Source organism: Heteronotia binoei, chromosome 5, assembly GCF_032191835.1.
Source record: "Heteronotia binoei isolate CCM8104 ecotype False Entrance Well chromosome 5, APGP_CSIRO_Hbin_v1, whole genome shotgun sequence".
NCBI lineage: Eukaryota > Metazoa > Chordata > Lepidosauria > Squamata > Gekkonidae > Heteronotia > Heteronotia binoei.
In genome coordinates, this window is record NC_083227.1 from 115,709,371 (window position 1) to 115,781,459 (window position 72,089).

A 72,089-nucleotide genomic window follows, 5' to 3' on the forward strand; every position below is an offset into this window, starting at 1 on the left:
AAATTTGATGTGGTGAATCTTGGTAAAACTTGAGCTCTTATCAGTTGGAAATGACAGGCTAGGGGCCATGAAGTTTGTTTGATCAGTACAATAAATCCCAGGAATTGACAAAATAGAATCCTTTCCTTCTCTAATGAGATTTTTTATTTTCTTGGTTTTCAATTGTGGAGTATATTTTGCAGACAGTTCTGTAAGACGTGAGGAGACAAGTCTCCTGTGGATTATACCTTAATGTGATGGAGTAAAAATGCATTTGGCAGGCAGGTGGCACTGGTATACTTTTTATATCTTTGTTATAGATTTCCAAGAATGAAAGCTATACATTTATTCCTTCTCTTTGGGGTGGCAAAAATGTTCTTGATTTCCACAGGAAGAAAAGTAGTGAGATGGGGAGGAGAGCTTGCATGCAGGGAAAAAGTTAAACTCTTCTGCTTGTTTACAGCTTCTTCACTTCAAATCCCCCCAACCTTCTTTTCTTTGAATCAGGGGTCTTTTACACGTTGCCCCATAGTTTGCCATTCTTTCATTTTGTAGTCTTAATGAGTGAATTTGTTAAGCAAGCAGGTCTACTGCACACCTTCTGTCCATAGTTGTCATTCTTAAATAATTCTACTGTGTTTACAAAACATTTACCCACTTTGGAAACCATGCTGAGAAGTCCTCAGCAGGACAGGATGAACTAGGGTGGCTAGACCGTCCCGGGAGCCCGGGAATGTCCCGGTTCTGGCCCCCTATTCCCGCCTCCCGGGCTGGCTATACCGGGACCATTTAGAGGTCCCGGTTTAGCCAGCCCCGGAGGCGGTGGGCCGCGGGCGCCGGCGGGGAAGGCGGCGAGGGAGGGAGCATCCCTGCGCCTGCGCAGGGCCCCTGCGCACATGCAGGGACGCTCCCTCCCTCCCTCGCCGCCTTCCCCGCCCGCGCGCGGGGCCCGGCGGCGGTGGTGGAGGCCCCTCCGTGGCCTCCGCTGGTCGCTGGAAGCCCTCCAGAGACTCTGGAGGGCCTCCAGCGACCAGCGGAGGCCGCGGAGCACCCGGCGCTGGTCCCGGAAGGCCTTCCAGAGCCTCTGGAAGGCCTTCCGGGACCAGCACCGACCAGCGAAGGCCTCCCCGCGGCCTCCGCTGGTCCCTGGAGGCCCTCCAGAGTCTCTGGAGGGCCTCCAGGGACCAGCGGAGGCCGCGGGGAGGCCGCGGAGCACCCGGCGCTGGTCCCGGAAGGCCTTCCAGAGCCTCTGAAAGGCCTTCCGGGACCAGCGCCGACCAGCGAAGGCCTCCCCGCGGCCTCCGCTGGTCCCTGGAGGCCTCCAGAGTCTCTGGAGGGCCTCCAGGGACCAGCGGAGGCCGCGGGGAGGCCACGGAGCACCCGGCGCTGGTCCCGGAAGGCCTTCCAGAGCCTCTGGAAGGCCTTCCGGGACCAGCGCCGACCAGCGAAGGCCTCCCCGCGGCCTCCGCTGGTCCCTGGAGGCCCTCCAGAGTCTCTGGAGGGCCTCCAGGGACCAGCGGAGGCCGCGGGGAGGCCGCAGAGCACCCGGCGCTGGTCCCGGAAGGCCTTCCAGAGCCTCTGGAAGGCCTTCCGGGACCAGCGCCGACCAGCGAAGGCCTCCCCGCGGCATCCGCTGGTCCCTGGAGGCCCTCCAGAGTCTCTGGAGGGCCTCCAGGGACCAGCGGAGGCCGCGGAGAGGCCGCAGAGCAGCCGGCGCTGGTCCCTGGAGGCCTCCAGAGGCCAGCGCCGGCAGCTCCCTCCCTCCCTCGCCGCGAGGCCGCCGCCGCAGGACTCGCCGCCGCCGCTGGACTCTCCGCCGCCCTGGAAGCAGGTAAGGGGGCCGAAAGCGGGGGGGGGGGGCGGGGGCGGCCTTCCTTTCTTTCCTCCCTCCCTCCCTCCCTCCCTTCCTTCCTTCCTTCCTTCCTTCCTTCCTTCCTTCCTTCCTTCCTTCCTTCCTTCCTTCCTTCCTTCCTTCCTTCCTTCCTTCCTTCCTTCCTTCCTTCCTTCCTTCCTTCCTTCCTTCCTTCCTCCCTTCCCTTCCCTTCCCTTCCCTTCCCTTCCCTTCCCTTCCCTTCCCTTCCCTTCCCTCCTTATGTTCTTATGTGACACAGAGTGTTGGACTGGAGGGGCCACTGGCCTGATCTAACAGGGCTTCTCTTATGTTCTTATGTGACCAGAGTGGTGGAGTGGATGAGCCATTGGTCTGATGCAACAGGGCTTCTCTTATGTTCTTATGTGACCAGAGTGGTGGAGTGGATGAGCCATTGGTCTGATGCAACAGGGCTTCTCTTATATTTTTATGTGGCACAGAGTGTTGGACTGGAGGGGCCATTGGTCTGATGCAACAGGGCTTCTCTTATATTTTTATGTGGCACAGAGTGTTGGACTGGAGGGGCCACTGGCCTGATGCAACAGGGCTTCTCTTATGTTCTTATGTGACGCAGAGTGTTGGACTGGATGGGCCACTGGCCTGATCCAACAGGGCTTCTCTTATGTTCTTATGTGACAATACTGACTTTGGTGGACCCAAGCACTGATTCAGTGTAAGGGAGCTTTGTGTTTGTGACTGGAGTAGATAATACTGACTTTGGTGGACCCAAGCACTGATTCAGTGTAAGGGAGCTTTGTGTTTGTGTCTTCTGGTGCAATTTTGTTCTCAAATCCTGTATATACTTCATCAGTATATGGGATAAGGCACTTTCTCAACTGTGCTGCATAATGCAGCCTATTTATTTTGTCCTGTTTGCTCTGTTGGCTCTATCTGCGCCACCTTCATCACTTTCGGGGTGTGGGTCCCCCAGTGGGGTGGTCTCGCGACTCCCTCCGCCGGCTGTTTCTGATAGCCCTGCGCCCCCTCTTTCATTTGATATGTGTCCCGTGCGGGTGCCACCCTCCCGCCAGGAGATGTCGCAAAATGAGCCCCCTTGAGGCTTATGGCGGCAGGGCTCGGGGGAAGCGAGCTAGACTGCTGTTCTTTTGAGGGGTTATAGAGTGTTTCGAGCCCGTCCCTGTGGCATCAGTCCCATCATTGTGGGACCCAGGGGGCCGGCGCAGCAGCACGCCGAAGCAGCCTGTCACAGGTCGAGATGCAGGACAGGAACCTGGAAGTGACCGACAGGCGGTGTTTCTGGCGGTGATATTTGGGGGATTTTTGGGGACGTCACAGGAAGTGCTGTGAAGTCACTTCCTGTTTCCGGCAGTGGCATTTGGGGGAAATGATGTCATTTGGGGGAAGTGATGTCACAGGAAGTGATGTCACTTCCCGTTTCCGGCAGGTGACACAGGGAAATGATGTCACAGGAAGTGATGTCACTTCCTGTTTCCGGCGGTGGCATGACGTCACCGGAAGTGACGTCACTTCCTGTTTCCGGCGGCGGGCGCGCTCCGCGGGCGCGCACCCCTACCTTCCACCCCTTCCCCCAAGGTGTCCCTGGCTGGCCTTCAGACATTATGGTCACCCTAAACTACACAAACAATTCTAGTTTTAAGAACCAACAAGCTGTGTTGCTTAAAAGGTCAGGTACAAAAAAAGGAGGGGGAGATATGATCTCCCCCTTCCTGGTACCACCCAGACTAATTTTTATTAATAGCATAATATGAGAGTACTGTATTAATCATAACTTGGATTTAATAATATATTTTGTGATATATCTGTATTTGTACCTTCAGTGATAGATCTGTATTTGTTTCTTCAGTTGTATGTGCAATTTTGTGCAATGTGATGCTTCTAGACCTATCGGCCATGTTTGATACGGTCGATCATCAGTTGCTGACCCGCCGCCTTGCTGACGCTGGGATACAGGGGTTGGCCTTACAGTGGCTCTCCTCTTTCCTACGGGGTTGGGGACAAAGGCTGGCGGCAAGGGAGGGACTATCCCGATGGCACCCACTTGTATGTGGTGTGCCGCAAGGGGCAGTTCTCTCCCCGATGTTGTTCAACATCTATATGCACCCTCTTGCCCAGAGGTTTGGGCTGGGATGTCATCAGTATGCAGATGTCATCCAGCTCTATCTGATGATAGGTGGCCAGTCCAACTCCTCCCCAGAAGATCTGGCCATGGCACTGCAAGCTGTGGCAGGGTGGCTCTGGCAGAGTCGACTGAAATTGAATCCATCAAAGATGGAGGTCCTGTACCTAAGTCGTGGCGGTCCAGGATCCGAGGTCCTATTACCAACCTTTGATGGGGTGCTACTTACACCATTGCCCAAAGTTAAAAGCTTAGGGGCGCTCCTGGATTCCTCTTTAACTATGGAGGCCCAGGTGGCAGCTACTGCCAGATCAGCCTTTTATCATCTTCATCTAGAAAGGCAGTTGGTCCTTTACCTCGAATGCAACGAGTTAGCAACAGTGATCCAAACCATGGTCACCTCGAGATTGGATTACTGCAATGCCCTCTACATGGGGCTGCCTTTGTCTCAAACCTGGAAGCTCCAACTAATGCAGAATGCTGCAGCCAGATTGTTAATGGGTCTCCCCCTATGGGAGCACATTCAACCTATGCTGAAAGCACTGCACTGATTGCCCATTGCATACTGGATTCATTTCAAGGTGCTGGTTCTTACCTTCAAAGTCCTATATGGCCAGGGACCTGCATACCTTAGGGACCGCCTTTCCCCGCATGTTCCCCGGAGAGCACTTCAGTCTGGGTCAAAAAAACTGCTTTCAATCCCCTACCCTAAAGAGTCCAGGCTTATGACAACTAGAGCTAGGGCCTTTTCTGTAGCAGCCCCACACTGGTGGAATGAGCTCCCAGAGGAGGTCAGGGCCCTGCAAGAGCGAGAGCTCGTAGAGTTCCACAGGGCCTGTAAGACGACACTCTTCCATCAGGCATTTGCAAGTTAGATCGCTGGTTAATACAGTCCCCCCAAAATATCTGGACCACCTCTTGCAATCTGCTCCATATAGCACATCTGGACCACTAAAATATGTTTTACGGAGAACACCTAGCTGGAATAGCAAGACAACACACTTAAGATCATAGCACCTGAAATGTCAGTTTCTATGTTTTAAATTGTTTTAACGGTTTTAATGTTTTATTGTATGTTTATATTCATGCATATTCATGGCCATGTGAGCCACCCCAAGCCTGCCTCGGCTGGGAGGGCAGGATACAAATTAAATAAATAAATAAGCAAACAAATTTTTAAAAATTTGGTCTACAACCATTACAATACTACTACACCCAAATCAGTCCCCATTTCATCAAGAACTAAAAAAAAATGAGTTCTGAGGTAAAAAGGATACACAGTGGAAATTCTGAAGCTAAGCTACCCAGGAAAGGAAATATGAACAGGAGTCAGATACTAAATTGGCAAGTAATTTTATTACCTATTAACAGAATAAAAATATAAGAAAATAGTACAAGACAGTGAGACAGCAGTAAGTTACATGTGGTACTCCAATAATAAAATATTTATTTTGCAGAATCCTAGTGTTCAGTTGTTTTTAAGCTAAATGCCCATTAAATGATCTTTTAGCCCAAACTATGATGTTCCCACATGGCTAGTTTGGAGAAACCAACCCAAAGAGAAGAGATGGGAGATAGATTGCCCAAAAAGGGACCAGAAGTGTGAAGAATAACTAGGAAAGGAATTTGGGGGGGGGGGGGAAGGGAAGGAAAACCCTAGCTAGGTGCGGATACTATGTAGAAGGCTGGCTAACTAAGGCAGACTAATTGAGAATGGGAGAATGGAGAAGCTAAGAAGTGAAAAGTGTGCAGGAGGCTATGGTGGGTTAAATTCAAGAACTAAATAGGAGAAAGAAAATATATTCTTTAAGAGGAAGTCCAGTGGTGCTTGTGGTGGTGCTGAAGGTCTAGGAGAAAAATTCTACCAGATAGAAAGGGGATCCTGTGATTTCAGTAGGGGAAGAAAGCTCAGGTGTAGAACAAACTACAAAAATGGAGGGAGTGGGGTGCTCTTTTATGCACCTGGATTTACCTGAAAGCAAATAGAGGAAACATTGCTGTTTGTTGAATTTTGGTGCAGAACTGGGATCCACAATGGCATTGGGTCAGAAGTGCAGGATCTGACTGCCTTTCTAGGGGGAGAGAAAAGTTGTACGTAGTCAGACATGTAGGTTGGACTTCAGGAGGCAAATTTGGACAAACTTAGAGTTATGCTAGGTAAAATCTCATGGTCACAAATATTTAAGGAGAAGGAAGTTCAAGAGGAATGGGAGTTTCCTAAAAGTGAAATATTAAAGGCACAATCACAAACAATTCTTATGAGAAGGAAAAATGGGAGGAGCCTAAAGAAGCTAAGGTGGCTTCATAAACAGCTCTCCAAAGACTTGAGGAAAGGGGGGGGAACTCATTTAGGAAATAGGAGGGTCTTATAGCAAAGTATGAATATAAACAAATAACCAGTGCTTGCAGAAAAAGAGTTAGGAAAGCTAAAGCTCAGTATGAGCTTAGGTTAGAGAGAGATGCTACAAACAACAAAAAAGGGTTCTACAAACAACACAAAAGAACAAGGATTTTGTAGGCCCTTTGCAGGGACAAGAAAGTGAAATTGTAACAGGTGATGAAGAAAGGGAAGAACTGCTCAGTTCCTACTTTTCCTCAGTCTTCTCTTGCGAGGGAAATGGTGCTCAACATGGCAAGAACAGATGATCAGGGAAAGGAGTTGCAGCCTAGGATCAGCATAGGGGTAGTACATAAACAGCTAGTTTATTTAATGAATCTAAGTCCTTGGGGCTAGATGAACTGCATCCAAGGGTACTAAAAGAACTTGTGGGTGCAATTTCTGAGCCTCTGTCCATTATTTTTGAGAATTCTTGGAAAACAGGTGATATGCTGGAAGATTGGAGGTGGGCAAATGTTGTCTCCATCTTCAAGAAGGGGGAAAAGGAGGATCCAGGTAACTGCCAATCCTTCAGCTTGACGTCTATACTTGGAAAAGTTTTAGAACAAATCATTGAACAATCAGTCCTGGAGCATTTAGAAAGGATGACTGTGATCACTAAGAGCCTCTCAAGAACAAGTCATGTCAAACTCTCTCTCTCTCTCAAAAGTTACTACCTTGCTGGATCAGGGGAATGCTATAAACAGTTTATTTTGATTGAAGGCTTTTAAAAAAGTTCCACATACTATTCTTGTTGACAAGTTGGTAAAATGTGGTTTGAATCCTGTTACTGTTAGGTGGATCTGTAACTGGTTGACAGATTGCACCCAAAGAGTGCTTGTTAATAGTTCCTCATTCTCTTGGAGAGAAGTGACAAGTGGAGTGCCTCAAGGCTCTGTCCTGGGACCTGTCTTGTTTAATATCTTTATAAATGATTTGGATGAAGGAACAAATTGAATATTTATTAAATTTGCAAATGATACTAAATTGGGAGGGGTCACAAATACAGCAGAAGACAGAGACAGAATACAGGATGATCTCGACAGGCTGGAAAACTGGGCTAAAACAAATAAAATGAATTTTAATGGGGATAAAGGTAAACTTCTGTATTTAGGGAGGGAAGAATCCAATGCATCATTATAGGATGGGGAAGACTTGTCTTGGCAGTAGTATGTGCAAAAAGGGTCTAGGGGTCTTAGTGGACTGTACACTGAACATGAGTCCGCAGTGTGATGCGGTGGCTAAAAAGGCAAATGCGATTTTGGGCTTTATCAGCAGAAATGTAGTGTCCAGATCATGTGAAGTGATGGTATTTCTTTACTCTGCTCACTGGAGTTTTGTGTTCCGTTTTGGGCACCACGTTTTAAGAAGGATATAGACAAGCTGGAATGAGTCCAGAGGAGGGCAACAAAGATGGTGAGGGGTCTGGAGACCAAGTCCTATGAAGAAAGGTTGAAGGAGCTGGGGATGTTTAGCCTGGAGAGGAGACAGCAGAGAGGTGATATGATCACTATCTTCAAGTACTTAAAGGGCTGTCATATAGAGGATGGTGCAGAATTGTTTTGTTGCCTCAGAAGGTCGGACCAGAACTAATGGGTTAAAATTAAATAAAAAGAGTTTCTAAGAACATAAGAGAAACCATGTTGGATCAGGCCAATGGCCCATCCAGTCCAACATTCTGTGTCACACAGTGGCCAAAAATTATATATATATATACACACACACTGTGGCTAATATAACAAATTTCAAGTTTGGCCAGATATATAGTACATGACTCTTAAAAGTTTTCATATCTCTTAGTGAGCTGACTGACAGACTCTGTTTACAGTCAACATACAAGGTCATGGCAGGGTAGAATCATTTCCATTAGCTCTATTCCCCAACCTTTGCACACAGTCTACATGAACATATGCCATGTTCCTGACCTGCATCCTGCTACCATGGTGTACAAGGTGAGTGTATTGAAGCTGGGATAATTTCTTACAGACATGCAAAGATCAAGCAGTGTCTTGGGACCTGATTAAATCTTTCTACCATATTTGGAGAAGCATGAAAATTTCATTTAGCTAGTGAGTGGGAAAAAAGCATTCTGCACATGATAAGAATACATATTGTTCTGTGCATGTGTTATGCTTTGGACAAGTAAGCTATCAATCTTGCATTTTTTTAAAAAAAATTACCTTCTCAAATTGTCTAGTCACCAACACTTGTTAACAGGACCATTGAAAATTTTAGTGTGTGTGTGTGTGTGGGGGGGGGAACTTTGAAAATAGTATCTTGGTGTACATCAACTTTTTTGGGTAACTCTCTTCTACAAAAAAAAAAAAAAACATAAGAATTTCAAATGCAAACACAGCCAAAGCCTATTATTTAACTGTAAACTGTAAGTCAAACCACCATAGAACACAAAACAAGACAATGAGACTTAACGCTTTTTGACACAGAAGCTCTATGATTTTTGCCAATGGGTTTTTGAACTGAAATATGCTAAAGACCAAAATTCTGATAATTAAAATTCAAACTTTTTTTAGCTTTGATGTTAAAATATATTAAATATTCAAAATGCTCAATTGTTGTTCAATGCGCTTTATCAAAAGATTGGAAAACCACAACTTATTAAAATGAAATATATGACTGAATACTGGCAGTACTATGGAGATAACTGGCTTGTCCTCTAACAGAGCAGAAGACAACAGAGACAATCTGGTCATGGTCACAGCCAGGCAAAACCAGCAAACCCTGACTTATGGTGACCCCGTAAGATTTTCAAGGCTAAAGATTTTCAGAGATGATTTGCTGTTGCCTGCCTCTGTGTAGCAGCCTTGGTATTCTTGGTGATTTCCCATCCAAATACTAACCAGGGCCAACCCTTCTTAGCTTTTGAGATCTGATGAGATGGGGCTATCCAGATACCAGGGTTTTTTCTCTCTCTGCCATTTTGGTATTCTTCAACTCTGTCATTTCAACTATATATGACAAAAATGACATGTTATCATCCTCTGGTATCTGTACATTAGGGCAAGAAGGAGTGAGTGAGTGGGTGAGGGCTCAGGAGCAATAGCACATTATGCTAAGCAAAACAACACCAGTATCAGGAGAAACTCTGAAATTGCAACAGATGGGAAAATGAAGGCCCAAGATCATCTTAGAGCTCTTGTAAGGAAGGCAGAGTGTCCTGGAGGCTCCAGAGAAGCCTCATGCCCTTTACATCTTTGTGTATGGAATAGGAGGAACTTTGAGCAATTGACAAGAAAGTAGACAAAACTTTGTCTTATAGTTGTGTACAAACCAACATATTGAACAATGACACTAACCCCCATGTTCATGCTTCTATGCATACAGACACACACTATATATTACAGCCAAGGATGTTATAGCAAAACCCAAGTTCTTGTATAAAAGCCATGAACAAATTGAACTGGTGAGTCAAATGCAACAATCTCCAAGTCATCTTTCAGACATGTTGTGTCAACATACGCTACATCTGGCTCTATAAGCAAACTGATTCTGACTCATGAAAAGACCCAGTAGATAACTGTGTGGGGTGAAGAAGATTGCCTTGTCTTCTGCGAATTTGTCACTGGCCCATCAAACACTGGGATCCACACAGCCCTCTTGGGAAGGAACTTAGCCAACCACAGACTTTGACAAGACGACAGGATACTGGAGGATGATGCATCATATGGTGGGTTAAAGTTCCTGGAGAGGGAACACAAATGCTTATCAGTCATATCTAGCATCATAAAATAGTTTTAATCTTTTCTCCCAAACTTTCCCAGTGACTCCTTGTTTAGAATCTATTTTGTAGTCCTAACTGCAAGCTCCCAGGCTCCCCTTAAACAAGGATTTAAACACCCTGGTAGTATAACATAACCTGTGAACAATACCATTTGCTTGTGGCAGGGAAGTGAAACACAGGTACATGTGGGAAAGAAGGGCTACCATTTCAGTTAGAGCATTTTAGTTAGAGCATCTCAATCTCAGTCTTGAACCCATCTGTGCAATCAAGGATTCCACACAGAGAGCTTTAGGTACACAGTAAAAATGTGTACCTGTGAAAAGAAAAAAGTATTTTGAAAGGGCAAGGGAAGGAAGATACACGGATAAGGAAAAATGCATACCACAGCAGCAGGATCATAGGGAACAGCATATGGCCAGCAGGTCAGTGGGAAAGTGCAATACAATGGGAAACAGATTATATGAATTTCAGCTCTACCATGCCAGGGAGATGTGAATGTGGTTTCCATATTGGCAATGCCTACCTGTCATACTGACTCAATAAAGTAAGCCACGACTATCCATTTACAAGACCTAAGCAAGTCAATTAATGATAGGACCTTTCACAGGTCATTAATTCATAGGGTTACCATAAGCAGGAATTGACTTGGTGTCACATTACACACATCTATTGAATGTGCACCAACTGCAAGAATTTTGAATAAAAAAGGAAATGACAGTAGGACTAGAACCAAGACCTACTTGGTCCCAATAAGACTCAGCCTTTGAAGTTTTTCAGGGGCATTGTCTTCACCCTGTGCCTCACCTCAAGCCATGTAGCCCAGTAATGAACCTATTCTATGTATAATTTTAGCTTGGTGGAATACAACAGGCGCAGCCAGAAGGTCCAGGTTTGAATGCTGGCTAGTCTCCTAGGAAAGTGGGATCACAGTATATGATAGCCAAATACTGTCACAGAGACCAAAAATCTTATTCAGGTAACTGTATTGCCAATCTATGCCTCTGGATGCTTTTCATTTCTGCCATACTTTCCTTTTTGGACTGCAAGTAGTTGATAGTTATTTTACAGCAGATCTTGTTATCCATCTGTCAAGTTCCACTCTTAGCTTCATGAAACCCTTCAACTTGGAAGATCATAATAACAGGGCTAGGGGTTCTGCCACTAGGGGTTCTCCCCCTGTGCAGCGCGCCCCTCCCCCTGCTCCCTCAGGAAAATGAAAGTTTGTGCGCACGAGCTGCACAATGACATCAAAAGTGACATCAAGCAGGCCAGAGATGGGGAGAGCCAAGGCTTGTGTATCGTGCTCCTGCAAGGTGTGCAGTACGCAAGCCACCCCCCGCCCCCGCTTAGGCTTCTTGCTTGGAGGAAGCCTGATTGGGGGCGGGGAGAGCCGAGGCTGGCGTATCGCACTCCTGCAAGGAGTGCGGTATGCAAGTCCCGGGGCCGGCTCATCAGGGGAGAGAGGGGGTGCCCAGTGGTGCCCCCGGGTGAGGTGGTGCAAGGGAGAAGACCAAGGGGACAGTGTGCAAGCGGTACTTCTACTTTGGTCTTTGCTGGTGATCCAAAGGCAAGGTTTGGGGAAAGAGGCAAACACTGAATCTTCCCGATATGAGGTGGGACAAAGAACCTGCTCCCCTCTTTTAATAGTGAGTCCCATTGCAAAGACATGTGAAGGAGGGATAGTATCAGCAGTGTACTATCTTGAGATCACAAACACAGTTGCAAAAGCCAGTTTTTATTTGACAACAGCAGCGATTGAGTGAGCTCAGAAAACAGTGCAAAGGAACAGTTCTTGCAGGGCCCAGGCATCTGAAAGGAGTATTGGGCGACTTGGCACGTTAGATGGCTACTTCACTGCCTGTGGTAAGACAAAAGAAACATGGAGGAGCATGATGAATAATGGCTAGCAGTTTCAACATATAGTTCCTGGGTATAGGTGCTTATTAAGAGTTGGGGAGGTTGAGAGTTTGAGAAAAGATGCTAAGGCACTCTTCCATGGCACCTGCCCCATTCTACACTGTCTCACTGATAAGCCCCTTGATGGCTATGCTTATAAGCTTCACTGGTTGGGGAATACAGTCTGAAGTGGTACTCACCTATAAAATGTAGGGTATCACCTTGGAATGCATTATTGTTGTTCTGCTCCATGGGCCCTGGCTATAATCCTGCAAGGAAAATGAATATGAATGTTTGGCCAGCAGTGCCAAATAGACAAAATATATTATATATTCACCAGTAATGATGATTATATTCTGCTTTGGCTGCACTTATGCATGGTGGGAGCTTAGCTGCATTTTTAGAGTTGTAGCCAACAGAAATCCCAGTATAACACTTCCTCTATGATACATGCTGCCTCTAGTGTTTGAGGATTAATATGGATGTACAGTTTGATCTCATAGCATGGGGGTAGAGTGGGAAACTAGACAGTATATGGCTATGACTGAATGCTATGCACACTCATCACTTTTCTTGGTAGCATTGGAGAGATGGAGGGAGCTCTTTTAAGGCATAGATGTTCCTTCCCTCTGGAGAGTCTGTCTTTTGCATACCTTTGTGTGGTGCCTTGTCCTTGCAGCTTCCATTGTGACAGTATAGGTTTCTGGCTTTCGAAGTATCTGTTGAGTACTGAGAATACAAATGTTAGTAATCTGTTTGGTCTTCTTGCTTGCATGTATTTTTGTGCCATATTTCCCATTACTCAAGTCCATGCTTGCATGCTTCTAAGTTCTATGGACTTAGAGGCAGAGTAATGTACATCCATACCCCACATCTTGATATCTGCAGTCTGTGATCTCAAGCTTAACATTATACACTATTGGTGCTCTGCTATGATTGACTCCTCTGTTTGACAGAATTTTGTTCTCTTTTGTAGCATGGGGTTGAAGAGGGAGAAGGTCATTTTCTGGGTCTTTCCATTGGCTTCAGTGGGAATCTTTGCATTTACACCACCTTTTCTGTAAGTGTAACACTGTCAGAAATGTGAGCAAACCTTCGTTCAGGGGTGTCAAACATGCAGCCTAGGGGCTGAATCAGGCCCCTAGAGGGTTCCTATTAGCCCCCCGGGGCAATTGGCTGTCATCTGCTTCCTTCCCCCCCTCTTGCTTCCTTCTGCACCATAGCATACTTTGCCAGGCTTGGTCAAAGCACAGGAGCTACAGAGCAAAGCCTCTATTTTCCCCATTGGCTGAGGCTCCTCCCTTGGGGAGGAAGGGGGAGAGGCAGAGCTTGCTTTCCCAGGCTTTCTCAATTGCACAACAGAGCTACTGAGCCAAGCCTCTCTTCCTTCTCTTGGCTGAGCATCCTTCCCCTCCTGGTCCCCTATGGAAGGAAGGGAAGAGCCAGGAGCTTTCTTTGCCTAGTTCCCTGGATCTGCATGCAAGAGATACAAAGAAAGCACCATTAAGACCAATGAGGGCTTTAAAAAAACAAAAAAACAAAATGCTCTTTTTTAAAAGTTATACAAAATGATTTTCAGGTGGTATGTAACACCAGTGAAATTGTCCAGAATGTTTAAGGGGGTCTCAGAATTATGTTGGAAGTGTAAGGCAAAAGAGGGATCATTTTACCATATGTGGTGGACATGCTGGAAGGCTAAGAGATTTTGGGCTATGGTCCATGAAATTATTCAAAAAATGTACAGTAATATTATTCCTTTTAAACCTGAATTCTTTCTACTAAATATGATGCCAGAGGTAACTGATAAGGGTACAAAGCATGTATATCTATATCCAGTAACTGCAGCAAGAATTCAATATGCAAAGACTTGGAAAAAACCAGACATACCAACGAAATCTGAACTAACTGTGAGGTTCTTAGAGATTGCAGAGATGGATGTGCTTACAGATCTAATGACAGAAGATAGCAAAAAAACCCTTAAAAGAAATATGGTTCCTTTTTTATATATGGCTTGAAAAGCATAATAATAGTATATTATAGTTGATAAAGAGGAGCCATGCAAAGGCTCAGGGTTGGTTGTTTGGACGCTGGAAAAAATGTAATGGAAAATTAAACTAACATACAGAGAAATGTGTAAGTTTATAGTTTTAAACTTTGCCTAGTTCCCTGGATCTGCATGCAAGAGATACAAAGAAAGCACCATTAAGACCAATGAGGGCTTTTTAAAAAATACAAAATGCTCTTTTTTTAAAATTTAAAATTGTATGTAATTTCTCCTCCCTTCTCTCCTCTTGTTAATTTTGTTATTCTAAAACGTCAATAAACTGTTAAAACAGAAGACCAATGATTGCTAATGTTTTAAGCATGTTTTATTTTAAAGCTTTTTTAAATAAAAAAACCCTTTAATTGTGTTTGTCTGTGTCCTTTATAAAGTTTGTATCTCTGCTACCTAATCTTAAACAGGCACACATATGGCCCAGCTCAACATGGCCCAGCCCAACAAGGTCTCATTTATGTCAGATCTGGCTAGGGTGACCATAATGTCTGAAGGCCAGCCAGGGACACTGGTGGGTGGGTGGGTGGGTAGGGGTGCGCGCGCGCGAAGCGCGCCCGCCGCCGGAAACAGGAAGTGACGTCACTTCCGGTGACGTCACTTCCGGTGACGTCATGCCACCACCGGAAACAGGAAGTGGCATCACTTCCTGTGACATCATTTCCCCCCGCGTCACCTGCCGGAAACGGGAAGTGACATCACTTCCTGTGACATCATTTCCCCCAAATGACATCATTTCCCCCAAATGCCACTGCCGGAAACAGGAAGTGACTTCACAGCACTTCCTGTGACGTCCCCAAAAATCCCCCAAATATCACCGCCGGAAACAATTTTGTTCTCAAATCCTGTATATACTTCATCAGTATATGGGATAAGGCACTTTCTCAACTGTGCTGCATAATGCAGCCTATTTATTTTGTCCTGTTGGCTCTGTTGGCTCTATCTGCGCCACCTTCATCACTTTCGGGGTGTGGATCCCCCAGTGGGGTGGTCTCCCGACTCCCTCCGCCGACTGTTTCTGATAGCCCTGCGCCCCCTCTTTCATTTGATATGTGTCCCGTGCGGGTGCCACCCTCCCGCCGGGAGATGCCGCAAAATGAGCCCCCTTGAGGCTTATGGCGGCAGGGCTCGGGGGAAGCGAGCTAGACTGCTGTTCTTTTGAGGGGTTATAGAGTGTTTCGAGCCCGTCCCTGTGGCATCGGTCCCATCGTTGTGGGACCCAGGGGGCCGGCGCAGCGGCACGCCGAAGCAGCCTGTCACTAATAACACCGGTCGAGATGCAGGACAGGAACCTGGAAGTGACCGACAGGCTGCTTCAGCGTGCCGCTGCGCCGGCCCCCTGGGCCCCACAATGATGGGACCGATGCCACAGGGACGGGCTCGAAACACTCTATAACCCCTCAAAAGAACAGCAGTCTAGCTCGCTTCCCCCGAGCCCTGCCGCCATAAGCCTCAAGGGGGCTCATTTTGCGGCATCTCCCGGCGGGAGGGTGGCACCCGCACGGGACACATATCAAATGAAAGAGGGGGCGCAGGGCTATCAGAAACAGCCGGCGGAGGGAGTCGGGAGACCACTCCACTGGGGGATCCACACCCCGAAAGTGATGAAGGTGGCGCAGATAGAGCCAACAGGACAAAATAAATAGGCTGCATTATGCAGCACAGTTGAGAAAGTGCCTTATCCCATATACTGATGAAGTAAATACAGGATCTGAGAACAAAATTGCACTAGAAGACACAAACACAAAGCTCCCTTACACTGAATCAGTGCTTGGGTCCACCAAAGTCAGTATTGTCTACTCCAGTCACAAACACAAAGCTCCCTTACACTGAATCAGTGCTTGGGTCCACCAAAGTCAGTATTGTCACATAAGAGAAGCCCTGTTGGATCAGGCCAGTGGCCCATCCAGTCCAACACTCTGCGTCACATAACAACATAAGAGAAGCCCTGTTGGATCAGGCCAGTGGCCCATCCAGTCCAACACTCTGCGTCACATAAGAACATAAGAGAAGCCCTGTTGGATCAGGCCAGTGGCCCATCCAGTCCAACACTCTGCGTCACATAAGAACATAAGAGAAGCCCTGTTGGATCAGGCCAGTGGCCCATCCAGTCCAACACTCTGCGTCACATAAGAACATAAGAGAAGCCATGTTGGATCAGGCCAGTGGCCCATCCAGTCCAACACTCTGGGTCACATAAGAACATAAGAGAAGCCCTGTTGGATCAGGCCAGTGGCCCATCCAGTCCAACACTCTGGGTCACATAAGAACATAAGAGAAGCCCTGTTGGATCAGGCCAGTGGCCCATCCAGTCCAACACTCTGCGTCACATAAGAACATAAGAGAAGCCCTGTTGGATCAGGCCAGTGGCCCATCCAGTCCAACACTCTGCGTCACAAGAACATAAGAGAAGCCCTGTTGGATCAGGCCAGTGGCCCATCCAGTCCAACACTCTGCGTCAGATAAGAACATAAGAGAAGCCATGTTGGATCAGGCCAGTGGCCCATCCAGTCCAACACTCTGGGTCACATAAGAACACAAGAGAAGCCCTGTTGGATCAGGCCAGTGGCCCATCCAGTCCAACACTCTGGGTCACATAAGAACATAAGAGAAGCCCTGTTGGATCAGGCCAGTGGCCCCTCCAGTCCAACACTCTGCGTCACATAAGAACATAAGGAGGGAGGGAGGGAGGGAGGGAAGGAAGGAAGGGAGAAAGGAAGGAAGGAAGGAAGGAAGGAAGGAAGGAAGGAAGGAAGGAAGGGAGGGAGGGAGGGAGGGAGGGAGGGAGGGAGGAAGGAAGGAGGGAAGGAAGGAAGAAAGGAGGGAAGGAAGGAAGGAAGAAAGGAGGGAAGGAAGAAAGGAAGGAGGGAAGGAAGAAAGGAAGAAAGGAGGGAGGGAGGGAAGGAAGGAAGGAAGGAAGGAAGGAAGGAAGGAAGGAAGGAAGGAAGGAAGGAAGGAAGGAAGGAAGGAAGGAAGAAAGGAGGGAGGGAAGGAAGGAAGGCCACCCCCTCCCGCCAGCCCCCCCCCCCAGCCCCCTTACCTGCGGCTAGTCCGGCGGCGGCGGCGAGTCCGGCAGCGGCGGCGGAGAGGCCTTTCCGACGCCCCCCCCGGGCGGAGGAGAACGGGGGGGAAATGCTAGAGGCCCGGGAAGGCCCGCGGTGGTCGCTGGAGGGCCTCCAGCGACCACCGCGGGCCTTTCCGACGCCCCCCCGGGCGGAGGAGAAGGGGGGGAATGCTAGAGGCCCGGGAGGGCATCGGAAAGGCCCGCGGTGGTCGCTGGAGGCCCTCCAGCGACCACCGCGGGCCTTTCCGACGCCCCCCCGGGCGGAGAAGAAGGGGGGGAATGCTAGAGGCCCGGGAGGGCGTCGGAAAGGCCCGCGGTGGTCGCTGGAGGGCCTCCAGCGACCACCGCGGGCCTTTCCGACGGCCCCCCGGGCGGAGGAGAACGGGGGGGAATGCTAGAGGCCCGGGAGGGCGTCGGAAAGGCCCGCGGTGGTTGATGGAGGGCCTCCAGCGACCACCGCGGGCCTTTCCGACGCCCTCCCGGGCGGGGAAGGACGGGGGGTAGGCGTTCCGAGGCCCGGGAAGACTCGGGAAGGCCCGCGGGGGTCGCTGGAGGGCCTCCAGCGACCCCCGCGGGCCTTTCCGACGCCCTCCCGGGCGGGGAAGGACGGGGGGTGGGTGTTCCGAGGCCCGGGAAGCCTCGGAAAGGCCCGCGGGGGTCGCTGGAGGGCCTCCAGCGACCCCCGCGGGCCTTTCCGACGCCCTCCCGGGCGGGGAAGGACGGGGGGGTGGGGGTTGCGAGGCCCGGGAAGCCTCGGGAAGGCCCGCGGGGGTCGCTGGAGGGCCTCCAGCGACCCCCGCGGGCCTTTCCGACGCCCTCCCGGGCGGGGAAGGACGGGGGGTGGGGGTTGCGAGGCCCGGGAAGCCTCGGGAAGGCCCGCGGGGGTTGCTGGAGGGCCTCCAGCGACCCCCGCGGGCCTTTCCGACGCCCTCCCGGGCGGGGAAGGACGGGGGGTGGGGGTTGCGAGGCCCGGGAAGCCTCGGGAAGGCCCACGGGGGTCGCTGGAGGGCCTCCAGCGACCCCCGCGGGCCTTTCCGACGCCCTCCCGGGCAAGGAAGGACGGGGGGTGGGGGTTGCGAGGCCCGGGAAGCCTCGGAAAGGCCCGCGGGGGTCGCTGGAGGGCCTCCAGTGACCCCCGCGGGCCTTTCCGACGCCCTCCCGGGCGGGGAAGGACGGGGAATGGGGGTTGCAAGGCCCGAGAAGCCTCGGGAAGGCCCGCGGGGGTCACTGGAGGGCCTCCAGCGACCCCCGCGGGCCTTTCCGACGCCCTCCCGGGCGGGGAAGGACGGGGGGGTGGGGGTTGCGAGGCCCGGGAAGCCTCGGGAAGGCCCGCGGGGGTCGCTGGAGGGCCTCCAGCGACCCCCGCGGGCCTTTCCGACGCCCTCCCGGGCGGGGAAGGACGGGGGGTGGGGGTTGCGAGGCCCGGGAAGCCTCGGGAAGGCCCGCGGGGGTCGCTGGAGGGCCTCCAGCGACCCCCGCGGGCCTTTCCGACGCCCTCCCGGGCGGGGAAGGACGGGGGGTGGGGGTTGCGAGGCCCGGGAAGCCTCGGGAAGGCCCGCGGGGGTCGCTGGAGGGCCTCCAGCGACCCCCGCGGGCCTTTCCGACGCCCTCCCGGGCGGAGGAGGACGGGGGGTGGGGGTTGCGAGGCCCGGGAAGCCTCGGGAAGGCCCGCGGGGGTCGCTGGAGGGCCTCCAGCGACCCCCGCGGGCCTTTCCGACGCCCTCCCGGGCGGGGAAGGACGGGGGGTGGGCGTTCCGAGGCCCGGGAAGCCTCGGAAAGCCCGCGGGGGTCGCTGGAGGGCCTCCAGCGACCCCCGCGGGCCTTTCCGACGCCCTCCCGGGCGGGGAAGGACGGGGGGTGGGGGTTGCGAGGCCCGGGAAGCCTCGGGAAGGCCCGCGGGTGTCACTGGAGGGCCTCCAGCGACCCCCGCGGGCCTTTCCGACGCCCTCCCGGGCCTCCGCCGCCACCGCCGGGCCCCGTGCGCGGGCGGGGAAAGCGGCGAGGGAGGGAGGGAGCGTCCCTGCGCGTGCGCAGAGCGATCTGCGCACGCGCAGGGTCGCTCCCTCCCTCACTCGCCGCCTTCCCCGCCCGGGCGCGCGGCCCCCGGCTCTCTGGCTGGCTAAACCGGGACCTCTTAATGGTCCCGGTATACCCAGCCCGGGAGCCGGGAATTGGGGGCCAGAACCGGGAATGTCCCGGGAGACCGGGACGGTCTGGCCACCCTAGATCTGGCCCTCATAACAAAGGAGTTTGACAACCCTGCCTTAGTTGGTCCTAATTCCTCCCACACCACCAACCAGTTTTCATCTGCGTAGAGGTAGAGTCCCACTGGTGTTACGGAATCCTTTCATCCACACAAAGCTATCACAAATTCCTGCATAATATTTTACACATCTCTAGTGCTGCTGGTACACAGGGGCTTGGGAACAATCCAGTCCCATTTTGTGGATCTAATCTAGGAAACAGGATCACACTGTGAGTTGCATAAGATTTTATATGTGAAAAAGGTCCTTCAGAAAGATGGCCAGATGTAATATTACATTCTTTTGTCTCTTTTATTATTCATGATAGGGATAGTCCTCCTGGCAGCTGTCTATAGACAAAGAATCAGAAAGCTCTGAATAGTACATTATGGCCAGGCTCACACTGAACTATTCTCCTTCCAGTTTTGTACATGATAGAATAGGAAAGCCCTCCAGGAGCAGAGAGTATGCACATGTTCTATTCTAAATGTGCAATTAAAATATTCTGAGAATTGGTGCTGGAACATCCCATATTATGAGAGTGTCTCTCCCTGTACTTTATTATGCCAATTAGTTCTGTATGCAGGTCTAGAAACTCATGGATTAACACCTACAAGAAAACAATGTGGAAGTCAATATGGGATAATTAGGGTGAAAACTATGAGCCATGAAAACAAATGCTAAAATGAGCTAGATAGATCATAGTTTAGTTATGATACTGATTGGTTTTTCACTACAAATTCAAACAAATGCATCCTAAAAACATTGCAGGACAATACCATGCAGCTGTAGTAGAGTAGGGATGTTTGAGCTCCTTCAAGTTAAGTTTGCATCCTGATTGCCATTCATGCTTTTACCACTAATTTATCAGATCTCACAGAACCGCTTATCAAAGTGGGAGACTTTTTGTTGAGCACAGCATGCACATAGACAAGCACCATTGAATTCTACACATGAACATTGTCTGCACAGCCTGATGGTGCTGCTGCATAGCCATACTTCTTTGCTCTGCACCCCAATGGAAATGTATCACAAATGTCTTGGACTATAAAATTTTATTAATAAAGTAGATCTCATCTTTTGCTGTTCTGAATTATTTTCAGTTGTTGCAACAACTGATAGGAGTAGTTCAGTAAGGTTTTTACTAATGCAGTTTTGCAAAGGATCATGGGAGTGGTATTTTCCCACTATGTTTGTTGTTGGGATTCTTAACCATCGAAAAAGAAGAAGAGGAGAAGGAGAAGTTGTTTATACCCTGCATTTCACTACCCAAAGGAGCCTCAGAGGAGCTTACAATTGATTTTCCTTCCTCTTTCCACAACACCCTGTGAGGTAGGTTGGGGCTGAGAGAACAGCTCTGAAAGAACTGTGAATGACTCAAGGTCTCCCAGCTGGCTACATGTGGAGGAGTGGGGAATCAAACCCACTTCTCCAGGTCAGAGTCCACCGCTCTTAAGTACTGCACCACACTGGCAACCAGCAGGGCCTGGGGAACTTACCAGGAGCAGGAGGAAGGCCCAGGAGATGTTTCTAGTGACATCTCTAGATCAATGCCAGTGTGCACCAGAAGTGACATCATGCTGTGATGTTGTGGTAGTGCTCTCATATTTGGGCAAAAAAAATTAAAAATGGCTTATACTGTAGAATTTTTGCCCAAATAAGAGCATTGCCCAGACATCACCAACATGATGACATTATTTCTGGCACATGTCAGAAATGACATTGCCATATCACCAGTGACATAACAGGGGCCACCTTTTCTTTCCTAGTAAGTCCGCCCAGCAGCCAGCTGATCAGTGGCAGAGGTTGGGGCCTGGTGTCAGGAGACCCAGCTTCCACCACCTGCCATATCATTTTTAAAGTTGGTCCAGCTATTGTTTTGCTTTAGTTCCCACTGCTTGTTTTATAGCTGCCTTGTCAATACTTACAAAAAAACATTTAAAATTTACTTTAGATGTACTTGGTTGGTTAAATGTGCATGTACGATTGATCGCTGTTTAAGAGCAAAGGAGGACAAAATCACTACACATAATGTGTGCTGTGTACTGCACATGCACAAAATAAGAAACCTAGTACAGTTAGCAAGGAACAAAACTGCCACATAGCTGCAAACTAGCTTGCAAGTATTTTGAGACATTTGCTGAACAAACAATCAAATCTTGAGACTGCTGCATTAACTCTTGAGACAGCACAGTAACTCTGACTGTCAAACTCACTTGTGGCAAAAATCAGGACATTCCTATAATAGAGCACAGAGAAGGAAATGGCACATGAAACCACATAAGTAAGTGTACAATGTATATGTTCTGTAGCAAATATGGAAACCAGTAAAAAGATCCAACACAGAGGAAATTAAATATCAAGAAACAGGAGGCCAAGGCTATTAGAGTGTGTCATTGACAGCCCATCACAAGAAGGAGGCAGAACAGGTTCCTCCTTTGAATCTGGGAACCAGTTTAAATGCATGTCATGCTATTACAAGAGCAGCAGCAGAAGCACACATTGGTGTCCTTATATGGAGAGCAATCCTAAGGCGGCAGCAGCTTATTCTGGAATGATCCCAGAGTTGTTAGCTAGCTCCTATGGAACCCCTGGAACATAAATTTGTAACAAAGACCCAACTCCAAGGAGCTGAGGGCATAGCACAGAGAGCAAAGCAACTACACTGAAATCCACAGCAATTCTGCTATTACCCACCACCCCTATCAGAGGGTGGCATGCTGACAATGCCCCTTGTCAGCCATATCCTCTACACCATTACCATGCCCCCAACATGCAGAATACAACAGAAAAGAAATCACAGCATTGTTTACAGTGGACTGGACTGTGATATGCCTAGTTTGGCCCCTGTAGCTTTTAGAAGAAGATAAGAGATTGGATTTAAACCTTGCCCTTCAGTACTCAAAGGAGTCTCAGAGCAGCTTACAATCTCCTTTCCCTTCCCCTTCCCACAACAGACACCCTGTGAAGTAGGTGGGGCTGAGAGCTCTGACAGAAACTGCTCTTACCAGAACAGGCCTGACAGATTTATGACTGACCCAAGATCATTCCAGCAGGTTCATGCGGAGGAGTGGGGAATCAAGTTGAAGGCAACACTGCAGATGGGAGGGGGGTTAAATCCCTTATTTCACACACATACATTTGGATCCAGACTTTCCTGCCTCCCTACTCCCACTGTTCTCTGTGAAATATTCCTCCTAAGGGATGAGTGATGCAGAAGAATAAAATGAGAGATCTGTAGTAGGAAGGGGAAAATTGGTGGGAATTGCCATTTTAGTTTGAATCCAACATTGTCTGGATCTAATGATGTTACTGAGATACCTTCCACAGAGAAAACTTCCACAGAAATTCCATGACCTTTCTCAAGCAAGGGTTCAGGTTCTAGGAGAAATAATGCTTGGAGGGGCAGCCATTTTGTAACACAAGAGGCACAAAAGCACCAGGAAAGCAACACAGGGACACCCTACTGCTCATTCACAAAAGGCATCTCTGTTAGTTTCCCCATAGTTCACTGGGGAAAGCACTGGGGTAATAACCAAGAGTGAAAAAGCCCCCAAAGGAGAATCTGGAAATGAAGTAAAACTCATTTTTTGGCCAGTGACAAGCCAATCACTCACAAAACTGAAGGGGGCTGGACTAGAGCCCACACATCACATACTGCAGAACATATCATGGGCTGCTTTGGATTCTCAAGTGCTCCTGGTATCTAAACCAAGCATATATATCAGGGCAGGAAAGATCACAGACAAAAACCTTTTGTGCCTGAATTCCTCAAGCCCTATATGCAGTTAGCAACTTCACAGCCCTGCAGTAGCTAACATCTGACATACTCTACCGCCAACACCTGTCACTGAGGATGGGCTGCTCATGCTGATTGGCTGTCCCAAACACCAATAGAGACACCAGTATAAAACAATCCACCCTCCTGCATAGACCAGCATTAGGAATCGAGTCCTGATGGCAGTGAGCCAGATTAAAAGCTGTGCTGACAGACCTTAGAACTGCAGGTAGAGCTGTCTCTATCACTGCATGCCCATGATGGCTATAACTGAGTTTGTCAAACAAATGTCTGTTAAGCAGCTTGCAATGGTACAGGAGTCAGGATAGAACCAAAGAGTTGGGAACCCCACAGCAGAGCAGCTAAATACGCACTGGTCACTGCAGCTGCTGGCTGCACAGTGGCTTCAGTAGGTGGTTGCCACTGCAATGTGAATAGGGTTCATCCTTGTTTCTAATCCTGTGAGACAGCTACCTGAATAGAGTCAAAAGAGACATGAAGATAATAATGAGTGATTTTCAGCAGAAGGAAAAAAAACCCCTTGCACTCTGCACAGGGGGCTCTCCCATTTCTTAAGCCTCCACCTTTTGCCTGAGGGGAATCTCAGTTTAGAATTCACCCATTCAGTGAACTGCACTGGAACTCTATCTGCAGTTAGTGGTTGAGCTGCTCCACAGGGCTTTGATTCTGCAAGACAAAATACATTTTATTTGATCAATAGGAACAAGGGTTGGAACGGAGTGGCAGGCAATCATCCAGAAATGTGGCTGTGGTCTCTGAGCCCCCAGAGTGTAGGAGCTTACACCAACCTGACAATGCACTGCCACAAGTCCATTCCCCACTTAGCACTGTGCCAATGTACCCTTTGCTTTCTGTGTGGGAGACAATACTTGCAACAATTGAGGGTGGAGGAGTAGTTGAGCAAATACACAGTAGGTAAATGTTGTATGAGGTAGTGGGCATTGCCATTAGTCACAGTTTAAGGTAGGAATCTTCCTCCCCTGTTTACCTGTGTGTGGGGAGCACCATCCTTGCATCACCAGCTGGAGATGTGGAAGCTCCCATGTATTGTTCATGGAGGTGGAGTACCTGTAAGGATTCTAAGCAGAGCAGCATTAACAACATGCTGAAACTATAACTGTGTGCCTCCTTGACTGCTTATGCAAAATGCAACATGCCTTTGCTTTAGAGTTTCTATCACATCAGTAGACATGTTGCATAGTTTGACATGAACGTGATGACCAGGCAAACTTACTCTGCTTGGCTCTGAATTAGATGTAAAGTGAGGTCTTGATAAGCGATGGGCATGAACTGAACCACAAATTGGGCCAATTTGTGGTTTGTTCTGAACCATTTTGTTTTACACCTCCCTAACAAAACAATGAACCATGAACTGGTTCAGGAAATCAAACGAATCATGACATGAACCCCGGTTTGGGCAATAAAAACAAACCAAAACCTGAAACGAACCACCATTTTCCCGTTTCATGTCTATCCCTCGTCTTGATCCTATAACCATATTGGTTGTTGTCAGGGCTTTTTTTTTGAGCAGGAACACTGGCTTGGCATCAGGGTGTGCGAATGAGTTCTTGCTGGGCTTTTTCTACAAAAAAGCCCTGGTTGTTGTTGAAGTTTGCACTGAGTATTTTTGTACCTGAATGGTAGCTACTTTTTCTACAGGGCCAGGTAGTTGAAGTTTTAGTTATTTCCAATTGTCAGCCTCTGAACTACTTGCTGCAATTGCCATTTTAAAATATAGTCAAAATTGGCATTATTATGCCATCATACCAGTTTTGCTGTGTGTCATGATGTAATAGCGCTTACCAGCTCAAACAAACAAACAAAAGGTGGAGGTCAATTAGCAGATGGGGATATCCAAGAAGATCTCCAAATGATCTGCTCCCTGTTTACAACCAATGAGTAGGATTGAGAGGAACCAATTGGTGCTCAAGTATGTTTAAGTGTGTCCATGTGTGCTCAGAGTGTCCAGTGTGAACGTAGACCTATGCTGTATGACTGAACACTTTAGAAAGCTCCCTGATTTAGTGACACCAGACAGTGAGTTTACAGAGTGCATGAGTGGGAGAAAGTGAAGGTTAAAACAATACGGCACTTTTCTTAATGATTTAATGTAGGACTCAGCTGAATTTCTATGGAGTTTGCTTTCGTAGAGAAAGATGACATCTTGAGCTTTATACATACTCTCCAAAAGACCAGCATTTTCCAAAGAAAACCAGGCTTCTGCTGAGACATGTAAATTCCGGTTTTTTTTCTCCCTCTTGAGATTGTGCTGTGGATTGCCACCTTTAAGGAGGCTGCAACAGCAACAAATGGGGTGAACAAGAGCAACTGCAAAAAGGTACAAGCTTTCATTTTATTGACATCTTGAAAGATCATGAACATTTATTTTCATCTTTGTTTGGGTTCCCTGAAAGATATTCAAAGATACCCAACAGTGCTTTAAAATTACACATATTCCACCATTCACCTCTTATGGACCCTAGGGCACATACATACCATTTCTAGGAAATATCCAGACTCAGAGCTGGTTTGCTTCAACTAGGCTGTATGTAGCCTTCCAGCCATACCCTTGGTTCTCTTTACAGAAACACGGCTCCCATTTTGGCCCAGTCCTAGCTTGATCAAAGCCTAGGGGCTCCTCTTTGGAGAGGATCAGTTGTTGTGTTTGCCATTCTACATTACTGTAGAAGTAAAGTTCTCCAGGTAGAATTTTAGCTAAAATGATTTTTCTATGAGGTTTGTTACAGACAACAAGGGATGTGCAAAACAACAACAGTATTTTTCAGGTATGGGCATATTGAACATCCCCCCTCAATCAGTATTTTCAATAGTTCTGAAGTATGGTATTTGGATTTGGGATTTCCTTGGAAACCTTTATTTTCTTCAGCTCCATTATACCATATGGGGACCATTATAGGGTATAATGGAGAATTGATCTCGGGATATCTGAGGCTCTGAGAGGCTGTTTGTGAGGTAGAGTCACCAGATATGAAGCATAGATGCTGATGTTTCTCTTCAACCCCCCTCCCTCAAGTTTAAAAAAAATGGACCAAGGGAGCTCATTCTATGGGTCCCCATAGAAAGTGCTCCCATCCTCCATTGGTTTAAATGGAAGAAAAAAGTGTTTAAAGGGATTCTTGTCCCTTTAAATGCTTCTCCAAGCCACAAGTGAGTTCTGAAGGTGTTTAACGGGCTTGCAGTCCCTTTAAACACCTTCTCCGAGTTCACCTGGAAAGTGTTTAAAGGGACTGCAATCTCTTTAAATGCCCTTTAACTTTGACTATTCGGCAGTCCTGAAAAATCCTGAATATTTTCAGGATTTTTAGAGCGTGGCCATTTCAGATAGCTGAAAAAAATATACCCAAATCTATATCCGGCTAAAAGAATAGTTGGAAAATACCAAAAAGGTATGGAAAATACTGATAAGGTATTTTTCAGGGTTTCCCCCCATCTTGGATATAGTTGAATGTACATCCCTAGATGAGATAGCCACTTGGGTCCAGTTTAAGCCCTGAGTCCCCTACCTGAATGCCTCAGGAGCATATGGGGTTGCTATTGAGACTGCAGAAGATGAAGATGTCATCTGAATAAAGCGATACCTTCATGTTGAAGCTGCATACATAGCTGCTGTGATTCCCACAAGTTGCAATGGGTATGCATACCTCAGTTCTCACTGATGGTGTGGTCATATAAATATGTCCTGGCCATGACATCAATGAAGTGTTCACATGGAGGCCAGTGGCTAAGGTGAAATGATCTAGATTTATATATGATACGTGCCAGTATCTGGTCACTAAAAAGATTGCCAAAAGGCCACAGTACAACTCTATATTCATTCACCTGCTCAAACTACCTTTGCACAATATTTCGGCATACAGTTTCCACCCCTGGGCCTGCCAATCCCAGGAGTTTTGGTGGGATTGAGAAGAAGAAGAAGAAGAAGATATTGGATTTATATCCCGCCCTCCACTCTGAAGAGTCTCAGAGCAGCTCACAATCTTCTTTACCTTCCTCCCCCACAACAGAAACCCTGTGAGGTGGGTGGGGCTGGAGAGGGCTCTCACAGCAGCTGCCCTTTCAAGGACAACCTCTGCCAGAGCTATGGTTGACCCATGGCCATTCCAGCAGGTGCAAGTGGAGGAGTGGGGAATCAAACCCGGTTCTCCCAGATAAGAGTCCACACACTTAACCACTACACCAAACTGGCTCTCCTGGGGCCTGGGGAGGAGGAGTATCACCTCCTGTGATGCTCTAGGAATTTTTTTTGTCTGCATGCTAAAGACTATGGAGATTAGGGGAAATCGCTAGAGTGTTATGTGTGCTGTGATGTCACTTCAGGATCCAGAAGTGATGTCACAGCATGCATGATGCTGTCCCCTCTATTTTTTCTGCCACTGCCCAATTTATTGAGGGCAGGTGATCAAAAAGTGGGAGTTTGCCTGCCATGAGTGGGCAAACGATAAACCTGTTTTGACAGCATGTTTATGAGGTTACATTGATCTTGTACTATAGGATCATATAAACTCCACATGGACTCCTCCTGAGGGTTGCAATGCCACACTGGATCATCACATTGAGTGTTTTCGCCAGAGAGCTCAAACTGATGTGATCAACAAACAACACCACACACAGCAGAATCTCAACCATGCTGAAAGGAAGGCCATAGACAGTCTAAGGAACAATATGAATATTACAATTAAAGAGGCAATTACAATTAAAGAGGAGCTGTTGTCATCATGAACACATCAGACTACATCAAGGAGGCTCAAAGACAACTCTCAAATACTTCATTTTACAAACCACTGGACTCAGACCCCACACAGGAATATAAAAAAAAATTAAACAAGAATTACCACTGAGCATTCAGGAACAGTTCCTGTCAGACACATCACAGGAACCTCGACCAGGTACTTTTTATCTTCTACCCAAAATACACAAACCAGGCAACCCGGGACATCCCATTGTGCTGGGGATAGGCACCATCACGAAGGGGGTATCTGGATATATGGACTCTATTTTAAGACCCTATGCCACTAATGCTCCCAGTTATGTTTGTGATACTACGGATTTTCTGAGGAAAATATAATCTTTGAAAAACCTTCCAGAGAATACTATCTTAGCCATCATGGATGCGGAATCTTTGTATATTTGGGCATACAATTTCCACCCCTGTGCCTGCCAGTCCCAGGAGTTTTGGTGGGATTAAGCCTGGGGAGGAGGAGCATCCCACACCAAGATGGTTTACGAACTGTACGTAATATAATCCTTGATAAAAACACAGCTGACTTTGCCACCAAACTGTGCCATTTTGTTCTCACCCATAATTACTTCTGATTTGGCAATGAACTTTTCCTACAGATCAATGGTACAGCCATAGGCACCCGCATGTCCCCACAATATGCTAACATCTTTATGGCTGACTTGGAGCAACGCTTCCTAGACTCCCACCCACTCATACCTACCTTATACCTGTGTTACATTGATGACATCTTTATGGTCTGGACACATGGTAAAGAAGCCCAGGATGCATTCCACCAAGCATTCAATGATTTTCACCCTACCATCAGCCTGACAATGAACCACTCTATGCAAAAAATACATTTTCTGGACACCACTGTAAAAATACACAATGGACGCATAGACACTCTCTTACACCGGAAACCTACTGACCGACAAACATACCTTCATGCCTCTAGCTACCATCCCAATCATCCCAAACAATCCATTGTATACAGCCAGGCTCTACGCTACAGCTGCATTTGCTCCAATCCTGTTGACAGAGATTCTCACCTGTGGGATCTACAACAAAGCTTTTTGGAACTAAAGTACCCACCTGATGAAGTCAGGACACAGATTAACAAAGTCAGAATGATACCCCGAGAAAAACAGTTACAAGACAAACCCAAAAAAGACAATAACAGAACACCACTGGTGGTCACACACAACTCTCAACTGAAAACAGTTCAATGTATCATCAACAATTTACAACCTCTATTGGACAGTGACAGCTCTCTTTCAAAAGTACTGGGGGGTAAACCTTTTCTTGTACACAGAAAACCCTTTAAACTCAAACAGCTCCTCACCCACAACAATACAGCATCTCATCTGAGCATGGACACCAGTACCAGAGTTTGCAATAAACCCAAGTGTCGATTTTGCTGCCACATACACCCAGACAACACAATCACTAGACCTAACAGCATTAACTACACCATCTCAGGCTCATTCACTTGTTCATCTTGCGACTTCCGGGGTAGGAAAATGCCGAGCTGAGCTGCTTCTCATAAAGGGAGCAGGCTGTAACTTCTGTTCGGGGTAGTGGAAGGCAAATTAATGCCTACTGCCTACTTTTCTCAGACAGAGATTAGTCCAAGATATTGCCGGAAATTTTGAGGAGATTTACCTTGGCTAAAAGGGAGTCCCGGGGGGGGGGCTCCTTTGAGGCTTTGAGGGGTCTCCGGAGAAGAGTTGCATTTTCATCATCTGCAGAAGCTTCCAGAGTCATTTATTTGACAAAAGCTCGACAGAATCCTAGCCTTCTTGGACATTACTAAACATCTAAAGTTACACAAGACCAGTGTGGATCTGGATAATTTGCAGAAAAGGTACAGATTACTATCTTTCATTCCGGGACTATTTAAAGTTAAACAGAATAAATTCAAAAGGTGGGAAATGGAAATTTAGAAAGCTTGAAAAAGAAGGGAAGAAGAGGTGAAAATTGGACTTTTTAAATTTAAAGGACAGTGCCAAAAAGTCAGAAGGAATTTATTGTTTGGTCTTCTTGCAATTTTGAAAAAAGAGCACCATCGTCACAGACCTGCAGCATACACAGTCAACATAGGAAGTATGTCAAGTATCATGAGATCTCTCTACCAGCGAAAACGGGATTTGGTGGCAAGTAAAGCAGGAAGTATTAGATGAAAAGCCTACTCTAGGACTATAATACCATAGAAAAACATCGGCGGCCATTGCAAGGAGGTCAAAATTAAAATAATAATTTTAAAGTGTTCAGGACATTAATAATTGTTGGAAACAATTGAGATGGTGATGAATAGATAAATACTATTGGACATTATTGTCAATATTGGACTTTATAAGCTTTTAAAGGAAATTTTTTTTAAAGGGAAGCAGAAAGTTGCAACCGCCATTTTGAAAGAAATAAAAATCTCAAACATTAATATCTCAGCCTAGGAGGCTCTGAGGACAGCGAAATTAGGCTTGTTGGAAAAAGCAAGCTCTAATCTTTTGAATTTGATAGTTGAATTTTAATTTGGTGAGAACAAAATTTTTGGTGTTTTTAAATGTCAGAGCATAAGCAAACCCGTACAAGGGCTACCTCTCTGGGGAAGAAAACAAGGATTAAAATGAAAATTTTAACAGATGCAAAAGAGAGAGGAGGATTCCAATTACCAGATTTAAAACTATATCATGAAGCAGTCTGCTTAGTATGGATAAAAGAATGGATGATGCTACTAAACAGAAAACTTTTGGCGTTGGAAGATCATGGAAATAAATTCGGCTGGCACGCTTATATGTACTATGGAAAAAAGAAGATGGATGGTTTTTTCTCTCACCATTATATAAAAAATAATTTGTTGAATATGTGGATGAAATACAAGAAATATGGTGATGAAAGGAAACCGTTATGGATAGTGCCAGCAGAAGTGATAAAAATAACGGCTGAAGTGGGTGAAGAAAAGTGGTTGCCATATAATCAGTTATTAAAAATACAAGGCGGCAAAATTGAGCTGAAAACTGCGAAAGAGTTGGATAATAAATATGATTGGTTTTAAATGCAACAAATAAAGAGTTTGGTGGAAAAAGACATTAAAACTGAAGGAATAAGAAAAGAACAAACAGAAATGGAAATAGTTCTGCTTGGAGATAATGGAAAATTAATTTCAAAATTATATAAGCTGCTTTTGAAATGGTCTACAGAAGATGAAGTAGTGAAATCTCAAATAATTAAGTGGGCAATTAATGTAAATAAAGAAATACAGATGGAAACTTGGGAATATCTTTGGAAGAATTCTATAAAGCTTTCAACATGTCAAAATATTAAAGAGAACTGTTTTAAAATGATGTATAGATGGTATATAACTCCTAAAAAGTTGGCAAAGATGAACAATAAGATGCCAGATAGATGTTGGCAGTGTAAAAAACATGAAGGTTCTTTTTACCATATGTGGTGGACTTGTGAAAGAGCAAAAAAGTATTGGCAGATGATTCAACAAGAAATATCTAGGATCTTGGGATACGAAATCAAGAAAGTTGCAGAGACTTTTCTGTTGGGATTATATATGGAAAAATTTCCAAAAGAAGATAGAACTATAATTTGGTACTTGCTCTCAGCTGCTAGGACATTGTATGCGCAGTTGTGGAAGCAAGAAAGAATACCAGAGAAATGGGATTGGATTATAAAAGTTATAACATGGAGTGAAATAGACAAATTGACAAGAATTTTAAGAGACTATGATCTAGAAGCTTTTAAATTGGAGTGGAAGGAGTTTAGAAGTTATATAGAAAAAGAGTGGAAAATAAAAGGACATTGGACAATTTTTGATAACGATTAAGTTTTAAAAGAAAGAAAAATAGAAATTTTTGTTTTATTAGTTAAGGATACCTTTAAATATTATAATTTTAAGTATATAACACCGGCGGGGGTCAAGTAACGGGGGGAGGAGGGGTTAGAAAAGTAATATATGGGATAGTTAAAAAGAATTAATAATTCAAGAATTGATTGTTACCATATGTTACTGGAATAAAATTGTTTTAAAACCATATTGCAACATTATATATGCCATTAAATGCCACCAATGCCCTTCAGTTCTCTACATAGGGCAAACAGGACAAACCCTCCGTCAAAGGATAAATGGACACACATCTGACATCAGGAATTACAGAATTGAGAAATCTGTGGGAGAACACTTTAACCTTCCAGAGCATTCAATGGGTAACCTCAAAGTAGCTGTTTTACTGCAAAGGAACTTCAAGAACAGAATGTAGAGAGAAATTGCTGAATTACAAATTATTATGAAACTTGGAACAAACACCTCCCCAGGACTGAGCAGGGATATTGTTTTTTTAAATCTCATTACAGATGCTAAACTCACAGTATTCCAATGCATTTCTCTTTAATAATAGTGTATCAGAATAATGTTCTATATTGACATACTCATACACCAGAGCACGGGCCTTTTCAATCGCGGCCCCTGCCCTATGGAACCAGCTCCCTGAGGAGGTGCGGGCCCTGCGGAACCTTGATCAGTTCCGCAGGGCCTGCAAGACTACCCTCTTTAAACTTGCATATTCGGACTGCTGAAGAAGGCTGTTAACTAAGGATCCGCTAACGCGGTTCTAATCAAAGACTATACCGCTGTGTAAACTGTATAGATTGTATAAACTGACAGAACTAGCGTCAAACACCATCGGCACTGTCAGACCAAGTTATTTTAATTGTATTAACTGGTTTTTAATGTTGTTAAATGTAAAGTTTTATATTGTTAAATTTAAGGTTTTATCTATTATTGTATGTCTTATGAAATGCTGTTAGCCGCCCTGAGCCTGCCTAGGTGGGGAGGGCAGGATACAAATAAATAAATAAAATAAAATTTATTATTATTATAAGGGATACTGGCTGTTTATCTCATTACATATACTTAACCCATTTTCATTTTATGTATTCTTTTTTTCTAATGGCAAACTAGAATGATGTTTATAATGTATGGAATGATGTTAAGAAGTAAATTAGGGAGACAAGAACAAGGAAATACATGTTCTTTTGTTTAACCTAGACTTGCAGCAACACCAATTGGCAGGCAAATTTTATTACCTTTTATGGCTATCCAGACAAAATGGCCCTCTAATCTGTTACACTGTTTTGCCATGTGATCCAAGCTTTGTATCAGTTTGCACTCTTAAACTACCAGCAACATGTATTTCAGCCCACTGTACCTTATCCCCTTGTCTGAAGAAGTGTGCTTTTAGCACACGAAAGTTTACGTTCTGAAAAAAACTTTGTTGGTCTTAAAGGTGCTACTTGACTCCTGCTTTATTCTATAGAATTCACCAGTTCTCTGTCAAGGGCGCAGATACAGTAATGGAAATGAGCTTCCTTCCCAGGACAAAAAAACATGCAGAGAACTTGAAATGAAGACAATTTTGAGCTAGACATGAGCTAAACTCTTGAGTTCTCATCTGGTCATTTTGCTAATATGAAAGGTTAGTTACTTGTATCAATAAGAAGAGAGTTAATGGTCCTGGCCTCAGATTAGAGTGTGCTTCAGTGATGAAAGTGTCCATGACCCACTCACTTACACACTAATTAAGCAGCTCTGCAATGCAAGGAGGCTCTTTGCTTCCTTCCTTTGGGCATGCCTGGCCTTCATCTTTATTCAGAAATCATCTCTCAAATGCCATTGCCATCCTGCCACTTTTAGTCCTCTGATGAATGCACTTAAGGATCACTGGCTGTCACATCAGTACCCTGGAGCCAAGTGACACATGCAGAGAAATCTCATTTCAAGCTGGAAGAGGTGGGTTGATTGCAGCCGGCTTCCTCTGCAGGCTTAAGTGGTGCTGGGGAGTGAATCCATCAAAAGCAGCAGGCAGGCTGGTTAAGTCTTCATCCCTCACATACACTGAAACGCCTGCTCGTATATGATCTTGTGCAAGGTTATGAGTGCACAGTATGGAGCCAACACAACAATTGTATCTGGCTTTTGGCAGCCAGGTGACCTCCGTTGTTTTCTCTGTGGCACAATCAACAAAACAGAGGCAAATCAGACAGAGCCTGTTATCAGCTGGAGAAGGTCGTGGGACGGTATGCAGAGGTGAGTCTGACCTTACCTTGCTAAGCCATGCCCACATTAAGAACTCCACTGAAGTCTGAAATTCTGACTGGCTTCTTATGACTCACTTTCTTTCATTATTACAAACATGTAGGAAGGCAAATAATGCAATTCTGACTGTACTGGGAGTCCTTGCTAAAAATGGAAGCCATTTGCCTTTCTAGTCTTTTGAAAGGGACTTACACAAAATGTGATAAAGGACAGAACATTTTTAAAAAGCAGCTGCTGAAATCCAGCACCTCTGGGATGGCTGTAAAATAGCCAAACAACACCCACAGGAGTTGCCAAAGCAATAAAGAAGTATGGGAACACTGGCAAAGACAGTTCTGAAGTCGATAGAAAGCAATTGCTTGGCTGGAATTTCACAGTGAGCTTTTTTCATTGCAATCTTAGCAAAAGGAAACAATATATATTTTCCCAAGGCTAACAGGCATCACTCTGCTTAGGAGTGCACTGATCGTCTTGCTGTGTTGCCCTTTGCACACAGAAGACCACAAAGGCTACCATACCAAAAGGAAGTAAATAAAACCGAAGGAGGGGGGCTGTCAGTCAGCTACATGCTGTGCTGCTGATCAATAACACTCTAAACACTGAAGCAGGGTGATAAAATTTCTCCTTGACAGTGAGACCTGTGATCCCAGTTCTACACCTCATTCTGTTGTTCAAAGAAAGAACTGGGAATGTGAAAATCAGCTGCAGTGCCAATTCAAGCATTTAACAGGTTTTGTCTAGCTTTCCAGCCCACCCCAGTGTTGGTGAGCCTGTAAAGGGTTGCTTCTTTGTGGCATCAACATACAAATATAAAAGCACATGCATAGTAGGTGGCAGAAATTATGAAATTGCCATGTTTCATTAAAGAGATTTGGAAAAGCTGATAGAGGTCCACCCCCAAAATGTTTCAGTCTTTTCTCTAAATTGTCCCCTCATGTCCCCCTCAAACTTGTACCATACTTACTAATATATTATGAATGCAGAGACAGGGGGGCACTTGCAAGAGAGATCTGGCAAATGGGCCTGGCACTTTCTATCTAGGATTACTTCTAGGGATATTGGCTGTTTATCTCATTACATACATTAAACCTATCTTCCACTATATTTTAATGTATTTTTTTCTAATAGCAAACTATATGTATGTTACATGTTAAAAGGTAAAACAGTTGGATGGGAAAAACTTCTAAGAAGAAATGCCCTCATTTTGGCCCAGGCTTATAATAGGGTGATTAACAGATATTCTCACATTTTGACATATTACTGTTTTATTGGTTTATCAGACTCATGCCACCCAGATCAAAGGTATGCTCAATTTGTTAATTCTACTATTCTGCCACTGGACTTTAAATTTGTACTATTTTGCATTCTAAACCACTGCCTATATGTAGCTCTGCTCACTGTACCTGATTCCTTGTCTGATGAATTGTGCTTAGAGCACACGAAAGCTTACATTCTGAATAAAACTTTGTTGGTCTTAAAGGTGCAACTTGATTTCTAGTTTGTTCTATATGACAGACAGATTTTCAGTTTGGCCAGGACTCTATTTTTTCTTCCATTTTCTGTGATCTTCCTCAAACTTGATCTCACAAAGAAAGATAGCTGTCTTCCTGTTCCTGTTTTGTTTTTGTTTTTGTAATTGAGGCTTGATATGACATGCAGAAGTCCAGCATGCAATTCTTCTTGGGATGGAGATATCAAACAGCTACTATAAAGGTATCAGGGAATACATAGTGCATGCTAGTCTAGGGATTTCTGTTAGCCATAGAAAAGAAGAAATCCAGTTGGCCTACACAAAACATATTAACCCTTTCTAGGTAAAGCATCTCAGGTACTCACCCAAATGCCCCTGCCTTTAATCTTTGCCCACAGAAAATCTAACTGTGTCCTTCTATCTGCAGTGGATTTTGGAAGTGGACAGTCAGAACCATGTCACCACTGCTGACAGCCTGGCCTGCCTGCAGTTTATGGGAAGAGCCCAGAGCTGAAAGAGCTAAAGGGGAGAGAGGGAGAGAGAGAGAGAGAGAGAGAGAGAGAGAGAGAGAGAGAGAGAGAGAGAGAGATATCTGTCAGTGACAAAAGATAACAAAAGTGTTTAGGATATATATGCTTCTGGCTATTATTCTTCTGTACCTCTGCTACATATTTATAAGAAGAAGATATTGGATTTATATCCCGCCCTCCACTCCAAAGAGTCTCAGAGCGGCTAACAATCTCCTTTACCTTCCTCCCCCACAACAGACACCCTGTGAGGTGGGTGGGGCTGGAGAGGGCTCTCACAGCAGCTGCCCTTTCAAGGACAACCTCTGCCAGAGCTATGGTTGACCCAAGGCCATGCCAGCAGGTGCAAGTGGAGGAGTGGGAAATCAAACCCGGTTCTCCCAGATAAGAGTCCGCACACTTAACCACTACACCAAGCTTTGTTCCTAAGGCTTCCCAAGCTCCTGCTGGGGGTGGGGGTTCCCCTGGTTTTGAGGCCTCCAACCCGCTGGCATGGAGCAGGCCACCAGGGGATCCCAGCTCCGCCAAGAGCTCCATCATGTGCTGCACAATGACATCACCCAGAATTGATGTTGTTGCATGGGCATGTCGCATGGGGATGCTCTAGCAATTCAGGGAAATTGGGTTTCAGGCGGGGACTCTAGCGATTGGGACGGTGCCATAGAGTTTTCCCCAAATTGCTAGAGCATCCCCGTGTGATGCGCCCGGTGTAATGACATTACTTCCAGAGGGGAAAATGAGATGCCCTCTACAAGTCCTTGCAGGCCTCTCACTTATGTAGACTTATTATATAACATATTCGGAGATCTGCAAGGGAAAGGAGGAACCCAGTTAATGAATCTACATCCAGCTGTGAGTAAATTATCTAATTTGTATTCCATTAGTGCAAATACCTCATTTTGCATTCAGCATATTCGTTATTTGATTGTTAATAAGCTCACTGCAGTGCCCTCTACATAATCCAAATACTGCTGATATTCAGTCATGTATGTACGATTTCAGTTCTCTGTTTCTAAAATATCTGAGTGAATGGAGATTAGGGCATAGTAGCAATGTTGCACCCTAACATTTAGAGAGGCAAGATAAACCATGATGTATGCAGATACTGTTTCTGGCTCTTTTAGGTCTGTTAAATGCACAAATTACCTCTATTATTAAACAATGAAAATCTTATACAGTATTCAACAGTATACAACATAAGTCCTTTCATTTATATTTTCGATTTACTCTTGGAACAGTTTTTTCCAGAGTAAAACAATAAAAACCAAATAATCCCTCAGATTCCAAAACAAAACTTGAAAAGCTTTGACTGTCTCAATGAAACATTAACATGAGTGCAAGGATTTGTAGTTGGGAATCTCATTTTCCTCCATATCCCAGCCATTCTCCCTTTCCTGAAGACCATACTTCTCCCTTCTCCGGCTACCTTTCTTCTTCCCCACCCACCAGCACCCCTATCTTCAGCTTTCCCTCCTTCCCTCTCCTGGGTAGCCTTTCTTTTGGAAACTCTGCATGGTTCCAGACACTGAATTGAGCTGGGCGCAGCTGTGCAGTGGGCAACCTGCAAGGACTTGTGCAGGGGCATCTCACATTCCCTTCCTCATTTCCTGTTTTTCTCCACCTGGCAAACCCCACATCCTCACCTTTCCTGCTTCCTTTTCTCCTTTCCATACACCAACCAACCTACATTTATTTGCCTACACACCTTCAGCCACATTTATTATTTATTTACTTCATTTATACCCTGCTGTCACAAGATCCCATGGCCTCAGCTGGTTCTTCAGCTGGTCAATTATGGGTGGGTTCATCCTTGGCCTGTGTGCAGGGTTTTGGATTCTTTTCACTGGCATGCCTTCCTAGTGTGGGGCTCCTTTGGGGGCTGAGCCCTCAAGCCTGCTTCTCTCCATGTGGTCCCTCTGCCCTTCTAGCCAGACATGGGCTGTCAGTCACTCTGATGATTTGAGCTTCTCACTAGGCTGTCTCTGGACTGCACTTCGACCTGCACTTGGACCTGTCTTTTTGCTGGTTTCTGACTCATTGCTGCACTGGGCTACTGGGGTTCCCACAACTCTGCCACTTGTCTCCACCATTCTGGCACCAGGATAGGCCTTGCAACATCACCTGTCTCAAACCTGTCACTGTAGAACTTCCTTCCCCTTCTCCTTGGGCCTTTTGTCACCCTGGGAGGCTAGAGCAGGCTCTGCCCTCCTGTAGTTCATTTTTGAGTGCTTTAACCTCCTCAATGTGTGTGTATATATATATATCAGTCTCTGGATTTAAGTTTCCACAGATTTGACTGCAATGGAAATTAGATATATATCAATTCAATATACTAATGCCACAAATCTGTGCTTGTAGCACTTTTAGTGCAGCACATGGGTGAGGCAGAACCAGCTGTGCCTCCCAAGCAAGACTGTACCATCACAGTTGAAAAATCCTTTTGCTTCACTACTTAATACTAGCGTCAGCTATGATAACATCAAAGAATCAAACAAACCCTTTGTTTGCGCTTCCTGGAGCCATGGAAGCAAAAGTATATGCTATCTGCTAGGCTGGAAAGTTTTGCACTGCTTATCAAGCTACAGTTCTGGGATCAGATTAGAGCATGGAAGGAGGTGGAATTGCCTGTGGGAAGCAAAGAAAATGTATCACATTCCTCTCTTTAACCACCTTTCATAAGGCCTTCTATTTTATAAAAGTTCAGCTTCTGCAGGATAGGAGTGTCTTCTGCAGCTGAAACCTTCACCAGCTTCTTCTCGTACTTACCTGACTCCTCAAGCTTTGAACCTTTGTCAATGAGTCCCTGCTTATCTCCAAATGGTCATTTAACCTTAGAAGGCACAGCACCTCATGGTCTTTTCATGACTGCCTTCACCAAGAACTACTAAGTAAATTCTGTATTCATTTCAGCACATATCTGCATCATTATGGAGGTGAATATAACAAAGGACTACAACAGGAGGTTCAAGATCCGAGATGCAGTGGTACCTATCCAGGGAACTGTTGATCTGATTTCCATGCCTCCATGTCCTAGAGCACGAAATACTTTCAATGCATTGCTTCCAAAAATGATGACAAGGAATTGCTATCAAACTGAACATAAACTCTCGCTGAAAATATGGTTAAGCAGACACAGTAACTGGGGTTGCTAACTTCTAGATGGTGGCTGGAGATCTCCTGGGATCACATGTGATCTCCAGGTGACAAGGATCAGTTCACCAGGAGAAAATTGAAAGGTGGACTCTATGACACTATGCCATGCTGAAGTCCCTCCCTTCCCCAAACTGCCCTCCTCAAGTTCCACCTCTGAAATCTCCAGGTATTTCCCAGCCCAGAGCTGGCAACCCTAAGAGTTACTGATTTTTAAAGGGAAGAAGAAGCTGGCTTCATGCTACATTGTAATTTGCCTTTGGCTGGTGGAATGAACCTTAATGGATATCCCTATGTTATCTCAGCAATGTGGGGCCATCCTGCTGGTTTGTTAATGTAATGTAGCCTCAAGATCACATAGAAGGTTGACCAGCCTGGTTCCTTCCTATAGCAACACAAACGCAGCACTGGCAAATTATGCCGTGGTATCAGTTAGCAACATGCCTGCAAAGGAGGTAATAGGCCATTAAAAACAAAGGGCACCACCTCTAAAAATCATGATTTAAGCACTTTTGCATGCAGTGACATCACTTCCTTTCCCTCACTTTCTGGCAAATACCAGAGATCTGCCTTTGCCATAAACAGTCAACCAAGTATTCTGGAAAGGAATAAAATGGAACCGTGCCTGTTGGCATGATGAGAATTTATGTAGATTAATTTATTTTGCTGCCATTCGTGGTATTATTATTATTTTTTTAAAAAATTCTAGTACTATGGAGGTAGTTGTATTTTAATTTTTAAATTATTTTTGTTTATTTTGCAAAATGGCTTAAATACATAACTTGAAGAATCAAAGATCTAAGTTGGGGCAATTTTCTATTTATGCTTTCTGAAGTCACAGCATTTGAAACTGGTTCAAGAAAACCTTGATTGGAAGGAGTACTGTGTGCAAACAGAAAGCTTCATTCTCAAGCTGATGGACAACTTAAGAACTTAAGAGCCCCGGTGGATCAGACCAACAGTCCTTCTGGTCCAGCATTCTGTCCCACAGAGTGTCAAACCAGTTCCTCTGGAAGGCCAACAACAGGGCATGTTTTTGAACCTTCCTCTGATGTTGCCTCCTGGCTCTGGAATTCAGAGGTTTAGTGCCTCTGAATGTGGAGGTTCCCCTCAGTCACCATGGCTAGTAGCCATTGACAGACTGTGGCCATAGCTGTATCATTTGGCAGCAGAAACCGCATTTTAATCACTCTCTGTGTAAAGTAGTATTTCCTTTTGTCCATCCTGAACCGCCCAACAGCCTCAATGGATGCCCTCAAGTTCTAGTATTTTGGAAGAGGGAGAAAAAGTTTAATTTGTCAACTCTCTCCACCCCATGCATAATTTTATACACCTCTATCTTGCCCCCCCTTAGTAGTCTTTTTTTCTAAATTGAAAAGTCTCAGACTCTTCAGTCTTTTCTCTTAGGAAAGGTGCCTGAACCTAATTATCTTGGTTGCCCTTCTCTGTACTTTTTCCAGCTCTGCAGTGTCCTTTTGGAGATATGGTGACCAGAACTGTACACAGTATTCCAAAAGAGGCCACACCATAGATCTATACAGGGACCAGGCCTAGCGCATCTGAGTAGGCCAGGTATGCAGCCACCTAGGGGTGCAACCTGGCCTACAGGGGTGCCAGGCACCCTCTCCCACTCCCTCTCTCCCTACAAGTGGCCCAAGCAACCTGTGAGGGAGGCTAAGCCGCCAGCAAATAAAAACATCTGGCAGCAAGCAAGAGGTGACAAGGTGGGAAGGAAGCTCTCAGCTCCTCCCTGCCACTGCTCCACATCTTCCTGCCTGCCTAGGCTGTGTCAGCAGCTGGAGGAGCCTCTTCTCACTGCTGCCACCATTGCCAGAGGAAGGAGGCAGGCTGGTGGCAAGAGAGGAGTCGAGCCCTTCCCGATGGGGGTGGCAGGGCAGCGTGGTGCTGTGGCAGGTGAGCTCCAATGTACCAAGTGGGGCCTGCTGCTACCATGCTTGGATGGGGAGAGAGGAAGTGTGCGCAGCAGGTGGGAAGGTGGGGGAGGGGCATGACTTGCCTGGGGTGGCAGTCTAGAATGCTGGTGCTGACAGGAACATTACAATACTGAGTGTTTTCTTCTCAGGCTCTTTCCTAATAATCCCTATAATAGAGTTTGCCTTTTTCACCACAGCAGCACACTGGGTTGATACTTTCATTGAACTATCCACTACAAGTTAATTTAAGAGTGCTGGAGTTAATTTAAGTGCTGGAGTTAACTTAAGAATGCTGACGACTGAAACTGCCTATTTGTTAGCACTATAAATTGTCTCAAGGAGGGGGTGGGAGATGAGAATGTAAGAAGATGGGGAGGAGGAAAGAAAGAGAAGATGGCAAAAGGCAGGAGCAGTCATTTCACCACCCTTTGGAAATATGCTAGTGCTGTGGTTCCCAAACTTTTTTGGTATGGTGACCCACAAGTCCAATTTTACTTTGTTAACCATCCAGAGCTGCCCCCCCCCCCTTTTGTGCTTTAGGCAAACTATGACCTTGGCACCCATCTATTCCAGCATTCCATTTTCTGTAGCACCCAACTAGACGTTTTTGAGCAACCAAACAACATCACACAAAGTGTGCAGCTTACCCCATTATTAACACCAAACAAGTAATAATAATGTGTGTGTGTGTGTGTGTGTGTATGTGCTAGGTGGAAGAAATACATGAAGAATAGCAGGTGATGGTGAAGCGACTGGCAGGAAGGGGTTCAGCATAGCACATCTCCCACAGCAGTTTAGAGGTTAGTGACACAATGCAGGAAGCTCGGCAAGAGCTTGGGCTGTTGAAGGAATAGCACCAAGACAGGCCCATGCATGCACATGCCTCTTTCTGTCTTTCTCCTATCCTTCTTTGGTTTTTTGATGGCATGCTGAATAGCTTTCACCTACTTTAACCTTTCTCCCCTTCTTTCAGCTACTACTGTAAAGAGTCTACATTTTTGTGGTTCTGTGAAGAATTCATGGCGGCAGGGGGTGTGACAGAACTAAAAAAATTATCTCAAGGAGGGGGTGGGAGATGAGAATGTAAGAAGACGGGGAGGAGGAAAGAAAGAGAAGATGGCAAAAGGCAGGAGCAGTCATTAGGGAGGGCTGACCTGTGACGCACTTTTAGAGGCTGTGCAATGTACTTTTGGGTCCCAACCCACAGGCTGGGAAACATTGTTCTAGTGGATGCTGATCTCAATTCATCTTGAATCTAAATAGTGCTTGAACCATCTATATTCCCACTACTCATTTATGCCAGAAAAACCAACATCAAACAGAGAGATCTTACCTTTCCAAGCCATCTTGGGTGAGAGGGTTCTCTTTTCCATTTCTCACATGTAACTGTAGAGGTATATCTTCTTGCTTACCCAGTGCCTCTTTATGGGCCTGGTCCCTCATCAGGTGTCTGGGTGTTAGGGGAGTCTTTCTTGCATCTGGCCCCACCCTCTGACACCTGAGCAATTGCTGATAAGCAGTTCGGAAGTCCCTGTTCAGAGCACCATATAAAATGGGATTCAAAGCTGAGTTGGCATACCCAAGCCATGTGACAATAGACAGCAAGTCTTTCCTCACTGCTTCATCCCCTTTGATGCCTCGGTATATGAACACTGTGAAATAAGGAAACCAACAAATAATGAAGGCTCCCATCACAATTGCAAGAGTAAGGGTGGCTTTGTGCTCATTCACAGTTGGCAACGCATGGTTGACTTTCTTGTTACAGGGGACATTGTTGATCCTCTTTGCTTGCTCTCTGGCTATTTTGAATATCCGATAATATGTGGTGCACATGATGACCAAAGGGATGTAGAATGTAAGCAAGGCATCCACCAGTCCATAAATAGGATTGACCCCAAGATCGCACTTTTCAGGGTTAGGGTCCGTTATGCCATTAGTGTTCCAGCCCAAATGGATGGGCAAAAATGAGACCATGACTGACACCACCCAGATTACGACCATAACCATGGCCACCCGTCGAGGAGTGACCAAAGTGGTGTAGCGGAGTGGTGCTGTGACAGCATAGTAGCGATCGAGACTAATCATGAAGAGGTTGAGGATGGAGGCTGTGCACAGCATAACATCTAGACTATTGTATATATTGCAAAAGGTTTGTGACAAGTACCATATATGATTGGAGACCTCATACATGGCTGCGAAAGGCTGCACCAGCAGACCCAGCATCAGGTCTGTAATAGCCAAAGAGACGATGAAACAGTTAGTCAGGGTGCGGAGCCGCCGGTTGAATCCAACAGCCAGGCACACCACCACGTTACCACAGACAGTCACTATAATGATGATTGCAAGAACAATTCCAGTCAATACTTTACCCGACAGGTCAACAGGCTTGGTAACATTTTTGTGGTTCTGTGAAGAATTCATGGTGGCAGGGGGTGTGACAGAACTAAAAAAACTTCTCTCACCCAGGCCTGTATATCAGCTATTCTTCAGGTACTCAGAAAAATATGTTGATGTTCAGTTTTAAGAAGCACTTATACAGATCTCTTCTATCAGCAATGTCACAATCAGTTCTAACATAGCTACACAGATATTATCATGAGGACATATTTGTTATGAAAAGATTCTGAGAATGAATTATCTGAATGCTGAGCTTAAAAAAGATTACCCCACCCCCAAACATCATTGATCTGCTTCAAGAGAAATCCTCAGATATGCAGTTTGTGGAGAACATTTACCAACTTTTCTCTGCAATGGGGATCCAAAGCAGCTTACATCCTTATCCTGTCCTACATTTTATACTCATAGAAACCCTGAGAGGGAGGGTATGCTGAAAATATGGAACTGGAGGAGCTGTGGCTCAAATGCATGCAAGAGGTCTCAGGTTCAATCTCAGGCATCTCCAGTATTTTTTTTAAAGCATCAGTGATAGGTGATATGAAAGACCACTACCTGAGGTGCTTTGCTAATTCAGTATAAGGTACTTCAGGTGTTCACATGTTCATGTGACTGGCCCAAGGTCACCCAGCATGTTTCCATGGCAAAGTGGGGATTCAAACCTGGGTTTTCCAGATCCTAGATCAAACACTAAACCACACTGTTCTTTGAAGGATTAAGATGAATTTATGATGGGTAACTTTATCAGTAGTGGTTGGTCATGGCAGCTAAATAAAATCTCAGTTTTTGGTAGTTGTATATCTTCTAATAGTTGCTGAGGACATACAATGGAGGCAAATATGTTCACGCAGAAATTTCTGCCCCCCAAAGGAATTTGGCTGGCCACAAGTGGAAAGAGATGTTGAACTAGATGGAACCTTGGCTTGATTCAGCAGGGTCCTTATACTGTTGCAATCCCTTTTGTATCAGCCTCTGCCTTTTCTTCACTCTTTTTCTTCCTTTCAGAGAAATCAGTGGGTGTTGTCATTTGATGTGGTAACCATATGTAGTTTCCTTCACTGGTCAGGCCAGAGAACAGTATAAAGAATCCCAGCTATATCTATTTTTAGATACGGTCTCTTCTCACATCAGTTTGAAGATAGTTCAGAACAGCCGAGTAGGAGGAAATTGGGCAGAATGTGCACACTTCCTTGTCTGTATCTGGAAAGAAGAATTAGAATCAGATTCCACAGTTCATGGCTTCTTCTACAAGACATTTGAGTGACTTTTTAAAAATCATGTTATAGACATGAAAAAAATCAGAACAGCTGTTGTCACAATCAGAAACTGTGTGGGTGCCTCTCCTAGTGAGAAATAGTTTGTGCTGGATGCTACATGTGGGAGGTTTTGTCCTCCTGACTGCTGGTATTTCAAGGAGGTCTCCCATCCAGATATGTGCCAGAGTCGACCCCGCTCAGCTTCCAAGGTCTGACAAGATTGGGCTATCCAGGTCAGGACAGTATAATGTTTTGTTTTAAAATGATGATATAGTACCATGATTATGTGGGAGTATAATTGTGGTGTATAATTAGACTTCAGATCTAGATGTTTTAACTTCCAGTTTTGAAAGTATGAAAATATTTTTCACTGAAAAATTCAGAAAAAAATGATACTGATTTCCTTTTGGAAACATATATTTAGATTCAGAGTATTTCACATAACTAGAATTAGAGGATATTTACCATTTTATTTTCTGAAGGATATTATCTATAGGGAATAAAATGTAAGAAGATCCAGAACACACACATAAAATATATGGCTTGATGTACATTTTCTGGAATCCTCCACAAATGGAGAAAATCTGGTATGTAGTCATAACATCACCCTTACTAGGATGGCCCAGGCTAGCTAGATCTGGTCAAATCCCAGAGGCTAATCAGGGTCAGCTCTGGTTAGTACTTGGATGGGAGACAACCAAGGAAATTCCTGGCTGCTATGCAAAGACAGACCTCAGTAAACCACCTTTGAATATCCCTAGTTTTGAAAACCCTATGGAGTCGCCATAAGTCAGCTGCAACTTGATGGCACTTTCTACCATCCCCAGTATGGGTTGATGGGAGGTCAACTGCCCTGTGATCCCAAGATAATACTAGTAAGATACTTGAAAAAAATGGTTGTGGAATCTGATCTGGTTGCAAAGCTTTCTATAGCTGCTAATAAGGGAAAATCAAATCCTTCTACTCTGAAGGATTGGTTTCAGAAGATCTGGAAAACTGTGATAATGACAAAGATATGCCTTATCATGTGAGATGTAAACATCTGTTTTAGTAATGAATCTCACTGATTTGCTGAGAAATGGGCTATGTCATGTTTCAGAAGATGGAGCTCAGCCATATGTATCTTTTGACTGGATATAAATATTGTATGGACTGCATCGATTTTTCATATTTATTTCATTCGGGTTTTTTGTATTACTGTATACAGTATCAATAATTAGCATTACAATTTGAACTCACAGGGCTGGATCCTGTGATTTGTGAGCAGAAGGCAAAGATGGTCTAGATCCTTCCCTCAAGCAGTCCCAGGAGAGCTTATTCCCAGGATCATGGAACCCTTACGGTCTATGCTCCAATAGCCAAAGGAATTGGAGAGGCAAGGATGGGAATGGGGATGAGATCATCCTTTCTGTGTCTTCTGTGATGGCCATTCTGTGTCAATGTGATGGCCAGAACTCCCTTTGGAGTTCAATTATGCTTGTTACAACCTTGCTCCTGGCTCCACCCCCAAAGTCTCCTGGCTCCGCTCCCAAAGTCCCCAGATATTTCTTGAATTGGACTTGGCAACCCTAGAGAGAGAATTTTGAATAATTAGTCACTCCACTGCAATTACTATAGTTGTATGAATGTGTAACAATGCTGGAAACAGTTCTGTCAGCTTGACACTGTTTATTACTGCCATGGTTTAGGACATGAAATGTGCAGGCTAGGTTTGTAGTACTGAAGTCTTTTCAATATAATGAAGGCCTAAGGCAATGGCAGCATCAGCATCACCCCTGTAGCTGGCTTGTTTTGCAGTTCTATGTGGTGTTATTCCAGTCTAAAGCCACTGATTTAATTTGTTTTAGACTGGAGTAATTTGGCTTAGGATTGCACTGCCAGTGTTGTAGTGTTCCATTAGAAGCGTGTGCCTGTGTGTGTTTGTGAGAGCAAAGAGCACTAAAAGAAAGAAATTCTAGATAACGGAGAGATTTTGTGCAATAATTACTCTCTTTGACTATGAAAACTGGCTTTTCTTGAGGAGGCTGTTGATTTTCCTACTCATTTTCAGCCTGCAATTTGGACTAGCTGTGATCAGCATGAGATTTAAAAAAATGAAAAGGGAAAAAACAAGCTCAACCCAAAATATACCAAGAATGGTACAAGGGTCAATAAATAATAAATAATTTTTTGTTTCAAAAGAAATATGTTTAATAGATGGTGCACACAATAAAATATTTTAAAGGGTCTGATTAACAGGCTGCAATAAGAATAATAAAGAATAAGCTTTACAGACACTGTTATAATTTCCTATACAAAACTGATGAAAATATCAAATGACCAGCTCAAGACCATACACGTTTGGGCATCAAAGGCCTTCCTCAGTAGTCAATAGTATATAACATAATTTTTAAACACACATCTGGAAGAAAAAATATAAATAAATCCTGACCAGGTGAACTTATCTTCTATTGTGTGGTTTGATGTTATCTAATTAATAATAATAATAATAATAATAATAAATTTTATTTATATCCCGCCCTCCCCACCTCAGCAGGCTCAGGGCGGCTAACAACATTTTATAAAAACATACAATAGTAGATAGTAGATAAAAGCCTTAAATTTAACAATATAAAACATTAAAGCCGACTATGGATCCTTTCACATGGTAACTATACTCACAATTCTTCCATTGATATTATAAATGGGTAAACAATTTCAAATGTTTCCAGATGTAAAGTCCAGCGGACTTTATGACTCTTATTGTAGCCTGTTAATCAAGCCCTTCAAAAATTATTTATTGCATTTTATTGTATTGTATTATCTCTCTCTCTCTCTCTCTCGGGTTGCCAAGTTTATTGTACAGTAAAGTTTTATTTACTGTAGCTTTAACCCTTGTAGCATTATCAGCATGAGATAGCCAGAGACTTGTGTGACTTAAAAGCATTACCTCCAAAAGCCAGGAAGCAGCCTATGTTTCTTCCAAAACATATCAAAATCATACCTCAGCTGAAGCCGGTTCCTCCTGCACTGAAACCTGCACACTATATAAACACTATTCCAAAATTTCTTTTCTCAGCTCACAAATAGGCAAGGGATTGTTTCCGAAATAATCCACTGTGTAGACAGAGAAAACCATTGCTACACTAGCTGACCAGGTAGAAAAAAACAACTGTGCCTAAAGAAAAAGCACAACTCATAAATTACTCAGAAAATATCAAAAATTTCTTAGTGGTATATAACCAATCACAGTAACTATCATAACGGTAAATACATCCGAATAAGCACAGTGTCTCTTAAAGTAACAGTCAATTCTCCTGTGTGACTCCTTAATAGTCCTTAATCTTTCAAAACAGTCATAGAAGATCCAAAATTCAATTGCAGAAAGAAGCCTATCCACAGAGTTCGGCTCCAAGGCTAATTTTCCTTCACGTGATTGCCAACTTAAAGATACACGTTCCGCTACATGAAGCTTTTTCCACAAGCCGAATGAAATGATTACTCAAAAGGTACCTCTCCAACATCACTTATACTTGCCCATTTCTCAAAGCATTCTTTCAAAGGATAGTATAGTGATTTGAATATTAGACTAGGTTCTGAGACCAGCATAGTATAGTGATTTGAGTATTAGACTAGGATCTAAGAAACCCAGGTTCAAATCCCCACTCTGCCATGGAAGTTCACCTTGGCTCTGTAACTCACAACTCATGTTAATAAAACAGGGAGCGTTCCTGATAAATGAGAGATGGTTTCAACAGTCATGCTTGCTATTATTATTACAATACAAACAGAGAAACAAAAGAAACCCCAAAACCTTTGATACCTCAGATAAAGTCAAAGAAAAAAAGACGAGCAGCATAAATTGTTTGTGGATGTATATACTGTATTACCTTTTGGGTAACTAATGAGATCTTCCAACTGATTGGAGTTGCTGGCAAGTTTAATCTTACATCCCACACTTCTCTAAGTTTGCCTGTCTACCCTTCTCTGATTTGTTTCATATGTGAAAGTGCATGAGAGGCTTTTTGAAATCTATGACAGAGGAGACAATAACGAAGTTATGACTGGGGAATCTGCAACCTTTTAGGCTGAGAGAAATCTTTCATAATGCATTTCCCTCTAGTTTCAGGAACTGCTTGAATGAGTCATCTGTTCCTTTCTGACACCAGCAAATGTCACTCTGGATCCTATCCCTCATCTTAAACTTAGTTGAATGCCTAGTGACTAACACCATCTTACTAAGGAAAGAGGCAAAAGCTGGCATTACTAACAAGACTAAAAGCGGAGCGGGGGGGGGGGGAGAGAAAGACTGTACAAATTTAATGTTGAAAGTATGGATGCCTAGATGTTAGGAAGGTTATCTTCCTTTTTTACAACATAGAAATAGCAGTTGGCCATAAAGATAAGGATATCATCCAAATGCAAATAAATGAAGCTAGTGTAACTTAAAACTATATTTTAGCTAGTAGTACAAAATGTTGGCATGGGATAATGTAAGATACTTACTTTGACTTCTGATGTACTTCAGGTGTAGAATAGTCATAAATGTTCAATTATTCAGTAAATGAACTGGTGGAATCACTCATATGCTTGTTCTTTTTTTAAAAAAAAAATGTTTCCTGTGAAAAAGACAGCAGTGTTTGTGATGAGTACATTCAAAGCTTTCGATCAACAACTGCTTTTCAAAATAGCCATAGTGATTTTCTACATTAATCTCTTTTTTAAAAGTTCGATAAATATAATGTTTTTAAAAATAAAATAGTTATGATCAGAACGTTCTCCTTCCTGTTCCATAAACCTATCCCTCCGCTCCTAAGCATAGAGGAGGTAGAAAGTATGTGTGTGAGAGAAAATCATGCTCTGTTTAAGAATGTTCTTCTATGATTTAATTCTGCCCTCTCATTTTCTGTTGTGCCTCAATAATCCTTTAAAAAAAATTATCAGAGGCTCACAGAGGGACAGGATTAGTGGCCATTGAAGTCAATGGAGTTCTGCTGATTAGTGCAAATAAGAATGGGAAGGGTGTGCTGATGTCAGTAAGAAAGAATAAAGTCTGTTTAGACCAGGCATATGTGGGCACCATGACGTCTGGGGTGAGGAGGGAAGGAAACTGCTGACTTTGACCCACTGTGCAGTGTGGAAAGTGTGCTCAGGGGAAGAAAAAGGAAGTGCATGAACACCAGGTGTTTAAAGTGCCATAGTAATAGAACAATTAAGGGAAGGGAATGATTTTTTTAAAAGTTCAAATGGCCTACCCCTGCAAAAATGAGAGAAAACCATGGAAATGTCACTCTCTGATCCTGCTGTTTTATGTGTTTCATATAAAACATTCAATCAAACAGAGACAGCATCTGAGTCTAGCTGGCAAAAAGAGAGATGCAGAACTGCAGCAAGCAGCCTCCTGACTCAGAAGCCCTCAACCTTGATTTGTGTAAGCTGTTTCTGGCTTCTCAGTGGAGGAAAAAGGCTGTCAGTAGGTATCTGTCTAGTTCCCATCACTGTTCCTATTTTTGTCTTTAGGGGGATCTGGTAAACACCTGTTTTGAAAATGTTCTTTGCACCCAAAGGCATTAGCATTCCCTTTTCTGTATAAATCACATGGGATAGTGAATGTTTTTAAATGTTAAAATCACTCCATAATAAGCACAACCAGCTCCACAGTAAGATTAATTTGGAAAAGAAGGAAACTATTGTCAGTTTACTAACACACTTGGTTCAGAAACTACAATGGGTCACTACAGAGGAAACAAATGCAGCAGACAGAGGAGAATAATTTTACTAATTTATAAAATGACAGGGCTCATTAACAGGACTGATTCAAACTATTGTGTTGTCCCATGCAAAGTACACTGATTTCCTACTAGGTTCACACTGGTGGTAGCTGGATCCAGTCCGAATCCCAGCATTGTTGCAAGTGCTTTACTTGGATCTAGCTGGTGGTGGCAAAGCTCAGGCAAAATTTTTAATCACCTTCAATACCATTGGAGGCTAGTGTGACATAAAGGGTCTTGTATGTTCCATTTAAGCTCATGTGGGAGAGAAAAGGCAAAACAAAAAATGTGGCCTTCCTGGATTCAACCTGTGTTTGGTGCTCTCTGGGGCTACCACCCCTAGCCTTCAAAGAGTATCTCCTGCTAGAAGGCTAGAGCTTTAGCAGTCTTTACTGCTGTGCCATTAAATGGCTTAGCTCTGGGACTGCATCTTCCGCTTGGCTCTATCACTCAAGGTGCTGCATGCTTAACAGATGCACATGCATACTCTGGATTTAGTGGGCTCCATCTTAGCCTCCTCCAATATGCTTCTCCTAGGTAAGCATGTCCAAAGATACAGAATCTTTGCGATCAGCAACCCAACAACCTCTTGTGATACTCTGCCCCAGAGACGTTCATCTGGCCTTAACAAGAGCCAGGGCCTGGTGGAATGAGCTCCCCAGTGGATGTCACTTGTTACCGGCCTCCCCCATTCATTCCATCCCAGTGCTATAAGACCTGTTGGACCTGGACAACAGGCCATGTCTGTGAGGCAGAATTTGCCATTTTAGTACGTATTGTTACTTTGCAATTTTAGATTTTATATATTTTAAATTGGTTTTTTACTGTTGATTGTTTTTATGATGTAACCCGCCCTGAGCCTGTTCTATGTGAAGGGCGGGCTAAAAATTGAATAAAATAAATAAATAAATAAAAATATTTTTTTTACAGAAATCAGACTAGCATCAGGGAATCCTCTGCCTCCACCTGGGGATTGGCAACTCTAGCTCCAAAGGCATTTACTTCTGGTTGGGTGTCTCGACATAGAAGTAAGCTCTTTGTCTTTTACTACACTTGATCTTAGCCAAAAGGAAGCAATGGAAGTAAGCTTGGAAGGCATTTAAATGCCTTTGGAGCTCACAAGTCAGGCTACTAGGCTGGTGGTAGGCTTGGGTGGCATTTAAATGCCTTTAGAGATCACTTCTGGTTGGGCTCTGAAAGTATTTAAATGCCTTCAAAGCCTGCACAAACCCTCCCTGAACCCTACAAGCTAGAGGGTTCGTGTGAGCCATGTTCTCCCGAACCTCTGGTCTAAGAACAATGAACTGGCTCCATTTGTGCTTGAACTGGGGTTTGTTTGTGGCTTTGTGCTCACCCCTAGTCCAGATCTCTGGTTCATGGATGCATTACCATTCCTTTGCTAGCTGCATGTTTTCAGTACTGCCTCTGTGCAAGGAGCTCAGGTCTAAGATAGCACCATGTCTGAGCTGTTGGTTAAGAAAGATGGGAAAAGGGCTTCTGTTTCTTGGGGCCCAGAATTTTTATGCCCCTTTCATTCTTCTCCCTTCCTAAACAGGGAATTCACTGCTTTTCATGTTTTCCAAGGGAAATCTGTGTCTCGGAAAAAAATTATACAGGGCCACATGCCTTTTAAGATTTGAGAGCTTCGGGTATGACTTTGCTCTTCCAGAGTCAGACATTTACATTCCTAAGGAGACTGTTTCTCCCTTCGGCTGCAGAGATTAGCTCTGCCCCCTTCCTGTTCTCTGACATCTAGTAGCCATTAAAAGACCTCACAAACAGCTGTGTCTGGATCAAATGCAGACCACATCAATGCAGATTTGAGGGTGGCAGGTATTTCTGCACAGTTGGGAATGAGCTGAGCCCCTTTGTTGCATTTATGTTTTCCTGACTGTGTCCCCCAGTCTGCAATGGACAGTGCTTGGGGAGGGGAGAGAGCTCAATGGGAATGTGATGTCATAGAGTTCACCCTCTGCAGCTGCCATTTTCTCCAGTGGAAGTGATTTGTCATGACCCCCACTGAGCTGGCTCTGGACTCCAATTCAGAAGCCTTTAAAAAAGAGCCTGAGGAACCAGAAACAGGGCCTGGGGGAGAGCAGGAAACTCTGGGCTCTCATTTTCTGCCTCTGCTCAGAGTGGAGGTGATAAAATTGCTGAGGAAAATAGTTGTCAGGCTGTTGGCATGACATCATTTCCAAGTAAAACCCAGAAGTGACATCAGTCCACTCTCAGAATTGCCAAAACTTTTACAATAAAAGAATTCTAGTGATTCCTAAAGATGTGTGATGTCATTTCTGGGTTTGCCAATTCCCCCCTCATGTTCCCCCTGGTGTTCTTCTGGGCTGGTTCTGCTGGGGAATAAGAATGTACATATGCTTACAAAGCATTGTCCCCATTTTTGACAGTGAAATATTGGTGTATCAGCTGGGGTTAACAAATCTGGAGAAAGAATGTACTGTTCCTTTAACAGAAGCTTAATGTGTAGAATGAACATGGAGTTAAATAACATCAATTGATAAATAACATTTTGAACAGGCAGATGGAAACCCTAATATACTCATAGACATTCTTCTCAGCTGCCAGCTTGTGGGAAGAGATTAAAAAACTTCTATCCTACTTAATGCAGGGAAGTTGAACTTTGGGCCTTTGGTTTCATTTTTGAAAAACAAGTATCTGGATTCAACACTCAAGACTATCCATCCCTTGAAATAATGCAGGGAATCATCTTCCAAGCTTATTTAGATGGCTTGAGGCTTAATAGCCATTTAGATGCAGTTATCTCCAGCACAGAGATGGGAGGAAGCTACATCTGTTACATTTTTGCCTATCATTGCAGATGCTGGGAACACAGAATAGGAAAAGACAGCAAATCAGTGCTGAAGATGGCCTTCTCTATTTTATTAACTGTGGAATTGATGTGGCCTTGTAAATGTACATTAAACATGTCGCATGTTCCTCTGGAGAGTCCTGGCGTATAGGATATGGTCACACCCACACAACATACACAATCTATTCCATATACAGGACATTTTCAGGTTAAGAAATCCCCTCCTCTTGGCATATTTTGAAGATGATACAAGAGTTTAACAACTAGTATTAAATGGGAGGCTTGTTTTGTTGCCTCTGTGTTTCAATTGTTACCTACTGAATTTACTGGTTTGTATATTAAAAATACTGAAGGTTTGTTTTTTCTTCATTGTTCTAATATTGCCAATATATTTTTTAAAAACCCTAAAAATGCAATAACCATCACCTCTGAAAATAAATACATTGCTACAGTGCCATAAAGAAATCTTATTATTAGCTCATTTTAGGAGAAAGGGTTCAATGCTCTCTCCCTGAATGCTCAACTGAGAACTCCTTTTGGCTGTTTAAAGTCAAAACAAAATAATGAGACTTCCTCTTAAAGATATCATGTGTAATGAACACTTTGACCTTCTATGGGAGACATAATTCATCTGTAAACTGGAGATTCTCTATATCTGTACTAGAGCAAAAATGTCTCAGAACTTGTGGTGTTCCTCTGGTGCCCCAAACTGCAAGAAAGGGGGAAGTGGGAAGTAAAACAAGGGGTAATAAAAGGGAGTTTCAGGGAATCTGAATTGATTCCCTGAAACTCCAGGAAGTGGGTGCAGAATTTCATCCAAGCCTTACTACTCTGGCTAGCTTAAGATATATTCAGCTACTGTGAGTCATGAGATAAGATTATCATAAGACATATTTCAGGCCATTCCAACTAACTGTGTGTGTGTGTGTACACACACACACACACACTGCATGTAACTGGCTAAATTCAGCTTCTGGGATATGATCTGAATCTGATGAGTAAGTGTGAAAGAAGCACATAGGACAACATTTTTTCTCAATTGTATTATTACCCTTGAAAGAACAGATGAGCATAGGGGTTTAAGGTGTTCCTTTAATCTCAGAAACAACAGTGACTAGAATCCAGAAATGTGTAGGACTGTTTCTTCTGAAAAAAGACAATGATCAAAGATGCGAAATAATAAAGAACTGGAAAGATAGATTGAGAGTTGCTGTTCCCTTCTCCATCATAGATCACAAGCGAAATGATGTTTCATTCTTCTTTTGAAAGATAAAACCCCCACTAAATAAAATAATTTTCCCTACTCCACACATAATGGATTTGTGGAACATATAGTTTCAGGACTGAGGGCTGAAAGCCAAGAATGTACCTGGGAACCAAGGAAGGGTAAAGTCTAACTATATGCTATTAGCCATAGCTTATCGTTGGAACACTCTGTCTGGGGCAGTGATGCTCTGTATTCTTGCTTCTTGGGGGAGAGGGAACAGTGGGAGGGTTTCTAGTGTCCTGGCCCCACTGGTGAACCTCCTGATGGCACTTGAGTTTTTTTGGGTCACTGTGTGACACAGTGTTGGCCTGATCCAATATGGCTTCTCTTATGTTCTTATGCTGTTTTCTCTGGGTATGTCCATGGATTGGATTGACAGATGTTATCTGGGAGTTCCATGGTTCTCATGCATGCATGCATGGATTACAGATTGCGACCAATGTGGAAAATTTATGTAGCCTATCAGTACACATTTCATCCAACATGGCTTCTCTTATGTTCTTATGTTAATTTCCCAGTGAGGCAGACAGTGGCTTCACAAGGTTGTGAAAATGGTGCAGAGGAAATGCTCAATTGTCCAGTCTGAACTGAGCTCATGAATGCCTGGGATGCACAGAACATACAGAGCCCATATGTCAGCGTGTTCTGGGAAAATACCTGGGAAAAGAGTATCATGTAGTTAGGCACTACGACAGAGGTAATTGCTCACCAGAAGATATACACCATACATGACCAAGGCCTCAGATTCAATCTTTAGCATATCCTTTGAAAATATCTTTATTATCTGGTTTTGGAATTATGAACATTTAGTTCTCTGGAGATTTGTTAAATTCAGGACAGACAACACAGTGATGGAAAGACCCTTGGTCTGCCTTAGCATAAGGCAGCTCTTGGTTTACACAGTTCTGCGGATGAAGAGAAACATTACCCTTCAGCCTGATCCGGAAATTGCAGCTAGTGCAGAATGTGGTAGCACCCCTGCTGACAGTATACCTGTGCAGGTACACAATCAGCTGTTGTTATGCCAACTGCACTGGCTGCCAATCAAATACCGTATTCAGTTAAAGGTTATGGTTTTGACCTTTAAAGTCCTACGCAACCTGGGACCATCATACCTGCAGTACTGCCTGTCCCTATATCAGTCCTGAAGAGCACTACGCTATTCATCTTAGGCGGGTGAGTCAGCTGGTCTCCTTCCTGGAGCGTGATGACCTGGCAACAGTGATCCATGCAGTGGTCACCTTGAGGTTGGACTACTGTAATGCCCTCTACATGGGACTGCCCCTGTGCCGAACCCGGAAGCTACAGCTAGTGCAGAATGCAGCGGCCAGTCTACTATTGGGGCTCCCTAAGTGGGAGCACATACAGCCGGGGCTGCGGAAACTGCACTGGCTGCCAGTAGTATACCGGATTCGTTACAAGGTGCTGGTTATTACCTTTAAAGCCCTATATGGCCGAGGACATGTCTACCTTAGGGACCATCTCTCCCCATATATTCCCCAGAGGGTACTGCGGTCTGGTTCACAAAATCTATTGGTAATCCCTGGGCTGAAGGAGGCCAAACTGAAAGTCTCCAGAGAAAGGGCCTTCTTGAATGCAGCCCCCCACTGCTCAGAATTTGTATTTATTTATTTATTTTGTTTGATTTATATTCCGCCCTCCCCACCGAACCCACTGCCAGAGGAAGTGCTGGTCTTGCGGAACCTTGCCCAGTTCCGCAAGGCCTGCAAAACCACTCTCTTCCAGCTGGCTTTTAATTAATATGGAATTTACATCATAGAAGGAGTACCGTCGTCACTGAAAAATTGAAAAAACTGAGAAACTTAAAATATATATAACATCAAGACCTAGCACCTAATGAATTTTGATTGTTTTAACTGTAAAATGAATAATTTATATAATGTATGACTTACAATGTGTATTGTTTTAACTGTTTTTAGTGTTTTTATGTTGTGAGCCGCCCTGAGCCTGCTTCGGTGGGGAGGGCGGAATATAAATCAAAATAAATAAATAAATAAATAAAAATTCTGAGCAACATGGTCCATGGGACATCTGTTAAGCCTCAACCACAGTGAGGGCTTTTTTGGCCCTCACCCTGACCTGGTGGAACATGCTCATACTTGAGATCAGGGCCCTGACAGACTTATTACAGTTCCAAAGGGCCTGTAAAATGGAGCTGTTCTGCCAGACTTTTTGCTGAGGTGCCTTGCTGCCTTTTGATATATTTCAAACACTGGAGTTTTTGGGATTACTTATATATATGTTTTTCTGACATGGGTTTTTTGTTATTAATTGTTTATCCTAGTTATTGTTTTGGTGTTTTATCTTGTCGATTTAATGATGTAAGCTGCCCTGAGCCCATTTTGGGGATAGGGCAGAGTATAAATTGAATAAATTAATATGAAATGAAATGAAATTAGCATGGAGATGTTTAAAGAAGATGCCTCATTGATACCATATCTGAATGAATGCATCCAACTCACCACCATAAACTAGCCACCTAAATGAGTTTACCACTGGTGAAAACAGTATGGTTAGAGCACATCCAGTTTGCCAGATGGTGTTTGCCCAACAGTCTTCATTACGGCTTTTCAGGTCCACCAGCCATTCTCATCATTGTAGATGATGCCATCTTGATGATGATCATCAATTTGGATGCACATGTATTATGCCTGATTTTAGCACACTGGTCACCAAGATGGAGTCACTGATGTTTGGTCTGGCCTTACAGACTGCTTCATGGTGAGAAAAGATAAACAAGGTACAAGCTCTGAGGGCAAGACTATCAGGGTTCAACCTGAGCCAGATTCTGTGAAGATTAATACAATGATTTTACCAAATAAGAGATGTGAGCTGAATAAAACTAGGATGTCTTGAGTACTTGGTGAAGCAGGGGTGTGAAGGTTTCTCCACAGGCCCATAGCCAGATTTTTTTTTTACTTGGGGGTGTTTAAATTTTTTAGGGGGCACTTAGCAGCTCCCCACTCTTCCTGCCTCCTCCATTCCCTCACCCACAACTCCTGCTGCTGCTGTCGCTGTTTGAGGGCCACCCCCTCCCTCCCCCCGCAAATCAAATTGCACAGGAGAGGGCACAGGAGCAACCACTGGCCTCCCAGGTGATGTAAGGGCCTACTGAACAGCCAATTATGGGATATTTATGTAGACTTGCAAAAATTGCTTTACCACTGAACTGTCATCTTGAACTGTCATCTTGAATTGACACAACTATACTCTAGCCTTGTGTCCTTAAGGGGGAAAATGTGGCCCCCTTGCCCAAAAAATTAGTTACTTTCACAAAATAACAAAAGAAGTCAAGGTAACACCTTAATCAAGAATAAGCGCTTTGTGCCTAGCTTTGCTCCCTATAGAATAACAACCTGTTCCTTCTTCCATGTGACTGAGGAGTGTGTTTGGTGCTATAAGTCTTGTGTTGACACTGTGGTGTTATCATCAGTGTGACAATGATGAAACAATCTAGAAACACCAAATAGCTTAGAAATATAAGAAACTATGAACACAACGCTTAACTTACAATCTCCAGGTCTCTCACGTCATCCCTGGAAAAAGGCATTATGTGCACCCAGCTAACATCATCCATCTCCTAAAAAACAGCCCCTTCCTACAGCAATGTGTTTGTGACTAATTGCTAACGTGGACAATCATAGCTTCCTTTTTGTGTTTTTCTAAGAAAAATCAGGATCCCTCAACACCCATCAGTTGAATGGAATCAACCATTTAGGAGCACAGGGCATATCTAGTATTTATGAAAAATGGATAGGTACATTTTCGAGGCTTCTTGTAGTCACAGCAGAATATTTTGGGACTGAAGAAGGGACCTCTGCAAGAATCTATGCAACTCATTAATATGTGAATGGCTAAGGGCAAAGCTGAGCTTCCTACTGCTGCCCCTTTGACACATAGGAAGCAAAATAAGGGGATATTAGATCTCTGAAGAGAAGAACAGATTGGCAAAGGAGGGCCCACTGTCACCACTCCAGACTTCTTCAATCTTCATTGGTGCCTCAAAAATGCCAATAGTTGTGCTGCTATGGATATCTAGGTTCTTAAACTTGGTTATGCATCAATACAACTGGTGCAGCATTAGAACGAATTTCACATATCTTGATCTATGTCTTTCCACTTTTTCTTTTTCCTCTAGTTCCTTTGTTTTTAGATAATACTGCTTCTCACACCTTTTCATACTCAGTCCATGATACCTATAGCAATATAACTGCTTCTCTTATAACCCTCATATGCTTCATATCTCAGCACCTTCTTGTTGTATACATATACTCTGCATAAAGCAAAAGGGTACTAATGATGATGATAAGTAATATGGGAATGATATTAATGCTTCACGAGTTTGCTACAATTCTCACCTGTGTAGCAAGAGTGGCAGTGGCTTGATTTAAGAAGTTTTTATGGCCTCTCACGATAGGAGCACTAGAAAACCAGAACGTTCAAAGAAAATGGGGCAATATTTTAAAGTGCAATTTGAAAAGTACTTATCCCACTGAAGCTAATGGAAATTATTTCTGAATAAACACATTTAAGATAGCACTCTAAGAAAAGCATTCTTTAGCATCCAATATATGATTAGTGGTAAGCTGTTCCTTAATCAAAAGACTCTGGAATATTATGTGTATGAAGGATTGGAAACACCATAACATACTTCACAAGTATCCTCAAATTCATGTTAATTTTTCAAAGCTATCCCTTCTTTTATTAGGAGTTGAAAAACTTTCAGAATTTTCAGTCTCCTTTAAAATGAAAAATACTAAGCAATAAAAACAGGTTTTAGACCCCATAACAACAAGAAAAAGTGTCTACAAGTTTCTTCCATGTGATATTGTACTACCCAAATGTTCTTTTGATGGTTTCATATTTATACCTAGTCGCACCTAGAGCTGCCAGTCAAACTCTCTCTAGTTTCTGAGATGCCTTTCTACCCATCACATTTTATCCCACCTTTCTTGCAAGAAGATCAGGGCAGAGTGGTTCTCCACTCCTCTGTTTTACCTCACAATAACCTTATGAGGAGTCCAGTTCTTACTGCTTCATCCCACTTGGAAGATACCAGTACAGCCAAATCTGAAATCTCTGTTGCTTACAATGTCAGCATCACATTACTTTGCTCTAATCAAAGTAAATGTTTCCTCTAAATTCCCCTACTTTGTGCATGCTCAAAATAGGGAAGTGCTTGGGAAGTCCCGCAAAATGTCATAGTTCCCAGTGCACTTTGGTAGTAATTTGAGAGATTAGTGTTCAACTGTTATCCACAGGTGTACAGCATAAAGTTTTTTGAGTAATGCTAGTGAATCAGTGTTTTTCAGAGCAACACCAGATGTATAAGAGCCACTGGTTTACAGTGCTGATGATATTAACAATTCAAATAATGTGGCAAATCTAGGACTCACAAAATGATCCCCTCAGTAACTTTGCACTCCAGGTACATTGCTTTGCCAGCAGCATTCAAACCAGAAGAGGTGGATTACTTTCTGACAATCTCTTGTTAACGGTTAAAAGAATCTGCAACAATACAAATATCTCTGGCACTCTAACACCATGGTGATGGGTCGCATACAAGAAGCCAACAGAATGATTTCTAAACCTTTGCATTTCCTATTCAAATAAAAGGCATCACTCAGCAACAAAGAGGAGAAAGAAGCATTACCTGAGTGCAGAAGCAAGTAGTGAAGAGCCAAGTGGCAGTCACAAGCAGGAGAATCTCTTCTTCATTGTGTTTCCATCTAAGTTTTGTCTCTCCTTCAGCATGCAATTGGATTTCTAAGGAAACTGAACGAAATTCTCAGGGCTGTTTCTGTGAGTGGTAGCTCCCTCCCCTTCTCTCTCTATCCTCCCCTCCCACTTCCCCACATGTATCCAAATAGCTAGCATGTTGACTGATTGTAATGTAAGCCAGAGAAGCAATGGGCAGGATTAGAATCCTCAAGGGCTGCATTAAAATCCAACATGCTTTAAAATCAATAAGGTGTGCCATGTGCAATGTTCCCTCTAAGCTGCAGAGTCTTGTGAGCAAAAATTCTACTTTGTGAACTACTGGCATTAAAGTTGTGAGCTACTGGCATTAAAGTTGTGAGCTACTGCATAAATTATTGTGTTCTGGGGTCATCTGTCCTGAGCTAAGACAAAAATGTGTGAGCTAGCTCATGCTAACTCAGCTTAGAGGGAACATTGGCCATGTCCCAAGGTGCACATGCACGTTAGCAGTTAAGCATGCCTCAAGTACCACTGTAACATCATTGATACAGTGTGCTTTGCAGCTGGCAAAGAAAAGAAATCCAGTTCAATCCACTGTTCAGTAGCAGGGCCTTCACTGGCCTGCCCATGCACAATTGCTAATGCAGTATACCACAAACACAGAGCAGGACTGTCATAGATAACAAAGCCTGTTTGTCCAAGAAAGCCAGTTTGTTGTAGTGGTTAAGTGTGCAGATTCTAATCTGGGAGAACTGGGTTTGATTCCCCACTCCTGCACATGCACCTGATGATGTGACCTTGAATCAGTCACAGTTCTCTCAGAGCTGTTCTCTCAAGAGCAAGTCTTGAAAGAGCTCTCTCAGCCCCACCTAGGTGTCTGTTGTGGGAAGACGAAGGGAAGGAGATTGTAAACTGTTGTGAGACTCCAAAGACTTCTTCATCATACATACATCTATTACTTGTGCCAGCTTCACTCCAAAGAACTCAGGGCAGCATACACGTTTCTCTTCTCATGTTGCCTTTTCAACATGTCCGTGAGGTAGACTTTTCAGCCTAACGTCACCCAGGAAGATTAATGAATGAGTGTGGGTTTGAACCTAGGCCCTAATCCAGCCTTCTAACTACTCCATGAGTAACCCTCCCCAGTGTGACCACCAGTGAGGCCAGGACTGCTGGAATGCCAGTTTGACAGAGGTAGAGATGATGCGCCAGGAACCGACTCCAGGGGTGGACAGCCCAGTCCAAAGGCTGATCTTATCAGAGGCAGGGGAAGTAGGGCTACCAATCCCCAGGTGGGGGTAAGGGATCCCCTGGTTTGGAGGCCCTCCTCCCGCTTCAGGGTCATCAGAAAGTGGGGGGAGGGAAATGTCTGCTGGGCACTCCATTATTCTCTATGGAGACCAATTTCCATAGGGTATAATGGAGAATTGACCTGCAGGTCAATTCTCCATTATACCCTATGGGAATTGGTCTCCATAGAGGTATCTGGGGCTCTGTGGGGGGAAGTTTTTTTTTGAGGTAGAGGCACCAAATTTGCAGCATAGCCTTCCTAAGTGTTAAGAGGACTTGGGAGGCAGAAGTCAGAGAAGGGTGGGGAAAAGGTCAAGCATGCAGAAGGGGAAGAAGTTATGTGGGTCACTCACCTCCTAGGCCAGGGATTGGCCAAGACATCAGCAGGGGGATGGAATCTAACCCTGGATTTGGTGTCAGTGGGGAAGGGGTGAAGATAACAAAAGGAGGCCCCCAATGATGTCTGAGACGAAGGTTCCATTCAAGGCTGTGGGAAATTACTGCCCATGGAAAAGAGGAACAAGATATAAGAAAAGCGCCTCCCCTCCATTTCAAGTTCTGTGAGGAAAAACCCCCTTACAGAACATCGTAATCACCAACTTGGTTGCCAGAGCACCTGGAGAAGTGACTCACACACTTCTGGCCAGAGTGTGTGGGTAAACCTATCCAGGGGCGAAAGGGACTTATGCAGTACTAGCAGCCATAACGCTACAAAGGCACTCAAGACTAGTACAAGAGTGCCCCCCAGGAGAACAGATGGCTTCCCGTTCTGTATGACGTCCATCCCAGGCATGGAGCGGAAGAGACTGCACCACCAGGAGCTATCCAGGCGAACGGTTTTGAAGCGCTGACCATAGAATCCACTGTGGAGGGCTAACACCACAAGCAGCCATCTTCCTACCAGGCCTGATTCCATTCCAGCGAAGCGGACGGCTCATGTACTCGCCAGATGTCACCTGTGCCTGCAAGCAATCTACCCACCCCAGGAGTGGCTAATCGTCCAACCACCACTGTCTTTGTTCAACAGAACTCAAGACAAAGACTACTGCCAAGGAGAAGACAGAAGATATTAAATAGCATCGGTTCTCTCACCGATGCTATTTAATATCTATATGCGCCCCCTTGCCCAGATTGCCTGGAGGTATGGGCTTGGGTGTCACCAATATGCAGATGACACCTAGCTCTATCTGTTAATGGATGGCCGGCCTGGCTGCGTCCCAGGGAATTTGGACCTGGCACTGCAGGCCGTGGCAACCTGGTTAAGGCTGAGTGGGCTGAAGCTGAATCCAGCGAAGACAGAAGTCCTTTGCATGGGCCGGGGCGCTCTGGGGAGGGAAATACCTCTCCCGGTTTTTGACGGGTCAGGAGCTTGGGAGTCCTACTGGAGCCTTCACTATCAATGGAGGCCCAGATAGCAGCAACTGCTAAGTCAGCCTTCTTTCATTTAAGGCGGGCAAGGCAGTTGGCCCCCTTCCTAGAGCGCCAGGACCTAGCAACAGTGATTCATGCAATGGTCACCTCGAGACTGGATTACTGTAATGCCCTCTACATGGGGCTGCCTCTGTGCCGAACCCGGAAGCTGCAGCTGGTGCAGAACGCGGCGGCTAGGCTGCTATTGGGGCTCCCAAAATGGGAACACATACAGCCAGGGCTGCGCGGACTGCACTGGCTACCAGTTACATACCGGATTCGTTACAAAGTGCTGGTTATCACCTTTAAAGCCCTATATGGCCGAGGACCTGCCTACCTGAGGGACCGTCTTTCCCCATATGAACCCCAGAGAGCACTGAGGTCAGCAGGGAAGAACCTGCTGACTATCCCCAGGCCGAAGGAAGCAAAACTGCACAGTACCCGTACCTGGGCTTTCTCCGTTGTAGCTCCACACCTATGGAACCAGCTCCCGGAAGAAGTGCGGGCCCTGCGGGACTTTGAACAGTTCCGCAGGGCCTGCAAGACCATCCTCTTCGGTGAAGCCTTCACCGACTAAAAGACTGAGAGACTGCTTAGATTCTTACCATCTGCTGGAATAGCACCAAGATGTTAATTTTATTGTTTTATTGTTTTTAGAATTTTAATTAAATTGTTAGCTATTGTTTAAATAATTGTATAACTCACTGTATTGACTGATGTTGTTAGCCGCCCTGAGCCTGCCTCAGCGGGGAGGGCGGGATATAAATAAAATAATTGATTGATTGATTGAGAAGAAGAGGAAGACCATCTTCAGCCAGAGCCAAGTTCCTTTGTGTAAACCGGGTGTTACCTAGGCAATGATTTGACTCTCTATTGTCACCCTTTTAGATAAGTTTAATAGTCTTAAGTATCTCCCCACCCAGTAATCTCTCCTATTCTTCTCCCCAACTGTCATTTTGGAGCCTCACCCTGGTCCATTTCATCCTGAAAGTTCACTCTGGTATCCAGGATCCAAGCAAATCCATTGGTCAGGAGCAAACACCCAATTAGGTGACACCAATGAACTTCCTATTGGCTATCGTAGTAGTCCAGCCCTTATGGTCACTGCGAAGCCTCCCCTTTTTGTGAGGTCATGCATCAGCTGACCACCTTCCTCCTCCCTCGTACCTCCCATCCCCTAAGGGCTCAAGATAGTTTTTATAACCTGTGGACTAGCTACCCACAGGTGTGCTTCTAGCAGTATCCCAATTTCCGCTGCCTAGATCCATCCCCGATTCTAAGGCCAAGTTTCGGGTCCCCTCTCCCACTTCCTCACTCGTCGCCATTGGAGCCTTCCTTGAAGACTACGATCGGTAAATATCACCCTGTTCGTCTACCCATGTGTTCCCCTATCTCTCTATTTTTCTTAGGACTGTGTGTATGATTTTATGAGTATTTTATCTTGTATGGAAGCCTATATTTTTCTTAATACATTTTAATTGTTTTCACTTAATTAGAGTCCCTAATATTTTTAGGCAGTAATTTCTGGACGTGGAATCCTGTATACACAGGTAAAAGATCCTGATTAAGCCAGGTGCCCACCTGACAATTCCCCAACCTCGTTTTGAGGGCATTTTGGCTTACAGTTCTGAGGCCTGGGGAGGCCACAGGGCTTGCAGCAATACAGCAAAGAGATGACCAGGTGAGGCCGGGTAGGAGGACTGTCATAGATAGGTAATCCTGGTCTAGGCTTAAGGGGCAGCCTTTTCCACTGTTAAACCACCACTTATGAGATTCTATCAACAAGAATTGAGGTGGGCTCCATCCTTGAATCATGCATCACCCAAGCTAGTTTAATAATCTTCTATTTCAGAAGTCTGATTTAGGCTGAGAGGCTGCTGTGGTGATCTCTTAAATATATTGAGGTGAATGGCTTCATGCTTATATAGTAAGAATTGTTTGGTAGATTTTTGATTTTCTGTTCATATGTTTTTAAATTTCTGCAACTGCCTTTGGAATCTGTCACAAGCTACCGCTCTGGTAAGGGTCTGTCTGGGAGGGCCCAGAGCACCCATCTAACCCCTGTCTTCCTTCTCAGTAAGCACCTTTTATCTGTGACCAAAGAGGCATGCAGACCCAGGCAGTATAACAATAATAAGTTTATTGTAAATGTTCAAGAACAGCAAGTGGTTTTAATTATTAGTACAACAGTGAAAGTGAAAAGCAACAGTAAAGGTAGTGTGAAGAAAATAAAAGCCCCGATGCGACTAGCTAGATGTTCCCTTCTTCTAATTCCAACTGACTCATCACTCTTTGGATGATGGAACCTTCCTGACTCCATCCTTCTCTCCAGCCCAGCCTTTTCCAGAGAGAAGTCTCCTGACTGCAGCCTCTTCAAAGAAAACAACCCTCCCTTTCTATCTTGGTCTTTTATTTCCTTCCTTCCAGATCCCAGCCTTCTAGGCACACTTTCCCTCCAAAACTGCTGCCCACCCAATCAGAGGGACAGAAAAGATCCTGGAAAATGTAGACCCCGTAGCTACTCTGATACAGGCTTCCCTGGAGCCTGTAGTTCTCACTAGGCCTAGGATTATGACAGGATCAGATATGGTTGATAGAATAATGTAAAAAAAACCCTAAATGAATAAATCTGCCACTATACCTGATCAATGCAGCATAGGAAAGGTGGGTTGGCTATTAAAGATACCAAGAAAAATTCTTGTGGGCTGATCTTGAGTACAATTGCCTACTCTGGGCCAGAAAATTCTGGCTGAATTGGAGGTGAAACCTGGGAGGGTGGAGTTTGGGGAGTGGAGCTGGGCTGGGGCATACAGTCTGTCCATGCCTCCTGCTCCTTATTGTATATATTGGACTGTTGTGATGTCATTTCCTTTTTAAAAATTACAAATTAATATTTTATGTAGAGGCACTATTGCAATTATAGGTTTAGCAGATTCTCTGAATAACCTTTTTTAAACAGTAAGTTTCCAGCTGCTTCCATTATGAAGATTTTTTGTTTTAAGGCATATTCCCATAAGGGTTGCCAGGTCTGACTCAGGAAATATCTGGGGGCTTTGGGAGTGGAGCCAGGAGACTTCCCCATTCCCTAAATAAATAAATAAAAATACAGCAGTGTAGTTTTCCTGAAAACAGTCTTCATTTTCTCATCCTCTTTTATTGCCTATCCTGGCAGCTGCACCTCCACTAAATGAAAGTGAAATTTGTCATACCCCCACAAGTCTTCTTGTCAGGCTTTCGAAGCATTTCCAAGCATGGCTTTTTAAAAGGGACACACACATTTCCTAAAGAAGCCAAAATAAACAGAGTTTGCAAGCCCACAATTTTGTGATCTCACTGGGGCAATTTACTCATGGGAGCTGCTGAATGTAACAATCTGCTGCATTTCAACCAGCTTCTTCAGACAGGAACAGGAAAGGAGAGCAGCTTAGGGGATGGAGTTTTCCTTCATCCCATAATCAGGTTCTAGCTAATTCTTTCCTCTTCATTTTTCTATAGAAATGACTTCTGAAGTGAATGCAAAACAGAAGGACTCCACTCTCTGCCTTTCTCACAGCTTCACACACTTGTGGCTCAGACACACACCCCTTTGCCCAGGCTTCTGGAGTTCTAAGAATTTAGAATCCCGAAGGCTGCCAGGCCCCCTCACCAGCTTCGCTGAGGCTCCCTAAAGGTCGAGAAGCCTAGGTGAAGTCAGGACTGGAGCACAGCGGGCGCTCGCGGGCCCCCTCACACTTCACCCAGGCTCCCCGAAGTTCGGGAAGCCTGGGTGAAGTCTGGAGCACAGTGGGCACTCGCAGCCTCCCCCCCACTTCGCCCAGGCTTCCCAACCTCCAGGAAGCCTGGGCGAAGTCAGGATCAGAGGGCAGCAGGCGCTCATGACCTCCCCCCCCTTTGCCCAGGCTCCCTGAAGGTCAGGAAGCCTGGGCGAAGTAAGGAGCACAGCAGGCGCTTGAGGCCTCCCCCTCTTCGCCCAGGCTCCCTGAAGGTCGGGAAGCTTGGGGGAAGTCCGGAGCACAGTGGGCACTCGCGGCCTCCCTCCACCACTTTGCCCAGGCTCCCTGAAGGTCGGGAATCCTGGGCGAAGTCCGGAGCGCAGCGGGTGCTTGCGGCCTCCCCCCCACTCCACTTCGCCGAGGCTTCCCAACCTCTGGGAAGCCTGGGCGAATTCAGGACCAAAGTGCAGCGGGTGCTCGTGGCCTCCCCCCCACTTTGCCCAGGTTCCTGAAGGTTGGGAAGCCTGGGCTAAGTCCAGAGCACAGCGGGCACTTGCGATCTCTCCCCCCACTTCGCCCAGGCTTCCCGACTTTTGGGAAGTCTAGGCAAAGTCAGGACCGGAGTGCAGCGAAGGACAGGAAGCCTGAGTGAAGACAGGAGCGCAGCAGTCGCTTGCGGTCTCCCCCCCCCCCCCACTTCACCTAGGCTCCCCGAAGGTCCGGAAGCCTGGGCGAAGTCCAGAGCGCAGCGGGTGCTCGTGGCCTTCCCCCCACTTTGCCCAGGCTTCCTGACCTTCGGGAAGCCTGGGCAAAGTCAGGACTGGAGCGCAGCAAGCACTTGCGGCCTTCCCCCACTTCGCCATGGGATGATGACAGTGGGGGACACCGAATGCTGCTGCCTGCTGGGAAATCAAGGCAGGCAGGCAGAAGGAGAGAGGAGCAGCAGCCGGCAGAGAGGATCGTGCTGCAAAGGTGTGTGCGCCTTCCTGCTCTCCACTCAGCCAGCGCTGTGGGATGATGACATCAGGGGGCGCAGAGCACAGCTGACTTCTGGGAAAGCGAAGCAGACAGGCGCAGGAAGCAATGAATCGGGGGTAAGTGTGACGAAGCACAGCTGAGCTGACGTGTGGGACTCAAGTAGGCGGGTGAGGCTTTGCGTGGCTGCCCTCTGGAGCCGCCCTGCAGCCAGGTGGTGCCCTAGGCTGCCGCCTATTTCGCTGACTCCCACATGCCGGCTCTGCACACATTCCAAAACAGGCACAATGGTCTTGTAAGCCTTCCAAGGTTTAAAGACACATGATAGCTATTGAGGCGGGGCTTTCTCCTAGTAGCCAGCTGGCTGTCAGTGGGGAGGAACCTACAAAACTGCGGGAGTCCCCCAGTGGGACCTGGGGACTGGCAAGCCTTGTAAGGGAAGAGCCTAGGATTGAATTTTTTTATTTAAATGAAAGCTAGGAATTCTGAGAACATGCTAAACCTAACATTACAGTTGTATATTGATTATAAGGGTTGTGTGTTTTTTTTAAAAAAAAAGGAAAAAAAAGAAAAATGAAAATGAAACTACTTGTTTTCAGGGTCAAGGGAAGGAGAGGGAATGGCTCGAAAATGATGGAAGTCCTCTCCTCCTGCAGTGGGCTGTATGCGCATGAGGAACATACTACTCAAAATCGGCTTCCATAAAAAGACTGGGATAGAAGTGGTCTCAACAGAACTGGAGAAAACCTGGGAAACAAAACCTGAAGTGAAAACTGACAGTATAACAATGTGTTTGGAAATCAGGAAACAGACCAAAGCAGAATAGGGCCAAAACTGATGAAAAACTGTCCCCAACCCACCCACTATCCCAGCCCCTGATGGAGAGGAGAAGGAAGGAAGAAGATGGCTCATCCTGACCACCTCTGATTAAAAGGTGGACCAGGCTCACCACTGGCTGCCCACTGGGGCTGGGAGTGCTGCTTGGGGCTGCCCTTAGCTGTGGCAGACCTCAATGGAGAAAGTAGCAGATGCTGGAAAAGGTAATGTCTGGTGTACAAAGAAGATAAGAAGACCCTGCAGGGGGCAGCAAGAAGACAATTCAATAGGATAGTGAGGTCAGCACCTTCTCTCCTGCTAAGTGTCATTTCTTGTCTGTCTCCAGATTGCTATTCTTAGATCAATTTCCTCCTTCTCAGAAGTGCTGCAGTCAGGGTACATTCACACCAGTACCGGCTCTAGGCTGCATGGCGCCACAGAAAAGCTCCCTGCCTGCCCCCCCTCCCTTGCTCCCTCCGTAGTGCCACGCCACACTCTGCTGCCCCCCCACCGTCTCCTCGATTGATCAGAGGAGTGTGCCGCAACGAGGCTCAGCCCAACCAACTTTGACATGGCCAGCATCAGATCATTCTTTGAAGAGAGTGCTCAAGGAGCACTCCTTTCCGGAACCAGAAGTGAGGGGGGAGTGAAGCTGTAAGCCAAAATGCCCTCAAAAGAGGTTGGGGAATTGACAGGTGGGCATCTATGGCTTAAAAAGGATCTAGAATCTATGTATACAGGATTCCACCTCCAGAAATTATTGCTGACTTTACCAAAAACACTAATTGAGTAAAACCATTAACATTTATTACAGAAAAATATAGAACATACACACACAAGATAATAAACTCATAAAACATACATGCAGAGCTAATAAAAATAGAGAGAAATGCACAGAGGTAACACAGGGATAGACAAACAGGGTGATAATTACCGATCGTGGTCTTCGAGGAAGGCTCCAATGGTGACAAACTAGGGAGATGGGGAAAGGGACGCTCAACTGATCAGGAATCGGGGAATGTATCTAAACAGCAGGAATGAGGTACTGCTAGATGCACACCTGTGGGGAGCTGGGTCACAGGTTATAAGGCTGGACTTATGAGATAGCCAATAGCCAGTTTATTGGGGGCACCTGATTGGATGAGCAGACTTGGCCCTGGTTACCTGATTGGACTTCCAGGTAACAATAGGCCAAAGGGGGAGGCCCCAGGATGACCATTAAGGGAAAGAATGGGTGAAATTACTGGGGTGGAGGTGATTAAGGCTATCAACTTTATCTAAAAAAGGTGACAATAGATGGCCAAATTGCTACCTAAGGTAACACCCGGTCTATACAAAGAAACTTGGCTCTGCTATCAGATATCTTCGCTTGATCTTTTTTGCTCTGCAGCCTAGTTTTAACCTTTTCAGATTTCTTTTTTGGAGTCACATCAGTGGACTTCTTAGCACCCTCTGTTTCTGTTTCTTGTTCTTCTCCTGAATCCGAGCCGTTCCGCTTCACAAATTCATCCCAAAAATCCTCCATCTTCTCTTCTGTGGTGATATTGTATCTCTTAGCCTGAAATGTGAAAAAGAGACCCTGAGGGATTAGCTATCTAAATTGGATTTCATGCTTAATTAGCCAAGTAGACAATTTCTTGAACTTAAATCTTCTTTGGCGTACGCTCCAGGGTATTTCTTTTAGTATTCTGATCTTCGTGCCCTTCCAATCCATTTCACATTCTCTAGCTTTTCTTAAGATCTTGTCAACTGTTTCAGGGCGGACCAGCTTTACCTGCACCTCTCTAGGAAGTTTAAATTTCCTTGTATAATTCGAGGAGACTCTCTTGGCCCAAAGAATGTCTCTTGGACCCTCTTCTAGTAGCTCTTCGTCATCTACTATTAGGATGGTTGCAATTTTATTAATTAAATCCTCCTCTTTCTCTTCTGGCAAATTTTGAACTCGGAGAATAGTAGCAGCTTTCTCCATTTCAAGTCTCATCACCCTTTCTTCTAGGCCCATCAATTCTGTTTGATTTTCTCTAGCTATAGTAGCTGTTTGCTTTTCTCACTCTTCCATTCTGTCAACCTTGGCCGTCAAACCATGTACTTGTTGAGTATTGGCCAACAATTGCTTTTGAAATTCAACTAATTGATCATTAGTTTTTTTTACTTGGCTCATCAAGTCTGTCTTTAGCTCATCCAGGGCTTCCTGATTCTTTTTAAATCCAACTGTAACAGTATGCTGTAATCTCTCCAAAGCATCTTGGTTGCCTGAGGTTGGAGTAACCTTACCTCCTCCCGCTGGGGGGGTACCTTGTAAATATTTTTTAATCTTTGTTTCCGTCATAATGGAGAGAGACCAAACCTCCAATAAGTTAAAATCTAGTTTGAATTTCAATAACTCATTTAAAATATTCAGTATTAGGTAACAGATCAGATACTCAATCAATTGACTCAGTCACTTCCAATAGTCCTCTTAAAATTCAAACTACCCAAAGGCCCAATAGGAAAAACCAAAAAATCAATGGAGCAATTTACTACTATTAAAAAACAAAGCAAATAAATCAAATCTGGTAGCTTCAATCAAGTTCTGTCCAAATCTAATAACAATTCCTTCAAAATGCTTGGCCCATTAATGACTTAATTAAGGGTTAAGAAATAATTAACAAGTAGATTAACAAGTCGCTTACATGATTATTAATAACCAATGCTGTAGCACTGCAGCTGTTTCAAATTCTTGTATGAATTAAATATTTAGAATATCACTTATGTAGGAGTGAACCTACCCCTCTTCACCCAATATAACCACAAAATGATTACAGTGTCAAGGAAATAATAACTGAAGTATTCAGACAGTATTGTCCTCTCAATACCTTCCTTCTTTCTTCTCTCTTCCCCTTCTGTTTAGCTTCTTTAGAAACCTTAAAACTTGAAAAGTTACAGCTTTCAGCTTTCTGAGTTAACAGTTATATCAATATTAGCGATGTCCAGAATTAGGAATAACCAATGTTAGCAGTGTTGGCAGTAAAAGTCTGTCTATAATCCAAATCTTGACAGTAGCAAAGCCCAAGCTTCAAAACCCCATCTTCAATAAAGCGCAGCCGCAGCCGAGGCTGCTCAGAACTGCCACTTTACCCTTTGAACTGGAACTGAATAATCGCCTACGCAAGTCTTTGAGTTGAAATCCGTCTATAATCCAAGTCAATAGAAGTAGAAAAACCCAATCTTCAATAAAGCGCAGCCGCAGCCGAGGCTGCTAAGAACTGCCACTTTACCCTTTAAATTGGAGCTAGACAAACGCCTACACAAGATCAATCTTCCTCTCACCAATCAAACATCCAGGGTGGCAAACACACAAGTAAGGAAGAAAAAGAAATAAGGGCAAGAAAAGCAAAATAAGATGAGAACAGGGCGGGGGGGGGGGGGTTCACAACTCTCCACTCATATTCAGAGAAAACTTTCCATTTCTATTTCGGCACTTCTCCAGCACCTCCTCCTCTTCTGTGTTTCAGCTCCTCCCAAGGACGAGTTTCAGATCGCGTCCGCCATTACTTCCTCCCAAAGTACCAACTTCAATCGCCAAAAGTAGTCTCACTCAGTCCACAAACAAGATTTCCCCCCCCCCCTACTCGAAAAATTTGCCCTTT

The 72,089-nt window shown here is 44.8% G+C and overlaps 1 protein-coding gene across 1 annotated transcript; it reads right to left on the minus strand.

The window, feature by feature from the left end:
• Positions 1 to 9,733: 9,733 nt before the first annotated feature.
• On the minus strand, positions 9,734 to 43,462 carry HRH2 (histamine receptor H2). Its single transcript, XM_060240220.1, has 2 exons — positions 42,375 to 43,462; positions 9,734 to 10,023 (listed from the first exon to the last, which is right to left on the minus strand). The coding sequence occupies exons 1-2, from the start codon at positions 43,460 to 43,462 to the stop codon at positions 9,837 to 9,839; spliced, it is 1,275 nt and encodes a 424-aa protein (XP_060096203.1). The 3' UTR covers positions 9,734 to 9,836.
• Positions 43,463 to 72,089: the final 28,627 nt, after the last annotated feature.

What these genes read in the sequence shown, in the direction of transcription:
- HRH2 (XM_060240220.1), bottom strand. Translation starts at nt 43,462, where the DNA reads ATGAATTCTTCACAGAACCACAAAAATGTTACCAAGCCTGTTGACCTG. An exon ending in ACCCAAGATGGCTTGGAAAG is followed by an intron (nt 10,024 to 42,374) that starts GTAAGATCTCTC and finishes TTCCCTCTCCAG; the next exon opens with GAACTTTAACCCACCATATG.